The sequence below is a fragment of the Equus caballus genome, chromosome 10 (genome assembly GCF_041296265.1).
Source record: "Equus caballus isolate H_3958 breed thoroughbred chromosome 10, TB-T2T, whole genome shotgun sequence".
Lineage (NCBI taxonomy): Eukaryota > Metazoa > Chordata > Mammalia > Perissodactyla > Equidae > Equus > Equus caballus.
The window spans coordinates 24,074,087-24,143,055 of record NC_091693.1 but is presented as its reverse complement, the minus strand read 5'-3'; the positions used below and the strand labels follow the sequence as shown (position 1 = coordinate 24,143,055).

The following is a 68,969-nucleotide window of genomic DNA, read 5'->3' as shown; positions in this document are numbered from 1 at the left end:
ATTCTGCCAGGGGATGAGGGGGATCAGGTTGCGGGACTCAGGGTTCCCATCCTTTCCTCCACATCGGCTCAACTTTCACTTCTCTGTGTTTAGGCTTCTGAGCAAGGTTTCAAGTTTCCTATGAAACATGGATTGTGTGGCACACCTTACCCCACCCCTACAAAAGACATAGAATGTAAAAATGAGAGCAAAAGAAAGAAAAAAAGAGGAAAGAGAGAAAAAATATACTTGAAAATCCCTGACGCTCCTTTTCCTGCCAGCCCAGGTGAGGCACACCTGTCCGGCATCGCTCAGACGGGATTTCAGGAGCCCGTAGGATATGCTGTCTTTTTCTTGGTTGGTGGCCAATCACAGCATGCCTGTCATGCTATAAATAACATGGTTTAATTTTTGTCACACCTGCTGCAGCTAAACATATCTGCAGCATCTGGGCACACACAGCGTTTCTTGACAAACTCCACTCACAACCTCACTGCCATGCCCTGAGTTGCCTAAAAGCCCCTAGAGGCTCTCTTGAAAATAAGCTCTAAATTCCTTCTCTGGATTTCGGACCCTGCACGAGCTGCCCTGCCCACCTCCCCAGCCTCATCCTCTAGCACACCGGCTCCCTTGCTCACTCCATCCACTCCCCACATACAGTTTTTGTCTCCAACCCAAAGCTTATCCCTGCCCCAGGGCCTTTGCACATGCAGTTACTTCTACCAGAAACTCTCTCCCTGTGGCTTCTTCTCCTTCTTCAGGTACCATCTTGTATCACTTCCTCCAAAATACCTCCTCATCATATCAAATAAAGTGGGTCCCTTGTTATACTCTCTCGTAGCTCCTCATCCTTTGCTATCACATCTCTGCTCTCAATTTGTAATCTTATGGGTAGTGCTGTACATTGGGTCCCCATCACACCACCAGAAACTAAAAAAGCATCAAAGGAAAATCACCAGAGTGACGAGAAGGGCACATCATTTCTCTGGTCCTTACCCCCAAAGGCACAACCTCAGTCCAATCACGAAAAAACATCTGACAAAGGCAAACTGAGGGAGGCTGCGCGAAACCCCCAACCAATGCTCTGCTGACCCGTCAAGGTCGTAAAAAATAAGGAAAGACTGAGGAACTGTCACAGACAGGAGAAGACTAAATGTCACGTGGGATCCTGGGTTGGAGAGAAGACATCAGCGGAAAAAAGGGAAATTCAAATACAGTTTGTAGTTTACTTAATTCTAACGTGTGAATGCTGGTCTCTCAGTCTTAATCAAGAGCCCTGGTTATGTAAGATATTAACCTCAGGAAACGGTGAGTGGAGGGTGTGTGGGAACCCTCTGTACCATCTTTGCAACTCTTCTGTGAATCAAAATTTATTTCAAAATAAAAAAGTAGAAAATATAAACAAAAAACAAGCATTGGCAATTCCACTTCTGGGTCTGTGCCCATAAGAATTGAAAGCAGAGTCTCAAACAGAATTTATTGTTTCAGGGAACAGACTTACAACATGCAGTAAATAAGCCTTAGAGATCCAATGCACAGTATAGTGAATATAGACAATAATATTGTACTCTAATCATCAAATGTGCTAAGAGACTAGAACTTAATTATTGAAACCACTAAAAGGAAAGGATAATTATGTAATACGATAGAGGTACTAAATATTGCTACAGTAGCAATCATCTTATGATACATAACTGTATCAAATTAACATGGTATGCAACCTAAATTTACACAATGTTGTGTCAAATATATTCAATTTAAAAAGATTTTAAAACAGTTTGCACACTTGTGTTTATAGCAGCATTATTCACAATAACCAAGAGGTGGAAGTAACCCAACTGTCCATCGATGGATGAACAGATGAGCAAAATGTGGTCTATCCAAACAATGGAATATTATCCAGCGTTAAAAAGGAAGGAAGTTCTGACACGTGCTACAATGTGGATGGACCTTGAGAACATTATGCTAAGTGAAATAAGCCAGACATGAAAGAGAAATACTGTATGATTCCACTTATATGAGGCACCTGGTGGTCAAATTCAGAGGCACAAAGCAGCATGGTGGTTGCCAGGGGATGGGGAGAGAGTTGTTATTTAATGGGGACAGAGTTTCAGTTTTGCAAGACAAAAAAGTTCTGGGGATTTAGTTGCACAACATTGTGAATGTTCTTAACACTACTGAACGGTACACTTAAAAATGGTTAAGACTGTGAGTGTTACGTGTATGTGTATCTTAACACAATTAAATTTTTTTAATTAAAATTTAAAAAGCCAACCTATATGTAGTTACATAGGAATGGGTAGTTGTTTTTTGTAAGGGTGCAAAAACCTTCCCGAAGGAGGATATAAAAGGTGTTAAAAGGGAAGAAGGAAGTGTGGGGGGTGTTGGAGACGTCTGTGACCCCGAATGTAGTGGTGCTATCACGGGTGTTTACACCTGTCCAAAGTCATCACATCGTGCACCTTAAACACGTGATATCCTTTGTATATCAGTTCTACCTCGACAAAGCTGATTGATCGATTGATCGATTTGTGAGGAAGATTGGCCCTGAGCTAACATCTGTTGCCAACCTTCCTCTTTTGTTTTTCTCTTTCTCCCGAAAGCCCCAGTATATAGTTGTATATCCTAGTTGGAAGTTATTCTAGTTCTTCCACTTGGGATGTCGCCTCAGCATGGCCTGATGGGCAGTGCTGGGTCCACACCCGGGATCCAAACAGGCCAACCCTGGGCCGCCGAAGTGGAGAGCGCAAACTTATCCACTCGGCCACAGGGCCAGGCCCCTAATAAAACTGTTTTTAAAATAGAAGGCATTTTCCCATTATCTCTGCACTTTGCTTCAGGTCCCAATATTGAAGCCAACAGATGATAAATGTCCACCTGTTCTAAAGAGTGGCTTCAGACACATCCCCATGGAACATGCCACACAGAAGCCAAAAGTGGCACATTTACCCCACCGCCCATCTTGAGGTGAAAGGTTCATAAAGAGGTGGGATTCTTGGAAATGTACTTTGCAGTGCAGACTGTGCCTTCCCTTCTTGTAGGGTGTTATAGACTGAATGTTTATGGCCCCCAAATTCATGTGTTGCAGCCCTAACCTCCAATGTGCTGGAATTAGGAGGTGGGGCTTTTTGGAGGTGATTAGGTCTGGATGAGGTCCTGAGGGCGGGATTAGTGTCCTTACAAGAAGAGGAAGAGAGGGGCTGGCCCCATGGCCGAGTGGTTAGGTTCCAGCACTCCACTTCAGCGGCCTGGGGTTCACCAGTGTGAATCCTGGGTGTGGCCTTAGCACCACTCATCAAGCCGTGCCGTGGTGGCTTCCCACATAGCAGAACTAGAAGTACTTATAACTAGGATATGCAACTATGTACTGGGGCCTCAGGGAAAAAAAAAAAGAGGAAGATTGGCAACAGCTGTTAACTCAGGGCCAACCTTAAAAAAAAGAAGAGGAAGGGAGACCAGAGCTCACATTTGCTATCATTTTCTCTCTCTCTCTGTCTGTCTCTCTCTCTTTCTGCCATGTGAGGACACAGCAAGAAGGCAGTCAACTGAAAGCCAGGAAGAGAGAATGCCTCCCCAAAATCTGTGAGTATAACAAACCATGTTTTCAGTGGCAGTCTCCCGATCTGGTGGCCTCGCCATACCTGAATAATAATAAAACCTATATTTCACAACATCTTGGTTCCTCCATGACACTGGGCTGGAGTATCGTGAGAGAAGGATATGAGTCCCTGAAGTTTGGGGGCATGGAGTGGGGGACATAAAGCTGAGCAGCCGGCTAGAGCCACCGTTGCTGGTAGAGCGAACACACAGCAGAAGCAAGTCTGACACAGCGGAAGCTGCATAGCAATGAGAACACCCAGAGGAGTGCCTGAGGGGGAGAGGGCCCAGGGGTGTGTGATGGGGAGCAGGAGCCAGGAGGGTCACAAAAGGACAAGAAGAAGGGGGGAAGGAGGGTGAAGACAAGTGCAGTGCAGAGGGATGACCTCAGGTGGCTCTGCAGTAGGCGAACTCCCACTTTAAAGGTTTAGCATGATCCAAGTGATTTCTCCCTCACATCAGGGTCCCCTGAAGGTGTTCCTGGATGGGTGGGCATCCCATGGCCTTTCAGAACCCTGCTGCAGATGGCAGGAGAGATGAGCCAAGCCTGGAAGACACGCCCATCATCTCTGCAGATATTCCAAAAGCCAGAAGAAGTCATGAGGCCCTCGAGGAAGAGGAGATAAATGCCAATACCTGGCTGGCAGGTTGCTTCCCAGTGAGAAAGAAAAAAAAGGAGCCCCAGATGTGCTGAATGGACATGAGGCTCACAGCCAGGCTGGGACCCTCTCTCGGGGGGACACAAACAATCTCACAGGACATCTGCTTCAGTCAACATCACTGTGCAACCCACAAACATCCCCCTCTCTCACTGAGTGATGACTGTTGCTTCTTTACCTAGAACAACTTTCTCCTCACTCTCGTCTTCTTCTTGTGGATAAGCCTTCTGGAGATGCCCAACGTGGGGTATCAGAATTGGCCACCCCAAAATGTGTCTCTTTGGCATGAAGATTATTTGGGGCTGGTTACTTTTAAGAAACTTCAGACAGGGAGAAGCTCTGAAAAGTAGAAGTTACCCTTTGCAAGAGATATTTACATTTGTAAGGGAAATCATCTGTAAAGCTGTCTCCCTCTCTGTACCAGGAAGAGGGGGATGACCTTACCTCTAGAAACTCTTATCAATGCAGAAGGCAGGACTTAAATCTGCACAATAACCTCCCTCTTGTTTACTGTGCTTTTCTACCGTAACTGACTCCCCCCAGCCCCAACATCCTCCTTTGTCTTTAGCTGAAGACAGGATTTAAGGTAACATCCTCCGCCATTTTGTCAAGCTACCCAATTTTCCTGGATTTCTCCCATGTATATATGTTATTCAACTTGTTTGATTTTTCTCCTGTTATTCTGTCTCATGTCAATTTAATTTGTAGCCCAGACAGAAGGACCTAGAGGGTAGAGGATTTGTCTTCCTCCCTGACACTGATCACAGAACTACCCCTGCTTCCTGACAACACCCAATCCAGAGCAAGCTCTCTCTTCCTTTGATCATGTTCAAAATGACTCAAGAAAATCCGAATCCTAAGAGAGCTCCTTTCTAACACCCTGTACATTGGTCTGCTCAAGCTGCCATAACAAAGTACCTCAGACTGGGGGCTTGAACAACAGAAATTTATTTTTTCGTGGTTCTTGGGGCTAGAAGTCTGAGATCAGGGTTGATGTCTTCTGAAGCATCTCTCCTTGGCTCATAGATGGTCATTGTGATATTGTGATTTATAATAAGAAATATATATTTGGTCTGCATCTTTTTTTCTGGCACAGATTGCCAAAACTTTTGGAATTTCCTAAGTGATGAGAGCAACAGAGGGGTCTTTTTTTATGTTAATGAGGTGACTTTTGGATCCCACCTAAGGATGGGGGTTGGGTTGGTTGCCAAGAGAACGGACCCAGTGATTATGATGCGGGGTCGGTGAGCCAAGGAGTCGAAAGAAAGATTTCTTGGACTCTCAAGGTCTGGCAGTAGTGCTCTTTTATTTAGAGAATAGTGTGGAATAGCATGGGGACAGGACCCATGGGCAGTCAGGCTGCTGCGTAGTGACAGGGCCCACGGGCAGGAGGAGCCACAGCTGCTGCCGCAGCTTCTGTTGCCCACATGGGTGGAGAGTAAGGCTAAATTTAAGGCATAGGTATGAGAGCCATCTCTTTACAAGACGAAGGAAAGAATATGTAAAAAAGTTAAAATGGTATCAGTGCAGGTGGGGTCTGGCCATTGGGTGGTCTCACAACTCTGAGATAACAATCAAATCGGATTAAGTAAAGGCCAGAAGCCACCACCCTAAATCAGTTACATGAGGTTGCCAGACAGTAACCAACTTAAGTTCTTGCCTTCCCCATTAAGAGTTTCTAGAGACAAGGTCATCTCTCCTCTTCCTGGCGCAGAGAGGGAGGCATCCCCACAGATCGGGGGTTTCCCCCACAAATGCATATGCCTCCCAACAAAGGGCGAGCAAACTCTGCTCCTCGGAGCCTGCTTCTCATCTGCAGTTTTAAAAGTAACCAGCCTAAAAATCCTCATCAAGATGAGTCTGTGTCTCCTTTCCCTTTGCCCTCAGAGACTGGTCAAAGAGGGCAGAGAGAGTGGACAAGCCAACCTGTGACTCCCTCCCTTGGTCTTAGCCCAAGACTCCTCCAGGAGAAAGGGAGCGACTTTGAACTGGGCACCAGATGGATATTTTGCTATTAAGTTAGGCTGGACTATGGACCCCCTGAAATTGGGACAGTCGGAAAACCCCAAAATGGCAAGAAAATCTGGAAGATCGACTCCTGATGTAGCCTCGGGAAGGAAAAGGGACGCAGACAGATGGAGTGTGAAGGCAGGGTGGGAAAGAATAAAGCTGCTTCCTGTTCTCGCCAGTGAGCCCAGACTTTTTTTTTTTACTCTCATTTTTCTAAATTTTAAATTGCTTTTTTTAAGTAAAATTTTTATTTTAGAATAGTTTTAAACTTACAGAAAAGTCACAGGGATAGTACAGAGTTCCCATACACCCCTCACCCACTTTGCCCTGCTGTTAACATCTTACATTATTACTACAGTGCATTTTGTCACAATTTATGAACATTGATGCGTTATTGTTAACTGAAGTCCACATTTTGTTTGGACCTCCTTAGTTTTTACCTAGTGTCCTTCCAAAGAAGACATTCAATCGGCCAAAAGGTACATGAAAAGGTGCCCTACGTCACTAATCATCGGGGAAATGCAAATGAAAATCACCTCACACCTGTTAGAATGGCTGTTATCAGAAAGATAAGAGATAACAAGTGCCGACAAGGATGTGGAGAAAAGGGAACCCTTGTGCACTGTTAGTATGAAAGCAGACAGGTGTGGCCACCATGGAAAACAGTATGGAAGTTCCCCCCAAAATTAAAAATAGAACTACATCCAGCAAATCCACTTCTGAGTATTTATCCAAAAGGAATGAAATCACTATCTTGAAGAGATCTCTGCACCCCATGTTCACTGCAGTATTATTTACAATAGCCAAGATATTGGAAACAAGCTGAGTGTCCACTGATGGATGAATGGGTAAAGAGAATGTGATACACAGACACACGCACACACACACACACACTGAAATATTATTCAGCCATAAAAAAGGAGATCGGGCCATTTGCGACAATATGGATGAAACTTGAGGGCATTATGCTAAGTGAGATAAATCAGACAGAGAAAGACAAATACTATATGATCTCACTTATAGGTAGAATCATAAAAAAAAAAACTCATAGAAACAAAGAACAGATGGATGGTTGCCAGCAGTAAGGGGGGAATGAGGGTGATTGAGTGAAGGTGGTGAAAGGGTACAGATTTCCAGTATAACATAAATAAGTCCTGGAGATGCAATGTACAGTATATGGCTAAAATTAACACTGTATTATATATTGGGAGATTGCTAAGAGAGTATATTTTTAAAGTTCTCACCACACACACATAAAATGTAACTATGTGAGGCCATAGATGTGTTAACCAACATTATTGTGGAAATCATTTTGCAACATATACGTATATCAAATCATTACATTGTACACCTTAAACTCACACAGTGTTATATATCAATTATATCTCAATAAAGCTGGAAAAATATAGACTACTACAGGGACTACCTAGATACCCACCACCTGGATTCCACCATTAATATTTTGCTTTATTACATATCTATTCCTCTGTTGATCCACCTTATTTTCTCTTTTGATCCATTTCAAAGGAACTTGCAGATACCGTTACACTTCCCCTCCATACTTAAGCATGCATGTCATTAACTAGAGTTCTCATCTCTCTTTCAAGGTAGAATTTGCAGAGAAATGCACAAATCTTAAGCTTGCCACAAATGCAGACCCCTGTGCAACCCAAACCCTTGTCAGGATGCAGAACAATGCCGTCACCCCGGAAAGTTCCCTAGCTCCTTTTCCAGTCGGCTCTGTCCTCACCCTCCCAGAGGTAACCGCTGCTCTGATTTCTATAGCCACCATAGATTAATCTTATCTGTTCCAGAACATCATCTACATGGACTCATACAATATGTACTCACAACCACCCTGTGAAACTGGCAAGTGTCCCAGAGTTTAAGTCTCAGGGAGCACATGCTGAGGACCCTTTAGCCAGGATGTGCCCTGGTCTTTCATCAAGAAAGGCTAGTCAGGAGGCCTTCCTGGAGGCGGTGGCATTGCTGCCTCTCTCAGGCTGCTCCTTCTCAGCTTCTTTGTGGGCCCCTCTTCCTCCGCTTGCCCCTTCCATGCCGGCACTGCTCAGCGTCTGGCTAGACCAGAGCTTACAAACCAGCCAGCTCCAACCCACGGACAGGTTTTATTTGGCCCACACAGTTTTCTTTTTGTATTTGAATTAGTTTTAACATTTAAAAGCTGAGGGATTTTGCTTTTAAAAATATCTATATTTCTGCCTTCTCTTGGGAATTTGGAACATCTGGTGATGCTGTGTCCCTCTTCCCATATGGCAAACATTGGCTGAAACTAGATAGCAGCAGCCATGTGCTCTGAGCCCTCCTCCACTGGGGGGTTCTCATGCACCAAAGCACTGAATTAACACCTACAGCACTTGGGATGGTGCTGGAACAGCATTCAGCTAAAAACCCTAAAAATGCTCCAGGACCACCCCATAATAACCATTTGCCTTCCCCAGGAAAAACAGACCCAGGGAACAATGGCAGGAGAAGTCAAGGAGAACAAATTTCTACCAGGTCTCCCAAACACTCAGATGGATGCCTTGGACTTAATTAATACAGGCTAATGGAATTCTCCAAAGAGGCTAGAATGCAGGCCTTTGGGGGCCCGAACCATGTAAGAGAGACAGAGAGATGGACACAAGAGAAAGAGCCAGAGTGAAACAGAGAGAGAGAAAGGGAGAGTCAGTCAACTCAAACTTTTTTCTGAAAGGAATAAAAGGGAGTGGAGATTGTGTGTGTGTCTGTGTGTGTCTGTGTGTGTGTGCGTGTGCGTGTTCGTGCATGCACACACATTGGGGGCAGAGTACAGGAACCAAACATTGAGCTCCCCCTGGAAGCAATACAATCTACTTCTACCTAGTAGCTGTTATCCATTTTCTAACACCAACCCACATTCTTCTCTGGAATTTGAGATTAGTGTTTCAGATTGTGGGTCAAGACCTGTTAGCTAGGTATGAAAATTTTAGGAAGTGGTGCCCAGATTTTTATTTAGGAAATAGAAAACATAGACTAGAAAATATCTGAAAGTATTTCACCTAGGAGAGGCTAGTTTTGTTTTGTGAAACATTTTACTTCGTGTGTGTGTGTGTGTGTGTACCAGATCATGACATAAAATGTATTTCGCTCTGTGGGTTGTGGTCCTACAAGTTTGAAAGCCACCACTCTCAAATATTATCTATATGGGAAGGGTTGACACAAGGCCAGATGGTGAAAGCTATAAAAGCAGGATTGAGTGGGTCTTGACTTGATCCCACAGGTAATAGGGAACCACTGAGTGCTCTTGAGTTGCACAGTCACAATGAACGCTTTACCCTATCCAAATACACACGCACCCAACCACACGCACCATAGCATTTGGAATTCTTTTCCCTTGAGCAAGTCCTACAGATTCAGCAAACATTGGCTCTGGACATGATATAGGAGATTATCCACCCCAGGGCTTTTAGAACAGGCTAATCTCACCTCCTACCCTCTCATTCACTTGCCTGGGATCACTTAGCACAACTCACAACTACTTGTCTCTGGATCTTCCCCATCTCCAGGCCCCATGTAGCCCATCTGGTTGGGAACTGTGGAGGACATGACTCCAACCAGAACTGGAGGCAGGCCAGAGAAGATCTGGGTAGTGATGATGAGTATATATGTGTGTGTGTCAGGGGGCAGTTATCCTCACTCCATTCTGTCTCCATCATCATCATCACCACTACCGTTAACCATCATCACCATCACCATCACCATCATCATTGTCGTCACCATCATCACCATCTTCACTATCATCACCATCATCATCATCCTCCCCAGCATCCCTATCATCACCATAATTATCACTGTCATTATCATCATCATAAATATCATCACCACCATCACCATTCCCACTATCACTGCCTTCATACTATCATCGTCATTATTGTCACGACCACTGTCACCTCTTATCATCACCATCATCATCCTTACTATTATCTTCATCATCACCACCGTCATCATTATCATTATCACCATTATGATCATCACCACCATCATCATCACCACCATCATCATCACCACCATCATCATCATCACCATACTCACCACCACCATCATCATATCGTCATCATCATTATTGTCATCATTACCTCCTCACTATCATCACCATCATCTTTGCCATTATCTTCATCACCCCCATCATCACCTTCACCATCATCATCGCCATCATCATCCTCACCTTCACCACCTGCAGCAGCAGCAGCACCACTCTAACCATCACCATCATCATATCATCATCACTGTCACCACCATCACCACCATCAATATCACCATCACCAACATCATTGTCACCATCATCATTATCATTACCACCACCGTCACTATTATTATTTTTCCCCCAGTAATGCAATAAGCGACTACCCCCCAGCCCTTTCTCACTAATCTGGGGCAAAATATTAGGGTGAGATAGGAGGAGTATTAACCTCTCCTTCTTCCTCCTTCCACTCATCTCATTCCTCCCATGGGAGGTCATATGTGGAGACCCCAGGTGGCAAAGTCCAGCCCTGCTCCACAAGGGTGGGAAGACCCCTGGGTTAGATTCCTAAGAACCGTAGTTTTAACCCCAATGGTGACTGCCTGGGTGGAGACTTCAAAGTGGCCAAGTCCCCTCCGAGAGTTTCTACTTCCCCATGTATCAGTGTGGCATCAGTGGGCTCCTGTGAGACTCAACATAGGTAGTGGCTGGAAAAATACTTTGTAAACTGTAAAGTGAATGGCAAGGGGCAGGGAATCCTTGTATACATAGAAGTAATCTTTAGCCAGTTTGAGAGGTTCTTAAATAAATGTGAGGCATCCTTATGAAGATGGGGAGGGTCCCTATATAGATGAGCGAGGTTTCTCGGGTGGGCGGGGTCCTCATGCACATGTGAGGGGGTCCTTACAGGAGTATGGAGCCGTCTGTATACATAGGAAGGTTTGTGCATAGAAGCTATGCCCTTATACAGTTTTTCTTTTAAGTGGGAGAGGGCTTTTACCCATTGGAGGTGTCCTTTACAGGTGAGAGTATGCTTCCACGCAGAAGTGAGGATTTTTTATTGATGCACTGACCATCATTTGTAAAATGCTGTGCAAATCCTAGCGACCTTTACCTTTACGCAGACAGGAAGGTTCTTCTTAAAGATAAAGGGATCGTTATGCTGTAGGATGACATAACAGTGTGAACTGCCTTATAGGACAAGGCTGTCGCTGTACAGCCGAGCGCTCTCCACGCCACCCACGGAGCAGCAGCGCGGTACCTGCGCGGGCCGCAGGTGGGAGCCGTCGCCGAAGGAGCCGAGCGCCCGGGCCGGACTCGCGGCGCCGCAGTCCCCCCCGCAGCCGCTAGGGGCAGCACCGTCCCCGCCCGGCCCGCGCCTCCCCCCAATCTCCGCCCCCCACCCCCTCCTCCCCCCGCTCCGCTCCCCCGAGCCCCGCCAGACCCCGCTCCGCCCGCGCCCCGCAACACTGCCGAGGCTCCCGCAGCCCCGGCGTCGGCCCCGCTGCGCCCTCCCCCGGGGGCCATGGGGGCGCCCCCGGGCTACCGACCCTCGGCTTGGGTGCATCTGCTCCACCAGCTGCCCCGCGCCGACTTCCAGCTCCGCCCGGTGCCCAGCGGTTTCGCGCCCCAAGAGCAAGAATACCAGCAGGTGGGAGCGGGCGCGGGGTCCTAGGGGCGGAGGCTGGGGGCCAGAGCTTCTGGGTCACGAAGGAGAAGAGGGCTGAGTGACAGATTCCTGTGCTCTTGGGGGTGGGGGCCGGGCCCAGACTTTGGGGTATCTGAGGGAGGAGGAGCTTGGGGCTCCCATATCTGGAGGTTCCCCTGGGACGGGCGCTGAGGGACCAGAGCCCCAGCTCCTTAATAAGGGAGGGCTAGGGGCCTGGAACCATGAGACCCAGAAGAGGTTAAGGACTGGAGCCCCTTGGATTCCAGGGTCTCTGAGAGCTGCCTGGGAAGCTAGCTTCCAGGGTCATCGGGGGATGGGTCCACCCTCCCTGTCCTAAAAGATGACCCCTCCCCTCATAGGATCAGGCAGTCCAGTTAAACACGTCCCAGTTAAGGCGGGACCCAGGAGAGAGAGGAGCTGATCATGGTGGAAAAGAAAAAGGCTGAGGATGCCCCGGTTCTGGGACGGAATTGAGACCCGAAGTGGGGAAGGGGGGTGAGGGCTTTTAGGGCCGGAGCTGAGAAAATGAGGGGGAGGTGTTGGAAGAGGAAGCTTCCAGCCTGTCCCAGGACTGAAGGGGTGGTCAGGACGCTGCAGGGCGGGAGGGTGGAGATGAGGTTCGGTTTGGGGAGCAGACGATGACAGAAATGGGTCCAGAGGGTGGGGCCAGGGTGGGAACCTTACAGAAGCTGGGGTCCCTGGGGAAGGGGGCCCAGCCTGGGTCAGCTCCAACAGGGGCGAAAGAACTGTCCTCTGACCCAGTTTAATTCAAGTCCTTGACTTTGAGATTAATGAGGAGCAAGGCTCGGCTGAGCTGGGATCCAGGAGGGGGGGCTGGGAGTCCTGGTGAAGCCCCGAGATGGGTCCTGGGCTCTGTCTATAGGGTCTAGACCCCTGGGATCTGTCCTGGGGAGTGTCTGGGACAGGGGGCTGGGGACTGGAGAGCTTGGAAGGAGTGCAGGGGGGGTCCCAGAAAAGAGGAGAGGGGGATGTTTGTCCTATTCTGAGCTATTTGGGTCATGGCTGTGCCAGCATGAGCAGCTCCTCCCTGCAGACTCCACACTGCTGCCTTCTCCCCACCAGACAGGGACCGCCATCCCCTCGCCCACAGCCTCGGGGTGCACAATCACAACCTCCAACGCCGGTCACTCATGCCTGTTCACAGTCAAGGAGACCTGCCCACACGGATGCCCACACAGCCACACGCGGGGTCCTGGCCCCGGTCACCGCCAGAGGCACCGGGGAGGTTCACCACCCCCATCATCGACAGTCAGAGTGACAGCACTGGGACACGCGGACACAGAGTCTCACGCCCCAGGAGGGGACACTGCCCACCCCAGGGAGATCAGCCCTGTGGGCAGAGCTGGGGAAACAATCAGGGACTGGGTGAACCAAGTTGGGGACACACACACACATGCAGGCACACACACATATACACACAGACACTCTCACATATACACACAGACATATATACACACTCACATATGCACACATGCTCACACACATACACACTCTCATATACTTACATATATACACTTACACGCATATACACACCCACAACTCTCACATATGCACATGTACATACATATACACTCTCACACATATACAGACACACATACAAACTTACATATACACACCCACCCTGCACTCATATACACACTCACATACACACTCACACATGCCCACACATTCACATATACACACTCTTACATATGTATACACACTCACACACTATACACACTCACACCTATACATTCACAAATATATACACATTTTTGCACTCACTCAAGCATACACACCCTCACACACACATATACACATATAGTCACTCACACACACATTCATATACTCACACATCACACATATACTCACTCACACACTTTCTCCCTCTCACACACCACCACCAGAGACCACTCACACACTCAAGGAATCGTGCCCAGAAACACACAAATGCTCACAGGTCACTCTCTCACACCTGCAAATGCAGTTGCCCCGCAGGGACCCACAGATGCTCTCTCACACACACACACCCCCACTGTGAGGACAAAGGCAGAGACACTGTGGTTAACAGAGTTAGTGGTAACAGACTTAGTGATTCTGTGGCCAGTGTTGTCCCTCCCATGCTGTGTGGCTCAAGGTAAACCCCTGCTCCGCTCTGGGCATCTGTGAAGAGGACAGGACTGCACAGCGTCCGCTGTGAGATTCTGCTGGTGGAGAGCACACACACAGACACAGGCTGTCACGGAGGCTGTCACGCCCCCCTCCCCATGAGTCCCTGGGTGACAGACTCACGCTGCAGTGGGTGTGCAGAGCTCAGCAGCAGGGGAGAGAGGGAGCTGCGAGTGGGGAGGGAAGAGGAAGCCTGCCACCACCCCCCCAACCTCATACACATCGCCAGAACAGGCGCCCCCACCCGCCCCGGATCCTGCAGGGTTCCAGGATCCAGGTCCCAGCAGGTCCTTGGAGATGCACCATTCCGACTGCCTGGTTGCAGTGAGGAGGAAACTGCAGCTCAGAGAGGGGAAGGCCCCTGCCAAAGGCCACACAGTATTGGAGGGCAGGGCAGAACTGGAACCCAAGACTTGGGCCTCCCAGTTGGAAGCTCCCTCCAGTGACCCAGTCCCAAATCCTGGAGCCCCAGCTTCCAGTCTGGGGGGCTGGGGACCCCCATGTTTCCCCAAAAACCTGAATACCACAGATTGGAACTTGGCCCCAATCTAGTGAGGGATGCCCTCCACCTGCACTGAGATCCAGGATCCAGAACCTGCAGCTATGCAGGGAGGGAGGGCCGAGCCCCTCTGAGGGCTGCCGTCACCCCCTCCCCAGGCCTTGTTGCTGGTGGCGGCCTTGGCGGGCCTGGGCTTGGGCCTGAGCCTCATCTTCATTGCTGTCTACCTCATCCGCTTCTGCTGCTGCCGGCCCCCAGAGGCCCCCGGGACCAAGAGCCCCCCGCCCGGGGGAGGCTGTGTCACCTGGAGCTGCATTGCTGCCCTTCTCGTCGGCTGGTAATGGGGCCCCAGGGTGGGTGGGGAGTGGGGATGGGGCTCCCCGAGCTCTCTGTCGAGGCTCTTGGTATTGTCCTAGAATCCCGCCACAGTCTCACAGCAGGGAGAATTGCTCCTATTTGATGGATGGAAAAACTGAAGTTCAAGAGAAGTGATTTTCCAAGGGCAGCCAGCCTGGCAGAGTGGGGTTAGGGTCATGAGCTGGGTGGTCAGACGCCCAGGGTTTGGTCGCTCTGCCATTGACTAGCTGTGCAACCCAGGGGAGGGAGATCATCTCTTGGAGCCTCAGTTTCCCCATCTCTGCAATGGACATTATGGTAACACCCACCTCCTAGTCACGGTGAGATTAAATGAGAGAATGTACGGTGCCTGGCTCACTGTTGCCCCAGATTGATGTAAACTAGTGATATTGTTCATTATCTCATTCATTCATTCATTTGGCAACTATTTCTTAAGTACCTACCATGCTGCCGGAGATACTGACCAAGCAGGACAAGGTCCCTGCCCTCCCTGACTTCTAGTCAGGGAGACAGACAAGAAATGAATATTCACAATCCAAGAACACCTCCTTGCCCAGACCTCGGCTGGTGCAACTCCTCCCCTCAGTAGCCCTGCTGGATTCACGGTTGTCACACCCAGTTTTGAAAGAGGAAGGCTCAGGGAGCAGGGGAAGGCAACTTTTCAAGGCCATGCCACCCAAGTGGCAGAGTGGAAATGCAGACCCGCAGACCCCTGGGAGCCAAGGGGCCCTCTGCGGTGACACCCCTGGGAGGGAGGAAGAGAGCACCAAGGACACACCATTTACCCAGAGCCAGCTCTGAGCACAGCCCCTCCCCGCAGGGCCACCCCTGCCAGGGCATGGACAGCTGTCCTAGTCCACAGATTAGGGCACCCAGGAACCTGTCCCTGACCCCAGGGGAGTAGCTAGGAAGCCCAGTACTCCCCCAACCCCTAGGCTGGGTTCTGCCACCTCCCTCACTGCAGGGAGCAGCAGTGTGTGTGTTTGGGGGTGTATGCGGGGGAGGGGGCTGGGTGTCCTATATCCAAGATGCTTCCTCTGCAGGCTCTCCTGAGTGAGGGTGGACGGGGGAGGTGGACAAAGGCCCCGTGGGGGAGAGACACACAGCCGCCCCTGAGGCCTGGGAACAACGGCAGCTTTGTGGGACTGTGAACAATGCGCGGGGGCGCTGGAGCTGGGCGTCGGATCCCAGGGCTGGGGGGTGGGGGCCTGCGTTGACCAGGGCTGGGAATTGTGAGGGTGTCTGGCTCCCTCCGCCCCTGTCCAGCCCTGGCCCCTCCACCAGGGGACACACGGGGGGGCTGGGGGATGGAGCTGTATTCAGGCCCCACAATGGAGCTCTGTGTGTTGGCCGAGGAGGGGTTGGCAGGGGTGCCAACTCCTGGCCGATTTCCCTTGCTGCCCTCCCAGCTAGCCAGACGCTTGGGTCCCTGGGGGTAGGGAAGGCGGGGGGCTCCAGGCTCCGGGGTCCCCCAGGAGATGTTGGCTGGGGGCCCGTACTCCTAGGAACCCCCAGGAGGTGGGGGAGGGACGGCTGGACCCTAAAGGGACAGGTGCTGAGGACTCTGGATACTTGGGGAAAAGATGGAGGGAATGGGTGTCTGGCTGGCAGTCATTGGTTGGGGATCATCTCATCCTGGGGCTGAGGCGACAGGGGTTGTGACAGGGGTTCAGCTCTGGTGAAGTGTGAGTTAAATCTGGGGGGCCCCCTCTCCTCCTCTACTCCACCCACCATTAGCATCACAATGACGTCCCTGGCCGGGGGAGTGAGGCCTTCCCGTTACCTTGGCAACTGGTGGGGGCCAGGCTGGAGACGTTCCTTTCCCACGACTGCCTGGACCAATGGGGTGGGGGAGGAGACAGGATTGGGTGTGTGAGGAGGTGGGGGGCGGTGGCCACCAGGGTCCTGGGACCAGTTGTGATTTCTCATCCCTCCTCACAGTGCCGGCATTGGCATCGGTTTCTATGGCAACAGCGAGACCAGTGATGGGGTGTCCCAGCTCAGCTCAGCGCTACTGCATGCCAACCACACGCTCAGCGCCATTGACCACCTGGTGAGGGGTGGGCACTGGCCAGACCCCAGAGCTACAGGCATACTGGTTCCCTGCATGGGAACAGAGGGCCCCCTCCCAAAGAAATGGGATCCAAACCCAGAGCCAAGACCCCACCCCTGAAACTTAGGACCCCAGACTCAGAATTTTAGGGTTGGATTTGCAGATCTCGGACTATACACACAACCCCCAACCCTGACTGCAGATCAGGACCTCACACATGGCACCCTCAGAACCTTAACGCACATCTGGAACTCAGGGTTCAGACCCCGACCCCAAACTCACACCCAGTCCCGGCTCTGGGCTTCAACTCATAGCCCAAATCAGACAGAGACCACACACCAGGCACCCCAGCCCCTGCCCTGAGTCAGTTCCAGGGCCACTGATCTGATCGTTGGTCCAACTGCAAGCTCTGGGACCTCAGCGCTGAGACCCGGGGCCCCAATGAAAGGCCTCACTCCTATCCCCAGCCCCAGGTTTCCAGACTCAGGGCTGAGACCCAGCCTGGCTTTCGATCTTAGATTTCATGTCCAGTTGCAGACCCTGGACCACGGAACCCAGACTTGAGACCCCAGACTCAAGAAGGCAGGTACCAATGCCAGATCTAGGACCCCCAATTTAATCCAGGTTCTGGGAAGAGAATCGTCGCCTGAGGCTCAAGCCACTGACCGCTCAGAGCTCCTGATGGAGGCCACAGAACTCCACAGACCACAGAACCCCCTCCTTCCCCTCCTCAAGCCTTAGATGCCCCTGCGCCCAGCTCTCAGACACTGGCCCCTGCTCAATCCTACTTCACCCCCACAACCCTGTCCCCCAACCCCGGGCTACCCCAAGAATGCCGTCCCCTGACCCAAGACCCACCCCTGTGCCCAGGTGTTGGAGATGGTGGAGAGGCTGGGCGAGGCCGTGAGGACAGAGCTGACCACTCTGGAGGAGGTGCTCACGCAGCGCACAGAGCTGGTGGCTGCCACCCGGGGGGCTCGGCGGCAGGCGGAGGCCGTGGCCCAGCAGCTACAGGGGCTGGCATTCTGGCGGGACGTGCCCTTGAGCCCCCTGCAAGTGGCCGAAGATGTGTCCTTTGTGGAGGAGTACAGGTGAGTGACCGCCCTTCCCGCCCTGTGTGGTGGGGGTTCGCATCCTGGGTGACTGCCCCAGGGGACAGTGGGCAATGTCTTAGGACGTGTTTGGTTGTCACAACTGGGGGAGGGGGTGCTTCTGGCATCTGGTGGGTGGAGACCAGGGATGCTGCTGAGCATCCTACAGTGCACAGGATGGCCCACAGCAAAACATCATCCATCCCAAAGCGTCAGCGATGATGAAGTTGAGAAATGGTGCTGTGGAGAGACAGACCACGTGATCCTGTGCCCCCTCAGGGCCGAGTCTTCATCTGCTCACCCACTCCCTCAATTTATCCAGCCCCCCACTCACTCACCCACTCACCCATTCATTCACTTCTTGACTCATCCATTCATCAATTCAGTCTTGCACCCACTCACTCCTGTACTAGCCCGTTAACTAGTTCACTTCCTCAGTCATCCATCTGACACATGTAGTCCTTCAATGAATATTTGTTTCTCACTTTCTGGTGAGAGAGATGGCACAGCCAAGTGGAAACGTAAGCTCTAATGCCAGGCAGCCGCTCCCTAACCACGTGACCTTAAACAGGTTACTTTCCAGCCCTGTGCCTCAGTTTCCCCATCTGTAAAATGGGAATAATGGGTAGGGCTCCCCTCATTGTATTACTGCATTTTTGAGGGTCAGCATTGGTTAAGTGCGTACAATGGTGACTAGCGCGCAGTACAGGTGTTTGTAAAATGAGGGTTTTTTTTTTAAAGATTGGCACCTGAGTTAACAACTGTTGCCAATCTTCTTTTCTTTTTTTTTCTGCTTTTTTCTCCCCAAATTCCCCCAGCACATAGTGGTATATTTTTAGTTGTGGGTCCTTCTAGTTGTGGCATGTGGGACGTCACCTCAAGGTAGCCTGATGAGTGGTGCCATGTCTGTGCCCAGGACCCAAACCAGCGAAACCCTGGGCCGCCAAAGCAGAGCGCACAAACTTAACCGCTTGCCACGGGGCCGGCCCCCGTTTTTTTTTTTTTTTTTAATGACGGTTTTCATGAGATAGAACAATGAACAAGACAGACAGTGATTCCTGTCCATCCTGCAGTAGAGGGATCAATAAGAAACAAGCACACAAGTAAAACATGTCTGTGAGGTGTGGCTGGTAAGAGGTTTGGAGAAAGTTAAGTAAGAGAGGTGGGTGGAGCCTGGCGGTTTGAATGGGAGTGGGTCCAGGAAGGCCACACTGAGAAGGTGACATCTGAAGGAGGGGAGGAAGCAAGTCATGCAGACATCTGGAGCAGCCACCCTTCCCAACAGTCCTTGTCGCTTTGTCCACTAGAAGTTATTTCTCTTGTTCATCCCATGCCCGAGGGCCCCACTCAGGCATGGGGGCAGAGGTGGGAAAGACTGGGTCTTGGATTCTGTGCTCCAGGGGGAGGCAGACCCGGGCTGAAGCAGTCCAAGATGAGGACACCGCCTGGGGTATAAGATAGGCCTGGGTCCCAGTGAGTCCAGGTTCTGCATTGTGGCCAAGCCCAGGGGCCACACAGCTGGGCCTCAGTCCCTCCCAGTAGGGCTGGGGGTAGCTGTGCAGATGATGACACCAGGGGTAGGTGACCCACGATCAACAGGAAATAGCTTCTGGATGCACCAATGTGAGAGCACCTGGCACTGGGAGTCCCTCCAGGAACGTGGCCAGTTTTCTGGAAGGAAATTGGGACCCCTGGAGGGAGAGCTTTGCTGGAGGTCAGGGCACCTTACAGCAGGAGTTCATGGTGGCTTAGGGCAGAAGGGGCCGCCTGCCCCTGATGGAAGTGGGAGTGGACTGGCAGTGGGGACAAGGAGAGCACAGGCCTGGGGGTCACCCGGAGCCACCTGACCCAGCTTCTCCTTCCCTAGGAGAGTCTGACCCTCCAGCCGCACAGGAAAGGAGGACAGAGTGAGCCCCGCGGGGTCCAAGCAGAGGCTGCCGTGGAGGGGGTGCCACACTGGCCCCCTGGCCTCTGCACGGCTATGTGGGGACCCTGGAATGATGCTTCTGATGGGCACTTACCACAGGCCGGGCACCGTACTGTGGCCTCTCGGGCAGTCTCTCTCCTGTCGGAGTGAATTACTCATGAACACTGAATGATTAAATAACAAAGTTCCCTTAATTACGTTCAACTAATATTTAGGTGATTTATGTGTTCTCATTCATTAGCCTCACGGCAACCTTTGGGGGTGGCTGCTGTTGTTTTCCCCATGTTATAGGTGGGGAAACCCAGGCATGGGAGACAAAGTTACTGAGACAAAGCTACACGCTGCCAGGAAGTGGTGGGGCTGGCACTGAGACCCAGGCAGTCTCTGCCTGCAGACACCACATCCTTAGGTTGTGCAATAGGATGCTTGGTGCATGCGGTGCACGCCTGGGAATGATTCGCTGCATTCTCCAGGGAGGGGTACGGGGCTGGGGCTCCCAGAAGCCAGATCACACATGCACGGTCACTGGGCTCCTGCATGGTCCAGTCAGGGCATGGTCCCAGCTGTTCTGGAGTACCTGGGACCTGTGCTCTAAGTGGCTACATTGCCCGCCTCCTGGTACATCCAGTTCACAGATGAGCTGGGCACAGGACAGGGAGGTCACAGGGCCAGGCAGAGCCGAGAGTGAAGTGGGGTAGCCTTCGCCTTCTGCCAGAGTCCTGGTCCGGGAGCCTGCGTGCCCGCAGGCTGGATTTGCTGCTTCAGCCACACCCCTGTCCTCCCTCCACCCCCAGGTGGCTGGCCTACATCCTCCTGCTGCTCCTGGAGCTCCTGGTCTGCCTCTTCACCCTCCTGGGCCTGGCGAAGCAGAGCAAGTGGCTGGTGGTCGTGTAAGTCTGTGCCATCCTGCAGGACCTCGTTCCATCCTGCAGTGCTCGGACGAGAGGGACCATGGTCCTTCCCAGGCTCACACTGGTTTATTCCCTTGTCCCATGGACCTCCGTGGAATTCCCGGGCTGGGCCAGGCACAGAGAGAGGAATCAGACGCGGAGCATGCAGGAAGGGCAGGAGCAGACTTGCAAACAGGCTGCCCTGCAGTGGGAGGGAAATGTGCCAAAATCCTAGAAAAGCAACAGTGATGATGCTTGCGCTGAGGATGGGAGTTATCCCTCACACTCCTGCAGGCAGACTCCTTCTGTTGCCACAAGCCCATAAGGGAGGTGCCCATCAGGTCTTGCAGATGACTGACCCGAGGCAGAAGGTGACCACCTCAGAGGCTGCATGGCCTTTCCGTGGTGTGGCAGAACTGCAGGATCACACTCTTATTTAATGGCTTGTTCCAAGTGCCTGAGCTCTTCTGGAACCCTCACACCCACCCTGAGGAGGCACTTTTGTCCTTCCATTTAACAAAGGAGGGACTGCTGCTCAGAGAGGTTGGGGCACTCCCCCAAGGCTGCAGAGGCAGGAAGTGCTGGAGCTGGCATTCGATCCAAGCCAGCCTGTGCCATTTGGAGTAGCCCTTGCTTCCTCCCCGCCCCTGGGGGTTTCAGCTGGTGCCCACCCCCATCCTCACACTCCCTGGGGGTGAGGGGCCCTGCCATCCCATTCAGGCCCCCTGAGGCTTGGAGACGGTAAAACAGGGCTGGCCAGCTGGGCAGGTGCCCTTCTTGCTTGCTGACCTCCCTCCAGTGCTAACGTCCCTCAGACCCCACTCCCAGAGAAGAACCGGGAGGCGATTTCAGCCCTGGAGCCGTCTCCACCTCTGGGCAGAGCTGGTGGCTGACCAAGCTATGGGGCAACCTGGGAGCGAGCTTAGGAATTACTGGGCTCCTGTGGAAGTCAAAGCTAGGAAATGGGGCTCACAGGAGGGCAGTAGCCACCGCCCCACCCCAGGCTTCCAAAGTAAGGTGGGGGCAGGGCTGATATCCTTTCAGCTCAGGGCCCTCTCACCGCCTCCTCCACCTGCTGGGCAGGGACCAGATGTCCACTTTGACGTCAACAACCACAGGTCCACACACTCCCCCAACCCCCAACTTTTCTGCCCCTAATTCTGATCCTCCAGGCCCCAGAGGTTGGGGGTGGGGCTGTGATGGGATTTGGGATAGGGGAAGGGAAGAGGAGAGATGGGTGATTAAGAACCCCAGCACCCCAAGTCCAATCCCCCCTCCCCCACCATAGGATGACAGTGATGAGTCTCCTGGTTCTTATCCTGAGCTGGGGCTCCATGGGCCTGGAGGCAGCTACAGCCGTGGTGAGTGCTGCGGGCTGGGCCCCTGGGCTCTGGGACTCAGAAGGGCTGGAGGCCCCAACTCCTGGATCCTGGGGTGAGGTGGGGTCCAATGCCTTAGGTCCTGAGAGGAAAGACTTGGTGCCAGGATCACAGATTCTTGGGTTTGGGGCTAGTTTTCTAGATCCTGAGGGGCTGGAAGCTGGAATCCTGGACATTTGAGTTCTAAAGGAGGAGGGGCTGGGGGCCTGGACTCCTGGGTCTGAGGGAGGAGTGGCTGGGGGCCTGGACTCCTGGGTCTGAGGGAGGAGGGGCTGGGGCCTGGACTCCTGGGTCTGAGGGAGGAGGGGCTGGGGGCCTGGATTCCAGGGTCTGAGGGAGGAGGGCCTGGGGGCCTGGACTCCTGGGTCTGAGGGAGGAGGGGCTGGGGCCTGGACTCCTGGGTCTGAGGGAGGAGGGGCTGGGGCCTGGACTCCTGGGTCTGAGGGAGGAGGGGCTGGGGCCTGGACTCCTGGGTCTGAGGGAGGAGGGGCTGGGGGCCTGGATTCCAGGATCTGAGGGAGGAGAGGCTGGGGACCTGGGCTCTAGGGGCTGAGGGAGGAGGGCTGGGGGCCTGGACTGGGGCACTGGGGAGAGCCAGGCACTGGGTCCTGTGGGATTGTGGAACTGGGACAGTTTCTGGTCTGAGCTCCTATTCCTGCTGCCTCTCAGGGCCTCAGTGACTTCTGCTCCAGTCCGGACACCTATGTGCTGAACCTGACTCAGGAGGAGACTGGGCTGGGCTCAGGTGACCCGACTGACACAGTGCAGGCCCTGGATCCTCAGGCCTCTGTGCCCATTCCTGCCTGGGGTGGGGTGGGGGTCTCCAGCTGTCAACCAGGCCTGGCCCAGTGGCCCTGGAAGCTCTCAGTACCTCCCGTGGTGGGCTGGAAAAGAGGAAGGGATAACCATGCTGGAGTCAGGAGATGGGGGTTCAGAGAGGGGGTGCCAGGCCTGAGGGATGGGAGGACTTGGCCACTTGGAGAAAATGGGGGGAGCACAAGTTAGTCAGTGGGAGGATGGCAGAAGCAGGGCTTCCCAGGGATGGTGGAGACCAGGTGTTCTCTTGCTGTGGCTGGTCTCAGGATGTCAGGCCATTCGGACCACAGGAGGGTCCTGAGCTGGGGAGGGTCCCTGGGCCTGAGGGTAGAAACGCAGGGCCCTGCCCCCTCGCACTTTACCCTAGGGAGGCCCCGCGGCCCAGCTCATGGCCTCCCCACTCTTCCCCTCCTGCTTCAGACATCCTGAGCTATTATTTCCTCTGCAACCAGGCCGTCTCCAACCCCTTCCAACAGGTTAGGGCTGCGGGCAGGGGAACTGGGTGGAGGAGGGCGGACGGAGCTGGGGCCTGGACTTAAGGGTTTTGGGGGAGGATGCAGAAGCCGGGGGCCCCAGTCCTGGTCCTGAGAGGGGAGAGCGGGCTGGGGGCGTCGACCACTGGGCCCTCCCCCCTCTCTCTTCCTGCAGAGGCTGACTCTGTCCCAGCGAGCTCTGGCCAACATCCACTCCCAGCTGCAGGGCCTGGAGCGAGAAGCTGTTCCCCAGTTCCCTTCTGCGCAGGTCGGCGGCCCAGCGCTCCCCCTACACCCGGACTCCAGGAGAAGGAGGGCGGGCGGGTGGGGCAGGACCCGGACCTCTGGGACGTGGGCGGGGCCTGCGTGAAGGGGCGGGGCCTGCGGGCTGGGGGCGGGGCCTGCAGAGATGGGCGGAGCCCAGGCGTCAGACAGCCCTGAGGAGCAGGTGGGATAACACCCTCTCTCCCACCGCAGAAGCCTCTGCTGTCCTTGGAGGAGACGATGAACGTGACAGAGGGAAACTTCCACCAGTTAGTGGCACTGCTGCATTGTCGCGGCCTGCACAAGGTGACCCCTGTTTCCCTCCCCAAATTCTTTTCCCATGGAGAGCTGCTGCCTGGACCCACAGAACAGCCTCATTCCTCTCTTCAGACACCCCCCCACCCCCCGCCGCCAGTCTTTCTCCCATTGTCTCTATCCACTGATCTGTCCATTATTTATCTATCAAATATCTATTCTCTACCTGTTACCTACCCATCCATCATCTTTATTCCTTCCTTCTTTCCTCCCTCTTTCTCCCCCCACCCCTCACTCCTCCCTCTGCCTCCAGTCCTCCCACCATTTTCTGCCCTCTCCTTCTCCTCCCTCCCTCCTCCCTCCCTCCTCCCCACCTCCTAGAGGCTGTGCAGCCTAGTGAATTCTGCAGCAAGACTGGCTGAGTTCCATTCCTAGCTCTTGTCCTCAGGCGAGTCACTAACTTTTCTCTGCCTCAGTTTCCTCACTTATGAAACCGGAGTACAGGGGCAAACACCTATAAAGGTCTCGTGTAGCGTGTGCTATCAGTGATCTGAGGCAGGGGTTGGCAGGTCACCCAAGAGGAAGAAAGCCTAGGGTCCTATAGACTCACTGGTCCTGGCTCTGCCGTGGGCTGTGGGGCGACCGGCAGATGGACAGCTCTGAGTCTCGGTTTCCTCACCTGGGAAATGAGGAAGAAGAGGTTGTGAGGGTTGAGAAGAAAGTCGCCAGCATCCCGTTGTGAGAGCCGACATGCACAGGGCTTCACTGTGTACGGGGCTCGGTGGTGTTTACAGGTGGGAACCCACAGAGCTCTCATTCCTGATGCTCTCAGGAGGGAGGGGCTGCTATCACCCCATCTAGCAGACTTGGAAGATGAGGTGCAGAGGGCTCAGTCACCCAAGGTCACACAGCTGGCCTGAGCACACCACAGGGACAGGGACCTCACACAGGGTGGTTACACCTCTCCCTCCGAGCCCCACAGCCAGGCAGTGGCCCAGTCTCAGCCCTTCTGCCTCCTGGATGTCTGCATCCATGCCCCCCAGGGCCCCCGGGAACGGAGCACGTGCCTCCTCCTCTCTTCTGATCTGTACCCCCGTGGACTTTCCGATAGGGCTGCTGGATTCACAAACAACAAATTCCTCTTTAAGTATGTCCTATGCCAAAGTGAGGAGATACTCGTGCTAATTTTTTGTTGTTGTTAGGCATCTGCAACTCAAATCTAATGGGCGTCCTGTGTTCGATCTGGCGACTCCACCCAGAGGGATCCATCTGTCCCACAGCAGGGATCTGAGGGGGTCCTTGCCCTATTCAGATCCCTCCCACAGCTCCTGCTGCCCCCAAAGCTTCTGAAGCTGGCAGTCTAGCAAGGGGATGGGGGGGAGCCTGAATCAGCACCCAGAATTGCTGGACACCTGAGCTGAGAAAGGCTGGGGCATCTCTAAGACAACCCTGCTCTTTTATTCAGGGGTAAACTGGGGCCCACGAATTTCTCTATGGTCCAGGCAGATGCGGGGCTGCATTACAGTTCCCAAGCTTCATTGTGAAGGGAGGGAAGGAAGCCAGGAAGGAGGGTGAGTCAGAGTCTCCACCCTCCACTGATGCACCATGTGACCCTGAGCCCTGGATGCCCCTGTTTGGACCTTGGGGTCCCCACATGTTAAAATCAGGATGGGGGACATCAGGAATGAGGTGGCAGGAAGGTGGGTTCTGAAGCCCAACAGCCCTGGCTCCCAACCCGGCTCTGCCCCTTCCAGGCTGTGTGACTCTGGGCAAGTGGCTTGCCCTCTCTGGGCCTTGACTTTACACCACGGTAAAAGGCAGCAGTGTGAGGGGGAGTTGGGACAATGTATATGTGCCTGATATAGTAAAAAAGGAACAGCCCATTGCCCTGACAGGCCCGTTCCTGGACTTCACTGGCTCAGGACCGGGCACTCCCACCCCACATCTGGGGGCTCCAGCCAGAAACCTAGGCATATCCTTTTTGCTCTCTGTCCTTACCTCCCACAACCATTCCGCCAGCAAGTTCTCTTGGCCTTTCCTCTAAAACCCACTTGCACTCTGAGCACAGCTGACACCACCACCTCTGCTACCCTGGCCGCCACCCTCGCCTCCTGCCCATGGCCACAGAGCCTTTGTCCTGTCCCCCTGCTTGCCGGGCCCCATCTGTCCTCCCTGCAACAGCCAACAGCAGGTGAGCTTTTTAGACACAATCCGATCAAGTTCTTCTTCCGCTTAAAACCCTCCGCTGATTCCCCTGCACGCGGATTAGAGTCCCGGCTCCTCCCCTGACCTACAAGGGCCTGTGTGGTCGGCCCTGGCTGGTCCAGGCCTCAGCCTGGGGCACCCTCCTCCCGACTCAAGCCACAGCAGCCCTCAAACAGCTCCCGGAGTCCCTCCTGGGGGCGCCATCTCTGCTGCTGGGGGCCCAGGACCGCCTTCTCATCCTCCTCTCTCATCAGCTCGCACTCCTCTGAAATGACCTTCGGGGGCCTGGCTCCTGAAGCATCCTCAAAGCAACTTGGAGCCACGCCTGGCGGAGCAGGCCCCTGGCCAATCCTCCCTGAATGAATTACTGCTGGGCACTCCGTAAATTCTGGTTCTGCTGATTTCCAGGGACGGCAGTAATGAGAGCCAGCATTTACTGAGTCTGCATTACGTGCAAAGTATAATTCTAAGCCGGTGGTTCTTCTAAGGGTTATTCTAAGTGTTGTCCTAAGCCAGGGATCTTGCCCCCAGGGGACATTTGGCAATGTGTGGAGACATGTTTGATGGTCACACTGCTGGTGGGGCTGCTACTAGCATCTAGTGGGTGGAGCCCAGGGATGCTGCTCAGCATCCTGCCGTGCACAGGACGGCCCCCACAAGGGAGAAGGAACTGGCTTAGGACGTCAGGAGTGTCTAGGTTGAGAAGCCCTGCACGAGACCAAGGCCCAGCTGGTGCGGTGGCTGGGGATGGGGTAGAGGGGATGAGAGGAGGCCCACATGTGGGTTCATACCTGTGGGTGTGACAATGACAGTGACCACAACACCTACCCTGCACTCAGCACTACCTCTGTGCCAGGCCCTGTGTTGAACACATATGACAAGGGAGGAAGCTGAGGCACAGAGATGCTGAGTGACTTGTCCAGCATGCACAGCCAGGTGGAGGGTCTGAGTCATGCACACAGTGTGTGTGTGTGGGGGGGGCGGGGGGCAGAAAGAGCATTGCCCACTGATGCCCTCTCCCCACTCCCATCCCAGGATTATGGTGCCGCCCTGCGGGGCCTGTGTGAAGATGCCCTGGAAGGCCTGCTCTTCCTGCTGCTCTTCTCCCTCCTGTCTGCTGGGGCCCTCGCCACTGCCCTCTGCAGCCTGCCCCGTGCCTGGGCCCTCTTCCCACCCAGGTCAGGAGGGGAGAGAGGGCAGGGTCCTGGGGGAGGGGACAGGGGGAGGATCCTCAGGCCACTGTTGGTGGGGGGAAGCAGTCTCCTGATGGATCCGCCTTCCTATTTCTCTGCCACTCCCCCCATCACACACCAGTGACGACTATGATGACACAGACGATGATGACCCTTTCAACCCTCAGGTATTGGACTCCTGGGTCTGAGGGAGGCGAGGCTGGTGCCCTGGACTCCTGGGTCTGAGGGAGGAGGGGCTGGGGGCCCAGACTCCCGGGTTTGAGGGAGGAGGGGCTGGGGTCCGGACTCTTGGGTCTGAGGGAGGAGGGGCTGGAGGCCTGGACCTTTGGGTCTGAGGGAGGAGGGGCTGGGAGCCCACCCTACAAAGCCAGATTCCCTCTTGATGGTCATGCCCTCCTCTCACCCGAATCTCCCCAGCAGGAATCCAAGCGCTTCGTGCAGTGGCAGTCCTCTATCTGAGCCCCTGCTCCGTGCCAGACTGGAGCCTGCCTCGCGTCGCTGGTGAGCTTCCAGAGTGACACCCCAGCTCCCAAGGCCGGCCTGTGCCCTCCTCTCCCTCACTCTGGGCACTGTGGGGGCCCTCCCGCCTGCATCTGGTGCCCTGTCTCTGCAGTTCCTTCCCTGACTGCTGGAGAAGACCCCACTAACCCAGCCCCACTGGGCTCCCACCACTAACGACACCCCTGGCCACGGACACCCCAAAGAGGATGTCCCCCTCTATGTGTCCTATCCCCTGGGAGTAAGCTGAGGGTGCAGCCAGGGCCCAGGGCTGGCGGGGAGGGGCAGCCAGCCAGCCATGCAATCCCCCATCCTTATCCTTGGCCACTGGGCCCATCCTTGAAGGGACAGGAGTGCCCCTGCCATGCCCCACTGGGCCTAGGGCCCTTGGTCTCGACTTGTGGCACTAACTTGGGAATGGGTGGGTTTGAAATAAAAGGGAAGACTTTATTTTACAAGGAGCTGGGTCCTTCTTATTTCTCCCCTCCTGGATCTGGCCTCCCGGTTGGGGCGGGGGACTTCCTTCACCTCAGCCTCCTGGCTGCCAGGCATTTCTGCTCCTGTCCAGGGTCTGCAGCAGTTCCAAAGGCATTATTCTTTAAAAAAGAAACAAAAAAGCTTTTTTCCAAGATTCTAAAAGCAGTACACGTGTCCTGACACAGGAAGAGGCAGGCGTCCCTGGAACAGGATAGGCAGACTAGTGATAGATCTCAGTGTGTGCAGATGACAGAAGACAGGTTTCAAGTCAGGGTGAGAAGGACCCTTTAGTTTTGAAGCACTGCTGACATCACTGGCTCACTGTCTGGAAGACAAAATCCTACATACGAGATGGGTGAGAAATCTAAGTGTAGACAACAAAGGGACGGAAGTATTTCAAGAGAAAGTCGGAGAATTTTGTATATTGTATATCTTGGTTGGAAGTGGAGGATTTAAGCAAGATAACCTAAAGCTGGAAACAAAAAGGTAAATTGTTTGACAAATTGTGGAATGAAAAAATGCCGTCAATGGGGCCTGACCAGTGGCGCAGTGGCAGGTTTGTGCATTCTGCTTCAGCGGCCCAGGGCTCACCAGTTTGGATCACAGATGTGGACCTACGCACCCCTTATCAGGCCATGCTGTGGCGGGCGTCCTGCATATAAAGTAGAGGAAGGTGGACATGGATGTTAGCTCAGGGCCAATCTTCCTCAGCAAAAAGAGGATTGGCGGCAGATGTTAGCTCAGGGCCAATCTTCCCCCTCCCAAAAAAAAAAATGCTGTCAAGTCAAGAGGCAGATTGATAGCATGGGGAAAACTGTGCTTTTTCTTTTAACACATATGGCAAAGAAATATATAATTCTTAGTACATAAATATAATCTACAAAACTTCCACAAACTAAGAAAAAGGCAGCCCAACTTAATAAGCAATGAAGATGAACATTTGATGAAGTGAAAATCCCATCACTAATGAAGAGATAAAAAGACATTCAAACCCTAATAATTGGGAAGTGCAATTTGAAACAACCACCAACTTTTTTTTTCCACCACCCAGTTATCATGAGATGACAAGAGTGCTAATGTTCTGGGCTGGCAAGGATGTGGGACCCAGGCACCCAAGCGCGCTGCTCCTGAGGCTATGATCTGCAGTCCTATGAAAAAAATAATCTGCTCCCATGTGATAACATCAAACTATACAGACCCTGTGAGCCGGTAGTCCTACTTTTGGGAGCCAATTCATGGACGTAAAGCAGAGGCATGTGAGGACGTGTGTTAAGGGCTGTTTGCGTCACCGTACTTCGATTGGCTCAACTCTGGAAACTAAAGTCCGCAGGGAGCAGACGTGTCCAATAAATCACCCCCCTGCAGGGCTCTCTGGAACACGACAGCTCTTGGCTGGTTGTAGGATTCTAGGGAAAGCCTGAGAGAGGAGGATTGGAGGTGGGTGTGACAGACAAGGGCAGCAGCGTGGACAAATGCCGAGGAGACAGCCCTGGTTAAAGGCCCCGCCTGCGTCAGCCATCAGATGGGTGACAAAGGACAGCTCCCTGGGCCCTCCTCTGCAGTTCCAAAATCCAAGGAGCTCTGCTGGGCCACACGTCCTCCCCTAACTCACTGGGCAGTGGAAGCTGACCTGACCTGGCATGGGGTGACGCACAGACTATTTCCCCGCCTGGTGTGAATGTTCTTCTATTTCCCTGCAGAAACACTGATGGGGTTACTTCTGAGTTCCGTGCAGGGTGCAGAGGGTGTGGTGTACCACGTGGAATATAAACCATGTTGTCTCTCGAAGCTCTGAAAAATCCTGAAGCCCAAAACATATATGTGGTCCCGAGGGTTTCGGGTCAGGGCTGGTTAGCCCAGAGTGTCAGATGTCAGGTATCCAGCGCAGGGCCCACCATGGGGGAACTGCTCCATGCTTGCCAATCATTTCCCTCTAGAGCTCTGCAAGGGGTGTTCAAGGAAGCTATTGATATGTGGGCCTGAGGCTGGGAAAGAGAAATCGACTCATTTCCTGTGAGGGGCTCTGGGGGCCACCTGTGTTGACTCACTTCCTTCTCAAGAGCACGCAAGCTGACCCTGGGGCCAGCCCTGCTGCCAAGGCTGGCTGTTTGGTTCTAGGACACTGCCCTCTAGTGACTGTGAATCCAGCGCTGACGTGCTGGATTCTTGCAAAGTACCCTGAGATTCAGGCTGCCTCGTTTCCTGCCAATCGCCTGCCAGTGATCTCTCATCAGGGAGCTTTAACCAAGAAAAAACGACATTTGCCTAACCTTTACAAAAGTAAATCTATGTTTATTTTAAATGATCCATATGAGGCCTCCCACTTCTGACCAAGATGGAGTAACAGGGACTGGATTTGCTCTCCTTCCTGAAACAAACAAAAAGCCAGACAAAGTACATGAAACAGCAGTGCTCAGGACTCTGGAAATTAGACAAGGGGGGAGAGTGATCTCTCAGATGGGAAACACTGAGGTGAGCCCTGAAATCGCCAGTCTACTGTCAGGAGAGTTTCCCAGCACAGGACAGGGGAGGGGAACTGAGGCAGAGCACCTCCTGAAGGCCCCACCTAAAACTGCTCTGAAAAGTAAAGTCTGTTTTTAAAGAATGCTCAAACCAAAAGAAGGCAAAAAAAAGGAAAAGGGGAATAAACAAAGATGGAACAAATAGAAACCCAATAGTGAGATGATGAATTTAAAGGGAACCACGCCAATAATCACATTAAAAGGACAGTTATAAGCACCTCTTTGAAAAGGCAGAAATTGTATGTTTGGGTAAAAAGATCCAACAATATGTTACCTACAAGAAAACCCCCTTAAATATAACACTTACACATAACGGGATGCTGAATGCAGAGTCCTGGACTGGACCCTGGCACATAAGGGTGACCTTAGTGAGAAAAGTAGTAAAATTCAAGTAAAGTCTGCAGTTTAGTTAATAGTCACGTGCTAATGTTGGTTTCTTCGTTTTAACGAACATATCACAGTAAAGTGAGATGACACCATTTGGGGAAATTGGGTGTAGGGTGTGTGGGACTCTGAACTATCTTTGCTGCTTTTTTGTAAATCTAAAATTATTGTAAAACAAAAAGCTTAATAAAAGTAAAAGAATGGCAAAAGGTCAACTATGTGTCAGTACAGATAATCCATAATCAATCTATAAATCAAATTTGGGTGAGTTTATTATGGGCCAATCTTGAGGACCATATAGCCCTGGGGGGTACCTTCCCCAAGGAAGGAAGCGCTCCAAAGAAGCGGGTGTACAGTGTGGTTGCAGACCGTCTTGGAACAAAGAACATCTATCAAATATGACCGGAATATCTCTTTTATTACAGTCAGGAGATGATTTGCTAGACCAGCAGGTCAGTAATTAATCCTACATTTCCGGGAAGAAATGCTTATCTTTAAAGAAATGCTGATACAGGAGGAGGCGACGCCCCTATCTGTCAGGGCATCATTCTCTGCTTTGGGACATTGTCAATGTTTAAGGCAGATGGACAATGCATGCTGGACAGGTCACGGCAGGCCTTTCTGGAAAAACAAGGGCAGGCTGAGTTAGTTTTACACCAGATAGTTTCCTCATCTGCTGCAATGTATCTTACTGCTGTTCGTTGATTCATCATATGCTAACAAACAAAATGCTACATAGTTACCAACAGGAAAGTTTATAGTAAGAGAAAGACTGTTCTACCAGCCACTGGGACTACAGGGACCCGTCCCTGAACTGGACTGGATAATTTATCAGCCAGAGGTCTGGATGGAAACAGATGACATGCCCAAAAGGTTACTTGCAAGGAGTTTAAAGAAAGGCCAATCTACAGAGATGGTCCAAATTCCTTAGACTTTCGGGATCTGCTACTGGCCCACCTGCACTGACCTAGCTCTTCACTCCAGGACCCCACACACTTCTATTCCGCCACAGCCACCTGCTCACCGCATTCTCCCGAGCTACGCTTCTTTCCCGCCTCTGAGTGTTTGAACACGCCGTTCCCTCCACCAGGTGCACGGTTCCCGATTTATCTACTAAGGAAGCTCCCCTTGCCGAGGGGAGGCTGTTCTCACCCCCTTTCTCTGAGTTCATCATTCTCTTCCCCTGGCCTTCCACATCACTGTACGGTGATCACCCTAGTCTACACCCAAAAATAATAATGGCTACCGTGAACTGAGCCCACACAAGCTTGCGCGGAAGGGCACGGGGGGGGGGGGGTCGAGCAACGCTGCGGCGCCTGTCCACTCGGGGCCACCGTCCCCAACCCCTTTTCCGGCTTGCCTTAAAGCGCCCCCCGCGTCATTTGCGTAGGCGGGGGGCGGGCTCAAATCAAGCTCGTTGCGTCCATTGGCTGTGCGGCATCTAGGGAGGCGGGGCGAGGCCTCCTTGTGACGTCAGGACGCCGCGGTCGGGACGTTGGAGCCCAGGGAAGACAAGAGTCAGCCGGGTTGGGAGCCGTGCCGCGGCCGTGTTGCTCTCGCCTTGGGCCGCTGGTGACGAGTCCCGGGGGCGATCAGCCGAGGTAGGTGTGGGGAGCGACGGGCCGGCGGGCGGGCGCGAACGGCGTCTCCTTTCGGCGTTACGTCGCGCAGGCCCCGAGGCCTTGGCGGCTGTCGCACCAGCGGACGCCGCGCGAGAGCGGCGACAGGGTGTGGCGGGCTCGAGCGGCCACTGCGCCTGCGCAGCTGCGCGCCTGCGCCATCGGCCCCCGCCCTCGGAATTCCGGGGCCCCGAGCGCCCCCGCTCTCAACCCCCCATTGACCGGGAGGTTCCACCCGGAGGACGGCGTTGCCCCGGGCGACGGGCGGCACTTGGGCCGGCTTCATCCTCGGGGACGGTGCGCATGCGCGGCGCGGCTCGGGCGGTGGCTCCGGAGTCAGACGTGGGGACCCGGGCGGCCTCTGCCTCCCCCCGGCGCCCCCTCTGCCTTCCCCAGGCCTGCGGGGCGGCCAGGTGCCCCTCTGGCCCCGGCCTCGCGTCCGATTTCAGACCCACTCCAGGCCTTCCCTTTCCGCCTCCCCGATTCTCTCCGCTCGTGACCTCCTGCCCTCCTCCCCCACCCCCCGCCAGGTCCTGTTTCCTCCTTAAGTTAGCCTTTCTTTTCTAGGGCTGTTCCCAGCTCCAGACTCCTGTCCCTGTTCCCTCACTTCTTGTAGGATTTTTGAATTCTCCCGTGAGACTCGCCTTTGAGCCCACCCGTAATTCTCAGTTATCCCCCCCAAGTTCACGCCCGCCGGTCCTTGCCCCCAAGACGCCCCTTCACTTTTTTCAGTCCTCTCATCCCCTCCCAACTTTCTAAAGATGCTCTGGACCTCATTAGACATCCCTGAAGCTTTCTCCCCAGACCCCCAGTGGCGGGGCTACGGCTTCTCCCTCCTGGGTCTACCCCTGCTTTTAGGACCCTGCCGTCTAGCGTTCTTCTCTGTCCTTAGGGGTCCTTCCTGAAATTAATCCCTTAAGAACTTTCTAAGCACCCGTTTCTTCACCAAGGGGTTCCTCTTGGGCACCCTCAGCTTCTCCCTGTTTCTAGGATAACTTCCAGAAATCTTCTCTTTCTCTGATTGATTTTTCCGTTCTCCGCTGTTCTCCTCTCTCACGTCTCCCTCAGAAGCTTCCCTCTTGACAGAGTTCCCCTCAGAAACCTTTCCAAGTCTCCCAGCCTTAGGGGTTCCCGCAGGCTTTGCTCATGAGGGCGTCGTCTTCCTTCTCCTTCCTCTCTGGCATTCCTTTTACTCGTTACCTCTTGACTGAGGTCCCCCAGCCTACCCTCCCCACCACCTTCTTATCCGTCTCAGAGTTTCCCTTGAACTCTTCTCCTTCCTCATACGGGTTTCAGATCCTTCATTTCACAGCCAGGGCACTGCAGGGCGGCCAAGGTCTTGCCCTCGCACTGTAGCCCTTTTATTCCACACCCAGGATTCTCTTCAGATTCTTTACCCCAGTGGCTCCTTCTTTCTCAGACTCCCTTTTCTGCCTGCCTTCTCGTGAGTCCATCCGCTTCTCCTCCCCTCATCGTGACATGTTTCTTGCTCCTTCTTGAGTCTCCCTAACTCTTTCTTTCTCTCACAGACAGTGAAAAGGCAGTCTGGCTCCCGCGGTCCACCCCTTACACCCCAAGGTCCAGATGGCGGCCAACGTGGGTGATCAACGTAGCACAGATTGGTTAGTGGGGTTACTGGGACAGAAGCTGGAGGGGAGGGTGAGAGGAAGTAAGCCTCAGTGTTGTCCTCCGCGATGGGCCCTCCCACAGCGTGGGGGAAGTGATGCAGCAGTGCCTGTGGGGGGTGGTGGGGACACAGCCCTCCTCTGGCCTCAAGGTTAAAGGGAAGCATTTGGCTGTAGTGTGGAGGAGGTCAGTCTTCACCCCTCTGAACTTTCGTTTTTCACAGTACAGTGCTTGCTTCACAAAATTGTGATGATTGATTCAGTGAACTGTGATTAGGGGGCAGCGTCCAACACTTAATACTCAGTCATTTATCTTTTTGTTAGTTGCTTATTTTTTCCACACCAGCATGATAATTACCTGCTGGCTGGGGTGGTGTCAGACAGAATTCATTGATTCATAAAACACTTACACCTGCTAGGCGCCAGGTTCTATGTTTAGCTCTGTGGACACTGATAATCTTTTCATTTGTTTGATTTTTAATAACTGCTGTGTACCAGGCACCTGGAAAAGTGCCTTAGGTAGGTAATTCCATTTATCCCTCAGAAACTGTGAAGCAGAAACTAGTTGTCAGCATATCATAGATTAGAAAATTTAGGCTCCAATAGATGATAAGAGGGAGATCTGGGGTTCAAGCCGTGGTATTTGCCTGCCTCCATCTTTCACTCTGTGTACTGGGAGGACAGACTGACTGGACGTGCTCTCTCTGCAGGTCCTCTCAGTACACCATGGTGGCCGGGGCAGGCAGAGAGAACGGCATGGAGACTCCCATGCACGAGAACCCGGAGTGGGAGAAGGCCCGCCAGGCCCTGGCCAGCATCAGCAAAGCAGGAGCCGCTGGCAGCTCCGCCAAGGCCAGCAGCAATGGACCCGTGGCCGGTGCACAAGTGAGCAGGCCACACCGGCCTGGGCACCCTGCGTGGGGGGCTACTTGGGGAGGGACACACGTGGTGGACACTGTACTCTGAAGATATTCTAGGAGTTTTTGGGTAGGGGAAGTGGGTCTGTTTCCTTGAAGAGTCCTGAGTCCTCTGTGGTCCTAGTCCCTGGGAACCTAACCTGAAGAGGGAGATGTACCCTTGGTGCCCCAGTTCCTATGGTGGAGGCGGTGGCGCTCTGTGGAGAGACGTGGACACACTTCCATTCCTTGGCAGTTAAACACCAGAAAATCAGTGTGCCCTTTTGGGGCCTGTGGGGCCCATGGGCTCCCGCTGCCAATGCTGATGGCACGTGGGCCTCTCTCTCCACAGTACGTGTCGCAGGCAGAAGCCCTGCAGCAGCAGCAGTACTACCAGTGGTACCAGCAGTACAACTACGCCTACCCCTACAGCTACTACTACCCCATGGTGAGTGCCCGGCCGGGCCGGGGCCGGCAGGCGAGGAGTGGGCTCAGGCAGGATGCACGGGTCCAGGTGTAGTTCATGGGTTGAAGTCAGCAGTGACACCTGCTGAAAAGCCCTTCACTAGCTCATTGCCCAGGAGGTAAATCCCCGGTGCTGCCTGTGGCCTGCCAAGTCCCACGTTAACGTGGTTCTGGTCACGTCTCCTCTCCCTGTGCTCCTTGCACAGTTGCCACAGAGACGACCTCTGTCTCTCACACACCCGGTCCACTCTCGCTCTGCTCTGCTGCAGCTCTCTTCCCACGTTCCCAAGCACCCTGGGCCCGCACCTCCTGGAGGGCTGCCCAGATGTCACCTTCAGAGAGCCCTTTTCTCTGGCAAACGTAGTGTACAGGAGCATCCCCCCACCCTGTCATCTGTTTCTTTATTTGGCCTCTTTACTTCCTGCTGGATGTGTTACATGTCTGTCTACAACTGTGCCTACGTTTTGAATGCAAACTTCTTTAGAGCATAAGTTTTATCTGTTATTTTTTGTTCTCTTGTTGTGCTTAGGAGAGTTGGCACTCAGTAGATATTTGTGAAATAGATCCTCTAAGATCTAGTAGAAGTGGGGTATGGAATTGGTAGAGGTTTTCATTTTATTTGTTAATTTTTTTAGTGTAAGATAATTTGTTGCATTTATGCAGCGGAGGGAAAAAGAGAGGGAGCAGAGGTGAGTGGAGGGTCGTGGATCGCGTAAGGCTCCTGAGTGGCAGGAGAAAGGGGAAGGTTTAGACCTTCCGGGCAGGAATCGGGCCCACCCCTAACCCTCCTTCCTGTGCCTTTGGCAGAGCATGTACCAGAGCTACGGCTCGCCTTCCCAGTATGGGATGGCCAGCTCCTACGGCTCAGCCACACCCCAGCAGCCATCGGCACCCCAGCACCAAGGGACTCTGAACCAGGTAATGCCCTAGCCGGCTCCGTGTCGAGTTCAAGCAGGGGCTCTAGTTTTGAGAGTGGGCTCGCAGTGGGGATGCCTGCATTATTTACACTGCCCTGTCTCCCTTTTTTCCCCCCTGCCAAGCAATTTCTGATCTGAGAACAACCAGGGCAAAGCAGTTTTAAAACCAGGATGGGTTTAGGGCAAGGCCAGGGGCTGAGGTGTTGGGATGACAGTGGGAACGCTTTGTCATGTGGCAGCCTGTCTTGTGTATTTCCTCCAGCACGCACGCACACGCATACATACACACACATGCACACACACAGTCTAGCCTTACAGTTAACGTGCAGCCTGGAGGAGCTGTGGAGCTAGTGCGGGGGAGGCAGGTCTGGGTTTGAATCCCAGTTCTCTGCGTGACCTCTGCGTCTCAGCCAGCTCTGTCACGTGAGAAGGATAATTGCATTTTATTATAAGGCTTCTGTGAGTATGTCTGAGCGCGTGTGTATCTTGACCGGCACATGATACCTGCTCAGACAGTGGCCGCTGGCGTGGGTGTGCTGTCACTGGCTCACTAGGAGGTGGACTCCCGTGTTTAGATGTGGGCTGCTGCCACTCAGCAGCCGGGGGCCCCGAGCAAGCAGCTCAGTGTCTGAGCCTGCATTCTCTTGGCTGTGAAAAGGGTGGGTAATAAAAGTCTGTCCTTCAGAGGGTCATTCTGTGGGTCCAGGGTGATACTCCACCTGGGGCTCACGACATAGAGCTGAGAGCTGAGTAACGTTACAATCATGAGAGCAGAGTGAGAGAGCATGGAGAACTCTGCTCGCGCCTTCAATGCCTGCTTCCTCCGACAGCCCCCGGTCCCCGGCATGGATGAAAGCATGTCCTACCAGGCCCCCCCTCAGCAGCTGCCGGCAGCCCAGCCCCCTCAGCCCTCCAACCCTCCCCACGGGGCTCACACTTTGAACAGCGGCCCCCAGCCCGGGACGGCCCCAGCCACCCAGCACAGCCAGGCAGGGCCCGCCCCGGGCCAGGCTTATGGGCCGCACAGCTACCCTGAGGCTGCTAAGCCCAAGAAGGGCCAGCAGCTCTGGAACCGCATGAAGCGTAAGTTGGCGTTGGACCCCAGAGAGGACAGGGCATGGGGGTTGCACCTCTCAGGCCTTGGGCCTGAGGCACGTTGGGGCGGTATCCTTATTTCTGGGTGTGTGATGTCCCAAGGCTTTGAGTGCAGCCACTCTGCAGCTTGGCCTGTCCCCTTCCTGGGGGTAGGGCAGCCCCAGGCGGGCCCAGGATGTCCTAACCCCAGCTTTTGCTGCCCCCACAGCAGCCCCTGGGACTGGTGGTCTCAAGTTCAACATTCAGAAGCGGCCCTTTGCCGTCACCAGCCAGAGCTTCACCTCTGCCTCGGAGGGCCAGCACAGCAGCTTCGGCCCCCAGCCCAACCCCGAGAAGGCGCAGAACCACAGGTGATGGCCATGCCCTTGCCCCCACCCAGGCCCCTTGCCTCTGTACTCAGCGTCTGTGTACAGTCCACTGGTACGTTCTGCACCCCGAGTCTCAGTCCGCTCCTCCAAACACGGAGAGGGGTCCCTTCCCCGGGGTTGCTGAGAGCATGAAACAAGAGGGGAAAGGAAAACACTTGCCGTGTATCTGGCACGTGTGTCAGCTCAGTGAGGGGTCGTGATGACAGTTTTTGCTGGGGTGCGGGGTGCCCCCCAGCTGAGTGCCTGCATCCGCCCCCAGGGGGAGCCTGTCCGGGAAGCCTGATGACTGGCCGCAGGACATGAAGGAGTACGTGGAGCGCTGCTTCACGGCCTGCGAGTCGGAGGAGGACAAGGACCGGACGGAGAAGCTGCTCAAGGAGGTGCTGCAGGCCCGGCTCCAGGACGGCTCGGCCTACACCATCGACTGGAGCCGGGAGCCTCTGCCGGGGTGAGTCCGGGTGGGGGCCATGCGGGGATGAGGGCGATTTTGCACAGGAGGGGAGCTGGGTGCTGTGTGGAGACCTCCATATGTGGGTACCTGGAGCCCCAAAGAGAAATGAGCAGGGATGTTGGATCTTGGGGGCGGGAGGCCAGGAGTCGCCAAGGGTTGGAATCCTCGGGTGGGTGAGGGCCGTGGAGGCTGGCAGGTGTGTGTTACTCAGCGGCTAAGAGCACCCCGTAGACACAGAAAACCTTGGGTTTGCCTCTCATTTCTGCAACGTATTAGCTGAGTCGCCTGGGTAAGTGCCCTTCCCGCCTGAGCTTGTGTGTCCCTGGGGTGGGTGGCAGATGTTGGGGGCGGTGGGGGCGCCGGGTTGGTGATGCCCTGCCCTGCTATATCCTCAGGCTGACTCGGGAGCCTGTGGCTGAGAGCCCCAAGAAGAAGCGGTGGGAGGCCCCTAGCAGCCTTCATCCTCCCAGGGGGGCAGGCTCAGCGACAAGGGGCGGGGGTGCCCAGTCCCAGCGAGGGACACCAGGGGCTGGGGGTGCTGGCCGAGCCCGGGGCAGCAGCTTCGCCAAATTTGGCAACCGCAATGTCTTCATGAAGGACAACAGCTCCTCCTCCAGCACGGACTCCCGCTCCCGCTCCTCCTCCCGGTCCCCGACCCGCCACTTCCGCCGCAGGTGCGCAGGCTCCAGGGTGGAGGGTGGGCCTGGGGGAGCAGCCATTCAGGCCTCACCTTCTTGCTGCTTCTGTGCAGTGACTCCCACTCGGACTCCGACAGTTCCTACTCAGGGAATGAGTGTCATCCTGTGGGTCGCAGGAACCCGCCCCCCAAGGGCCGAGGAGGTCGGGGAGCCCACATGGATCGGGGCCGAGGCAGGGCGCAGCGTGGGAAGAGGTGAGACCTGGGGTCGGTGACCAGGAGGAGGAGGGCTGTGTCCTTGGGGAGCGTTGGAGAGGCACACCTCTGACTGCCCCTGTGGCTGAGGCTGGAGCATGGCACCCACCCTTTGCTTCCTTCCCTGCCCACTTCTCCCTGCCCAGGCACGATCTAGCTCCCACCAAGCGCAGCCGCAAGAAGATGGCAGCGCTGGAGTGTGAGGACCCCGAGCGTGAGCTGAAGAAGCAGAAGCGGGCGGCCCGCTTCCAGCACGGACATTCCCGCCGCCTGCGCCTCGAGCCCCTGGTGCTGCAGATGGGCAGTCTAGAGAGCAGCGGGGCTGACCCTGACTGGCAGGAGCTGCAGATCGTGGGCACCTGCCCTGACATCACCAAGCACTACCTGCGTCTCACCTGTGCCCCAGACCCATCTACCGTGCGCCCTGTGGCAGTAAGTACCCAGGAAGGCTGGTGCTGGCTCTAGGCCCGTGTTGCCAACACAGGGAGGATGGCAGAGACCACACAGGAGGGGGTGCTGTCGCAGGCAGGCACCTGCAGCTGGCTGGGGACATCAAGGCCGGTGGGCACTCTGAGAAGTGAAGTGAAGACAGAACCTGTGCTTCGGAGCCCTGAGTCCAGCGTGTATGGCCTTGTTGGGACACTTGCTTGGCCTCTGAGTCTCCGTCCCCTGCTTAGGAGATAGAAGGAAGCCCCCCTCCCAGGCCCGTGCCCCTGAGGCAGTGGGATGATTGGGCCTCAGCATCCTCCGCTGAGGCCAACGGTAGAAACGTAGTCAACATTCCATCCCAAAGGACATGACCGCATGTGCTGATGCTGAAACCGAGGCCTGGGAGCATTTTATTGTAGCAGGCTGTTTTGCGATCTTTCTAATGTTGGTGGCGAGTCGTTCAGTGGGTTTGATGTCGCAGCCCTCTTTTTAAGACAGCAAGTTAGTGGGCCTGTAGCAGGTTCTAGTGTGTCTTTGCACCCTTGCCTCAGTCACACTGAGCGTTGATTCCATTCCTTCCCCAGGTTTTGAAGAAGTCACTGTGCATGGTCAAGTCCCACTGGAAGGAGAAACAGGACTATGCCTTCGCCTGCGAGCAGATGAAATCCATCCGGCAAGATCTGACGGTGAGGCGGGTGCTGGGAGGGCCTGGCCCTGGCTCGTCCTGTCCTGCTCCGGCCTAACTTCTCCCTGCCCGCTGCCCCAGGTGCAAGGTGTGCGCACCGAGTTCACGGTGGAAGTGTACGAGACGCATGCCCGAATCGCCTTGGAGAAGGTGAGTGGGCTGACGAGGCCCTCCTGGGCTCCTCCCGGGCTCCCTCTCCTGGCCTCATTCTGCTCCTCCTCCGTGCCTGACCCTCCAGGGTGACCACGAGGAGTTTAACCAGTGCCAGACGCAGCTCAAGTCACTGTATGCTGAGAACCTGCCAGGCAACGTGGGTGAGTTCACGGCCTACCGGATCCTCTACTACATCTTCACCAAGAACTCCGGAGGTGAGAGGCACGGTCCACGGGCACGGCTGCCCCAGGCCTCCAGGCTTGGGCCCTCCTGAGCCCCTTTTGTCTCGGACCCCAGATATCACCACGGAACTGGCGTATCTGACACGGGAGCTGAAGGCAGACCCTTGCGTGGCCCACGCCTTGGCGCTACGGGCAGCCTGGGCTCTGGGCAACTACCACCGCTTCTTCCGGCTCTACTGTCATGCGCCCTGTATGTCTGGCTACCTCGTGGACAAGTTTGCAGACCGAGAGCGCAAGGCTGCCCTCAAGGCGATGATCAAAACGTATGTGAAGCTGAGCTTCCCCCGGCTCTCTGCTCTGCCGGCCCCGCCGCCACCCTCCTCCCTGTCATCCCCCCCCTCACGCTCCTGGCCATCAGGCCTCCGGCTCCAGAGCCCTTGTGTCCCCTGGTCGCCCTCCCTCGTGTCCTGGTCCTCTCTCCCGTCTCGTCTTTCCACACTCAGCCCTCCCTCAGATCCTCCTGCTTCCCTTCACACAGCCCACCCTGTTCTGGGCCGTTCTCTGCCTCACTGCTCCAGGGGTCACTCTTCATCCCTCTGCTGCTCTCTTTCTCCTGCTCAAGTCACCCTGGTTTCTAGTTCGTTTTCTTCTTGCTCTGGGCTCTTGGCTTCCTGCCTTGAGGTCTCTGTCCGCCTGTCTTTTGCGGCTCTCCTGTCGCTGAGCTCCTTGCTCTGTAGAGACAAACTAGAAAGGCGGGCCTGCTCTTGGCAGCTTCTGGTCTGGTCTAACGGGACAGGGCCCCATTCCCACTTGAGGTCCTTTGAGACTGCAGACAATGTTTAGGGAAATAGGCGTGACATGGGGGCCAGCCAGACTGGGGGTGGTACTTAAAAAGAGCACGTCCTCGGCCCACCAGGTGTTGCATGTGCCCACTGTGCGTGGGTGCGTGTGTGTGTGTGTGTGTGTGTGTTGGGGGGTGGGGATGCTTGGGTCCTTGGAAGTGAGAAGCCCCCAGGGGATGGAGGGCAATATAAGGAGACCACTTTTATTGTCACAACTAGGGGGTACTACTTCTTGAGTGGGTTGAGACCAGGGGTACTGCTAAACATCCTGCAGTACACAGGATGCCCCACAGCACAGCAGCATCCAGCCCCCAGGTGTTAGTCTTGTCGAGGTTGAGAACCCCTGGTCCGAGGTTAGGAGCCATGGGGATGGTTTGGAGCTGGGGAGGGACAGTCAGCTTGAAGGACAGGAGATGTGCTCTAGATCCAGTTTAGGTCAAGAAGACTTAAGGCAGAGGCTGAGCCAGGGCAGTGGCACAGACATAGAGAAGAGGACGTGGGGCAGAAACATGGAGGAAGCAGGATGCACAGGGCCTGGTTTACCGACCTGGGAGTGATGAGGGAAGTGGCCATGTGGCTGAAAGCTGCCCTGGCTGCCCTCAGAGTCCACCTCTGTGACTAGACAGACTCCGTCAGGGCAGCTCCCAAGCCCCCGGACTGTTCCGGGGCTGTAGCTGGGCGAGCTCTTATTCCTGGACCAGGTTTATATGCTGGCCCTTGGTCGGGGACCCAGCCGCGAATGGGCCTCTGGGAGGGGCCCTGGTTGTTGGCCGCCTGCTTTCAGGCCTTCCCACTTCCAAAGGTGGCGCTGCCTTTCCTTGGCAGACGTGCCCCCCCCACCCCCACCCCATCCCAGAGCCGGGTTCCTGCAGGGCAGCCAGGAGGCCAGCTCAGAAGTGAGGGCAGCAGGCTCTCCAGGGCTGAGACAAAGCTTGGGCTCGAGGCAGGACTGGTTCAGGTGCTTTCTGCCACTCCCTCCCTAGGTGACGCTGGCCAAGTGGCCCTGTTTGGAACTGGTTGCCTCAGTGTGTGTTTATAAAGGGTAGGGTGACAGCTGACTGTGGGAATTCAGTGAGTTAATGTGGCAGCATTTAGAACTGCCCTTTCCCAGCACATGTCAGGTGCTCAAGTCTCTTATCAGCAACCAGGAATTAACTGTTTTAAGTATATACTCAGTGCTGGCTGACACCTGTGCCTGGGGTGTTCCCCTGGCAGGGGAAGCAGTGAGGGGCGGGTTCCCCAGAGAGGCAGTACCCCCTGCTGGCTGCCCCATGCCCCTCCCATGCCCATGGCGCACTCCCTCCGCCCAGCCCCTGCCCCTTGGCCACAGTGGGGCCCTCTTCTGAGGGACTGCTCAGGCCCTGAGCTGCGGAGGAGCCAGCTGGGCCCTTCCCTCCCATTCCCTCTCCTTCCTGGTCCCCCTGCACAGGTAAGTGAGGGTGAAGGGGGGCACAACCGGGGTTGGGGCCGCCAGCCCCCACCCCGGGCCCCCCCAAGCCCCTGAGGTGGGGAGGCTGGGGGTGGGGTGAGAGGTCAGCAGGTAACGTGCTGAGGAAACCCTTTGGGTGCCTGAGGGGGGGGCACCCACTCCCTGCAGGTGGGGCCCTCCCCCGCCCGCCGCGTGCCTCATCACCTTCTCCTCTTGTCTCCATAGCTTCCGCCCTGCGCTGCCCGTCTCCTACCTGCAGGCCGAGCTGGCCTTCGAGGGCGAGGCCGCCTGCCGGGCCTTCCTAGAGCCCCTGGGCCTGGCCTACACGGGCCCGGACAACGCCAGCATCGACTGCCGCCTCAGCCTGGCGCAGCTGTCAGCCTTCTGAGCACCAGCCGACGGGGCGGGGGGCGGGGCCGCGGCCCCCCAGCGCCGCCTTTGCCGATTTTGCTTTTGAGCCATGGACTTGGGTTGTAAATTAATTTGTGGGGAGTGGGCTCCAGGAAGAGCTACCATCCCTGCCTCCGTTTTCCCACCAGGGAGTCTGTACAGAGATTTTTTCTACATTTTTATTTTTTGCCTCAGAGGAACGGGATTAGGGGAGGGTGGGACAGTGGAGGGTTGGGGGCACGGTCTGTGGGCTGGCTGGTCTGTGTCCACCTGGCACCTCCACTAATGCTGTCTCAGTGTTTTCTCTCTCTCTCTCTCGAGCTTGTACTCCGGTACCGACCCGGCACCCTGGCCCGTCCCAAGCCGGGGGGCCAGCGGAAGAAGACAGGCCGCTCCGCCCGTGCCCGCCGCGGCAGGGGCACCAGCACACCTGCCCGCTGCCATCTGCCTCACCACAGACTCTTGTTGCTCAGCCCTCCGGGGCCTCAGTGTTTGGGGCGAGGGGAGCCGCGTAAAGACTGTGCCCTGCCCTCGGCCCCCACCCCAGAAATGCCGACGCCACGCCGCCACCAGATCCACCGCCACCGGCACTGAGGACTCCGGAGGCCATCGCGGGACCTCGCCGGCCGGGCCGCCTCGTCTACAGTTGTATTAAGTTGTTTCCGTGTTCCCTCCTCCCTCCATCCCAGTGTTTCTTCTGGTTTTTTTTTCCCCCCCTCCCTCCTCCTCCTGCTCCCACCCCTTCCTTGGTTCAGCACAGGTAAACCAGTTACCCCTCCCCGCCTTCATGGATCACCAGCTCACGTCATGTTTCCTTCTCTTTTCTTTTTGTGTGTGTTTATTTAAGTTACTTTTTCTTCTTCCTCCCCTTTTCTTTTCCGTCCTCCCTCCCTCTTCTGCCATGTAACTGGAGGATGTGCAATGAGTTTGCAAACAGCTGGACTGTCAGGCTGCTTTTTTTCCAGATGTTCCTCCTCTGCCTCCCCTCCCCTTCCTTTCCCCTCCCCTTTCCTTCCTTCGTTCTTTCCTTGGAGCACTGAGCACCATTTGGAAGCTTGAGAGAAACCAAAATTAAAGAGAGAGAGAGAGAGAGAACACCGTTTGTCCCTCCTGCTTGGACTGGATCTCCTCTGTCAGGTTGTTTGGGTCCTGGCCGTGATTTCTTTTGGGGCTGAGATCCAATTTATCTTCCCTAGAGGTCTGGGAGTGTCACCCCAAGGGGATCTCAGCTAGGGGCTGGTAGGTGCCGCCTGTCCTCCCCATGCTGCACAGCCAGAGTTTCCCCAGGGGCTGGCTCCCCAGCTCCTGCCCAGGGCTGAACCCAGGCACAGGAAGGCACACTTCGGAACCCTGGGGTACCTTGGCCAGGGTGAGGTGGGGGTCCAGCCCTCCCGGGGGCTTTAGCACTCTGAGCCCCTCGGCCTCCAGCCTCTGTCCCAGCACTTGGGCCATGCTTGCCAGGGAGGGGGAAGGTGGGGCACAGAGCACATGGTGGCCCAGGAGCACCAGGCGTGTAAAGCTTAGCCAAGGGGGTGCCTGAAGCCCCGGGGCCGAGAGCACGCGTCTTAGGGCGCTGACCGCAGCCTCCACCTCCCCGGGGCCCACCAGCCGCAGCAGGGCCAGTGTCAGGTGCAGGGCCTGTGCAGGCACCGTGAACGCAGCACATGATGGCGCACTTCGGACCATCTCTTCCTGGGCCTTGGCTACTCCTGCCTGCAGCCCGGGCTCCGTCACCATGAGGGCCACAAAATGCGTTGGCCGGGGCTGGCGAGGGGTCTCAGCCCTGGCCACAGTGTTCTCTCTCCTGTCTAGGGGCCAGGCCCCGAGACCCCACTCTGCTGCCTTATCAGGAAAACCTTCTAGGGTCCGCTCTGGGGCTGCCGTGGCCTGTGGCTCTGCAGTCCTGCCGACGGCAGTGGCTGGTTTTAGACGTTTTTCTGGCTCCGTCCACGGGGAAGCCTGGCCTCCAGCCCCTCCCAGCTCTTGCTTCTGGGCCTTCGCAGATGTCCCTACCACCTCCAGGTGCCGGGCCTCCGAGCCTCCCCTCTCGCGGGCAAAAGTATCCTCGAGTTCCGTCGTGTCCCGCTCTCCTTGCTCTCCTGCCGGAGCGCCAGCCGGGCCCGCAGCTAGGCGGTCCTGCGCCTCTGCGGTCCGATGTGCATCCTCGGCCCTAGCTTCCCCGGCGTGCACATCTCCAGTCCCGCGCGCGTCCCCGCCGTCCGGCGCGTCCCCGCTGTCAAGCACATCCAGGATGGTGGGCCCACGACCCGCCGCCGAGCCCGAGCCAAAGACGTGGTCGGTGCGCGAGGCGCGGTCCCACACGACGCGGCCGCGGAAGCGGAAGTAGCGCACGCGGTGCTGCGGCACTGCCAGCACGCCCGGCCCGAGCGCCGCCAGCGGCTCGTCCCAGCAGAAGGCGCTGAAGGGCTCCTCGCGCACGCCCAGAAAGCGGTCGACGTAGCCCACCGAGAAGTCAGCCGGGTCGAGGCGCGGGTCCCAGCGGATGCGCTGGATGACGGCCGCGGCCGTGCGCAGCGGCGGCTTCTTGGCCCCGGGCTCGGGCTCGGGCTCATCGCTAGGCCGCGCCGGCGCCCCAGGGTGGGGCTGGTGGCAGCGGGCACCGAAGCGGCAACGGCCCTCCAGGAAGAAGCGGCAGGCCGGCGGCGGCGGGGGCTCCGCAGCAGGGACCTCCAGGGGCGACTCCGGCGCTCCGGCCGCCGCCATGAGAGCCGGGGTGTGGCTGGCGCGCCCCCGGCCTAGGCCGTCTAGCGCCGGCGACAGGTCCGCCTGCCGGGACAGGTCTGCCGGGACCTGCTGTGGCTTCACCGGCCGGCGCCCCGGCCACGCCCCGACCCGGGAACCACGCCCGCGCTCGCGAGGACTCCGGCCTGATCCCGGGACCGCCCTCCGCGGAGTCCTCTGGGAATCTGACCCTGCCAGCACCCCGGCCCCCAGTCCAAGTGCTTTACCGGTGCGGCCGCGCCGCTCAGACGCCTTAGAGAACCTGGCCCCGCCCCCAGCCGAGAAATTTACACGTCCGGCGACGCCCCCAGTGGGGCCGCCCTCCGCCGCCAGGCGATTTACACTGTGGTCCCACCCCTGGCCCTAGTAATTTGCATGCGCAGTCCCGCCTCCTCGGTGTCAGCGAGCCTGGCTCCGCCCCCCGCCCAATGATTTGCATGTGCAGCCCCGCCTCCTTCGTGCACTTAGCGAGCCTGGCTCCGCCCCCTGCCCAAAGATTTGCATGTGCTGTCACGCCCCTCGGGCCCCCTCCCCCGTTTGGTCGCACCGTCCGCGGGCGCCCGGGACAACTGGACGCCTGGAGGTGCGGACTGAACTTCGTACCTCTGACTCGGGACGCTGCTGCCGCCCTCGGACCCACGCATCTCTGGGGGAAAAGGGAGCCTCCTCCACGGGGACAACGCCTCTTCCCGGCCACTTCGCATTGCGGACGCTCCCAGGGTCAAGAGTAGCTCCGCCCGAGCGAAGCCCACCTGGACGCGAGCTCAAGTCAACATCAATGAAAGAAAGAGGCTGTGGGAGGGGCCATGCCGGGACCCCGCCCCTGGGAGGGGCATCACCTAGCCACGCCCCCGAGCTCTCTTAAAGTGCGGTATCCCTCCAGTCCGAGCCCATTATCCGACCTCCACCTGGCTGGTCCAGTTACCGCATAGATCGGACCGCAAGGAGACAGACCTGGCTCTTAAAGGCGCAGGCCCCATCAGCCCCCTCCCCATGCTCCCTTCCCACATGCAAAGTGAACAGACAGAACTGAGGCACAGACCTTGGCCGTTTATGTATAAAGAAGTGGGGTGTCGGACTGTAGAGGCGCGGGGAACCGGGGTGCCTACAGGCCAATGACGTCGTCCAGCTCGAGGTCCTCGCTAGGGCTGCAGCGGGCCCTGGGGTGCTGCGCCCCGGAGCCGGGGTCCGCGTCGGGCTTGGCGGCCGCGGCCCCTGGGCGTTCCGCGTCCATGACGCCCAGCACGGCGTCCAGCATGGAGGGGCCCAAATCCAGGTGGAAGGACAGCAGCGGGTCGGCGGGCGCGGGCGCGCGCAGGGCGGGCGGCGGGGGCTGCGGCACGGCGGGCGGTGGCGCACAGCGCGGGGCCTCCGCGGGCGGCGCCCGGGGCTCGGGGGGCGGCCCTCCGCCGTGGCGGCTCAGGAACGACGTGTCCCCGAAGGCGTCGCCGCCGCGCCCCACATGCAGCGTGTGCCGGAAGTCGCCGAGCGGCGCGGAGATGGACAGGGCGCCGCGCTCTGGCCGCTTCTTGGGTTGCACGGGGCCCAGCTGCTTCAGCACCGGCATCTGCGGAGTAGGGGCGGGTCAGTGCTGCCTCCCCCGGGATGGAGCGCCCGATGCCTGCCGTGTCCCCAGCCCTCCATGAGGACAGGATGCCCTCCAAAAGGACAAGATGATGATGAAAGCGGTTTACTCCCATTTTACAGGTGGGGGAAACTGAGGCTCCCAGAGGCCCCAGGCCACAGTGCTTGATTCAAATCTCAGACTCAAATTTAGGTCTGCCCATGACCACCAAGCTATGCTGATTCCAACAAGAACTAACATTTGAGCTTCCTATAGGCCCTGCAACGAGCAACAGGCGTCACCCACCCTTCTGCATGCTTCCCAGACTTGACAGAAAACTCCAGCTTCTCAAAGACGGAGATTCCCAGGCCCCGTCCCTGAAGACGGGACTAACTTTGTCCCTTAGGTGCAGCAGGTGCAGTGCCTGGGGCCCACCACACACGAAAAAGTGAAAATGTTTTCGTTTATTTTAAAATGTGTGGATTCTATTTGTCTTTATAACAACACAGTCGTAAAATATAAATATATAAATACAGGTACACACACCCTCATGAAAGCTTTGCCTAGGGCACATAAAAGTCATCCTGCAGGCCTGCTGGAAGATTTTAATTCAGGTTTAGGGTGGGTCTGGGAATCTGTCTACTTGCACAGTATTTTATAATTTGAGTTATTTGATTTTGAAAGAGACAATGTAATGGCTCAGTTTTTGTAAGATGATAATAAAATTTCCCTATGTTAAAAAAACGAACAAGAATGGCGTAAATTTGAAGCTGGCAGCTTGTGAACTTGAATTAGGTACACTATTGTCACGTGGCTACCCTGGGGATTCAATGGTCAATAGAAATGCCTGCCAACCTTTGACCATATCCTGGAACCTGGGTGTTTTTATGGAACTTCTGGGAGGGACTGTGATGGCCTTGGACTTTTGTAATAACTACAGTCACTGTTATTATAATGAAAACTCTTTCTATTTGAATTGAAGCCCCACCCTTTGCCAACTGTATGAAATGGGATGAATTATGTGATCTCTGTTTGTCTGTCTGTCTCCTGTCTGTAAGATGGATGAAATAACCCTCCTTTCCTTGCAGGGCACATGGGAAAACTCAATCAAAGAAAACCCTATTTGTCATAGTGCCAGCCAACTGGTAGTGCTAGTGTTGGAAGTAGGGGAGTATTTGTCTCCAAACAATAACTGTGGAACAAAATTTAGATTTGATAAACTCCTATGAGGAAGTCAAAACAGCCAGCATTGTTCTCTTAGTAACTAGCACCCTGGGAAATATCAGTCATGCGGAGAAAAATCAAAGTCAAAAGAATTTAAAATAAATGTAGATGGATGTGTTCTGAGGGCTGCCCTCTACCCTACCCACACACACACACACACACACACACACACACACACACTCACTGTTCACATTTATTTCTCTGGGCAAACCAGTCTTAATTTACTACCTCTGCAGTGTGTCTCAAACTTCTCTGATCTCAGCCTAGATGAGCAGATATATTTTTATTGCAACCTAGCACACTATTCCCACCCCCTCCCCTCCTGCCAGCACATAAGGGAAACACAAATTTCATGAAACAAACATGTTACTCTTATAACATGCTAGGCACTTGGATATTTTAAATTCCAAATCATTTTATTTTTTAAAAAATGCTGACCTTGCTCATTAATGAATCTCAATCCACAGTTTAAAATAACAAATCTGCTCTCACTGCTAACAGTGCCCATCATTACTCTGCAGTAAATTATGGATAAGAAAAGGCAGAACTCAGAAAGCCAACTGCCCAGGTTTGGATATGGCTGTGCCCATTGCTGCGTGGCTTTAGGCGAGTTACTTAACCTTTCTGATCTGACCTCATTTTCTCATCTCGAAAATGGAATGGTACTCATATAATACTTTGTAGTCTCTTTGTAGGAATTGGTGAGATTTTACCCATGAAAGTCGTAGCACACAGCAAATGCTCAATAAATGCTCAGTGGAGTCCCACCTTGGATCATTCTCCCCTGTCCCACAGAAGGAAACAGACAGAGGGTACATGACTTGCCCAAAGCCACAAAGCCAGCTCCGTGGGACTCCAGAGCCCAGAGTCACCAGTTCCACTGTCTGCTACCCTGTGAAGTGACCCGTCCCTGAACAGCTCCCAGCCACCACCCCTTCTGCCTGCCCACCCCCCAGCTTGTCCCTCATCCCATCCTCCTATTGCCCTGCCAGGTGACCTCACTGCACTTTCCAGCACCTGGCAGCACATTCAGATTTTGGTTCCTGACATCAAACACACCTGGCTGCCTTTTCCTTTCTGTGGGACCCCAAACAAACCTCCTCAACCTTAACCCTCAGTTTACTCCACTGACAAACAGGAATCAGAATGCTTGTTTGCTAGGGGTCCTCGTAAAGCAGACTCACGATGCTGACATTTCACTTCCCAAGCACTTATTCCAGGCCAGACATGGGCCTAGGTGCTTCACAGAGATGAACCAACTCATTCAACCCTCAGAACAACCAATGAGGCAGAAACCCTTATCACAATGTCCATTTTACAGATGTGGTGGCTGAGGCACAGAGAGGTGAAGTAACTTGCCCTGGGTAGTTCAGTAGCAAATGTTGGGGCTGGATTTGGACTCTAGGTGGATGAACTCCAGGGTCTAAGGATGATATATTGCTCATAGCCCCTCACAGGATGGGGTGGGCCAGCGAGCATCCCCATGGAAAAAATAATGTTTTGATTTGACATGAAGGCCAGAGATATACTTGATCATTTGTTATTCTTTTCTTTTTACATTCCAGACAAGAATTAGAGAAATCGTGTTTGAATGCCACCTTTTCTCCTCCTATACCTGAGACCTTGGGGCAAATCATTCCACTGCTTCCAGCCCCAGTGTCCTCTTAAATGAGGGCTCCAACCTCCCTCTAGCAGAGTTGTGTGCTTGATGCAATGAGGTCATGCTTGGAAAAAGCCCGTCACATGGCCAAGGCTATGCACAGAGGGGTTGTTGTTTGCGACAAACGTGAAACAGACACAGAGGGCAGGAGCCAGGTGGGTCCCCGGAGGCCCTGACCCCGCGCCCTAGGCAACCGGCCCTCCTCCCGCCTCCACCCTCCCCGTCTCTTTCCAGCCCCCGCAGGGCCTCAGCTCCAGCTGCAGGGGTGGGGGGCACAGCTGGTTCACCTCTGTCCTCTCCAGGCCCCGGCCCCGCCAGGAGGGAAATAACAACCCTCTCCGGATCCGGCCCGACTGGTTCTCAGCCCTTTGGGAGAGTCTGCGAGGCGGGTGGGGCCAGGGCAGAGCCGGGGGACCCGGGAGTGGGTGACCCCCAGCTCCTTGCAGCTCCAGCGCGCGCTTCCTGAAGCCACGTGGCTGCGGCCCGGACTTCAGCGGCCGCCGTCCTTTTGGCCGTCTGTCCTGCTTCCCTCTGGACCTGCCCGGGGGCCCTGGCCCACCACTGCCCCTCACCTCGCGGTCCTCGCCAAGCGGGGCAGGCACGCTCTCTGGCTCCGGCTCCCACTCTGGCTGGGACGCCCCTCTCCTCGGTGTGGAGACGCCTCCGCCTCCTAGTCCCAGGCCTGCACCTTCTTCCTTCTTCCTCCGGGCGGGATCTCACCTGGCAAAGGAAGTGTCATGGGGAACTTGGAGGGGGATTTGGGACCCAGGCGTCCGGGTCCACATGCCACCTCCTCAGGCCCCCTCCTCCTCTCTCAGGTTCCAGGAATCGTGGTTTCTGGTTCTCTTACTCCTCAGACCCAGGAGTCCAGGCCCCAGCCCCTCCTCCCTCAGACCCAGGAGTCCGGCTCCCAGCCCCTCCTCCCTCAGATGCAGGAGTCCAGGCCCCCAGCCCCTCCTCCCTCAGACCCAGGAGTCCAGGCCCCCAGCCCCTCCTCCCTCAGACCCAGGAGTCCAGGCCCCCAGCCCCTCCTCCCTCAGACCCAGGAGTCCAGGCCCCAGCCCCTCCTCCCTCAGACCCAGGGGTCCAGGCCCCCAGCCCCTCCTCCCTCAGACCCAGGGGTCCAGGCCCCCAGCCCCTCCTCCCTCAGACCCAGGGGTCCAGGCCCCCAGCCCCTCCTCCCTCAGACCCAGGGGTCCAGGCCCCAGCCCCTCCTCCCTCAGACCCAGGGGTCCAGGCCCCCAGCCCCTCCTCCCTCAGACCCAGGGGTCCAGGCCTCCAGCCCCTCCTCCCTCAGACCCAGGGGTCCAGGCCCCAGCCCCTCCTCCCTCAGATCCAGGAGTCCAGGCCCCACCCCTGGCATCGAGTCCCTTCTTTACCTGCAGCGGGAACTGAAGTGTCAGCCCCTCTCGGGGGCCATGGTAGGAGCCCACACCAACGCAGACTCACAGCCCCGTCCAGCTCAGCCTGTCAGGGGCAGAGAGGGTTAAGGTGCAGGCCCCTCCCAGCCTTCCTTATCCCCCAAAAGTTTGCCTTTAGGATTTAAAGGACTAGAAAGCGGTGGTGGAAAAGCAGAGGCCCCTCTGGACTGAGTGCGGGGGCGGAGGAGGCCGGGACTGGATGTGCTCGGAGGACGCGCAGAGGGGTGGGGGATGGACAGGGCGCGCCCTCAGCTCGGCCCCTCCCCCTGCCCAGCTTGGAATTTCCTGAAACTGGGGAAGTCTGGCTGTTTAGAAGGGTAATTTCTTCCAGATTGCAGCTGTTGGGGAGTGTGTGTGGCGCGGGCGAGAGGGAAACAGTGAAAGTCAGGCAGGAGACCAGCAGGAGGATGGCGGTGTGCAGGGGCAGCTCGGACTGCGCTTTGGAGGGTTCCCTGGAGGGATGTCCCGGCCTGAAGCTGCTCATCCTTAGAAAGACCATTACATCACTCTGAGCGCCTGTGGCTATCGGTGACAAGAAGAGGGTCAGATCTGGGTATTAGGAAGATCCCTCAGCGGCCAGTGTGAGGGAGGGCCTGACATGGAGGAGAGCAGAGGCCCAGGAAGGAGGCCAGCTCAGTGTGGGGTGGGGGGAGGTAGAGGCCCAGGAGGAGGCTGGCTCAGTGGTGAGCTAGGGCTGGGGGTGTGGGGCTGGAGAAGAGAGAGTTCAACTGATAACAAGGAAGTGCGGCTCAAGAGCTTCAAAGGAATCTCAAAGGAGGAGCGGGAGTTTATAGGGCTCAGGAGAGGGCGCAGGATATTCAGATCCAGCCCAGGAGGCCAGGTGGAGCAGAGGGCACAAAGGCATGGGGTGGAGTTCGGTTTGCCTGGAGAGATCAGCTCAAAAGCCATTAGAAGCTTAGACTTTGTCCTGGAGGCTGCGGGGCACCAAACTGGAGCAGGGTAAGGAGTAGGTATAACAGGGCCAGATCCAGGTGGTAGAGAGTTCCCCACTGGGACCCACGTGGGGGATGGACTGGAGCAAGCCTGGAACTCACAGCCAGAGCAGAATTTAAGGGGGTGGGGGGTGGTGATCACCCAAAACTCAGTAACGAAGATAAATGATATCTTTAAATAGCACATTTTTATTAATGTTAAATTCACTTGAATAAAATTAACCATTTCCGGGTGGCATTTTGTATATTCTCAGTGTTCTGAATCATCACCTCTTTCAAGTTCCAAAACATTTTCATCACCCCAAAAGGAAATCCTATACGTGTTATCAGGCAATCCTTCTTCTCCCCTCTCCCCCAGCCCCTGCCAACCGTTAATCTTTCTGTCTCTATGGATTTGCCTGTTCGGGACATTTCATATATACGGAGTCATATGATATGTGGCGTTTTTGTGTCTGCTTCTCTCAGGTAGCGTAATATCTTCCAGGTTCCTCCAAATGTAGCATGTATCAGTGCTTCGTTCTTTTTATGGCTGAATAGTATTTCATTGTATGGATAGACCACATTTTGTTTAAGGTAAATAATATTTTAATGCAATATTTAAAAAATGCAAAAAAAATCCATAATGGACAAAACCCCCCAAAACTTCAAATAAAGACAGGATCCAGGGCTGTGATGAGCTTTATTGAAGCCTGAGGCAGAATAAAAGTCAGTCACACTGATTCTGTCCTTGCTTAAAATGTCGATAGTTTGTTCATCATGGATGTGTTCTTCATTCTTTTTGTTGCATTTATTCTTTTGTTGCATTACAACGTTGTTGATCTTGGTTACTGAATCTTTGGTGCTCCCTTAATTTTTTTCCCTCACTGTAGTCCCAGCCCTGGACTGGAGCCTGTGAGAGTGAGTGCCGGGACCCCAGCGAGGGGGCCACAAGGATGGAGAGGAAGGTACAGACAAAAGGGGTTCAGGAGGCAGGCTCACTTGGATTTGGGAACCCAAACGGACAGGGGATGCAGGAGACAGAGGAGCCAAGGACTACGGTATTAGTTTTCCGTTGCTGCCATAAGGAATCACCACAACCCACGTGGTTTACAAGCACCCACACTTATTATTTCACAGTTTCTATAGGTCAGAGTCCGTGTGGGTCCTTAGGAGCTTTCAAGATTGAAATCAAGGTGTCTGCAGGCCACATCCCTTACTGGGAACAACCCTCTTCCAAGCTCATTCAGGGTGTTAGCTGAATTCAGTTCCCGTGGCCACAGGACTGAGGTCCCAGTCTCTTGCTGGCTGTCAGGTGGGGGCTGGTCTGCTCCAGGAGGCAGCCTGCATCCTTCTCATGCTTTCCATGTGGCTCTCTGCTAGCAATGGTGGGTTGAGTCCCTCTTAGGCTTCAGGCGACTCTGACTTGAGAGTCTGGTCTGCTCATCTCTCTTCTGCCTCCAGCCTGAGAAGGTTCTCTGCTTTTAGGGCTCTTGAGATCAGATTGGGCCCACCTGGACAATACAGGTGTATCAGTCAGGGTTCTCCAGGGAAACAGAACCAGCAGGCTATATATATATATATATATATATATATATACATGTGTCTATATATATGTGGATATATATATGCGTGTGTGAGCGTATATATAATATATGTATACTATATATATAGTACAACAGTATATATATACATACTTATATGCTCACACACACATATATATATCCACATATATACTATTAAGATATATAATTAAGATATCTATATAGTTAAGATATATATATATATATATATATATATATATATATATATATAATATGCACCCAAAATACATATATTTGGTAATGGAAATGTCATTTACATATATGACTTACTTCAAGGAATTGGATTTTGTGTGCCAGGGGCTGGCAGGCCCCAAATTCATAGCAGGCAGACTGGAAACTCTCAGTCTGCTGCAGTCTTGAGGCAGAATTTCTTCTTCCTCAGTTAAACCCCTGTTTTCCTCTTTGGGCCTTTCAACTGATTGGATGTGGCCCACCCACGTTCTCCAGGGTAATCTCCTTTACTTAGAGTCAACCGATTGTAGGTATTAAGCACATCCACAAAATGCTTCCACAGCTACACCTGGATTCATGTTTGGTTGAATAATCAGGTATTACAGCATGGTCAGGTGGACACACAAAAATAACCATCAGGCCAGGATAATCTCCCGGTCTTAAGGTCCATAACTTTAATTGCATCTGCAAAGTCCTTTTGCTATGTGATACAAGTTCACAGGCTTCAAGGATTCACGCCTGGACATCTGTAGAGGTGCATTCTGTCTACTCCAACCACCCTCAGAGGGCATGTCCTGGGGGATGTGGGGCCACCCCCAAGGTGGAGAACCTGGGAGGAGGAGCAGGCATGCGAGAGATGCTGGAGACCATGCTAGGGAGAAATGGAAGCAGGGCCAGCTTCATAGGGGTGACCTGTGCAGTCACTTGGGGCCCCTTGTTCTGAAAGGCCCTGCACTTGGTTTAATGATCTGCCGTGACCATCTTGAAATTACTAATAATTTTGGACAAGGGACCCCCCATTTTCATTTGCAATGCACCCTACACAGTATGTGGCTGGTTCTTGATGGAAGTGCAGGAGAGAGCAGAGGCCTGGGACAGCATCTGAGAAGGGCAGCATTCTAGAAACAAGAAGAGGCAGTAGACCTGGGACGAGTTCCTGGCAGCAGAGAAAGAGAAGGAGGAGGAGAGAGATGGGTTCCAGAAGCCTGGGGAGGACGCACAGGCACTCTCCCTGCCATCTCAGAAGCAAGCCAACTATGAAAAAAGACTGACTGGATTTGCTAACAACCCAGAGGCCACTGGTGGCCTCAGTGAGAGCTGCCGGAGGAGGCTGGGCAAGTGCAAACAGACTGTGGTGGGGGAGGCGAGAGAGAGAGGCAGGAGGTGAGGAAGTGCAGAGAAATCAGCAGAGGACTCAGGAGTGTGCTGTGCAGGAAAGGAGAGAGAGAGAAGATATCCAGCGGGAGAAGTCGGGCGTCAGAGAGAGTTTTGTTTCTGTGGTTGGTTTGGATACATTTGCTACTATTTTGTTTCTTTTTTGAAAAAGTTATTTTTGTTACATAGAGGCTACACAAACACATCTGTCTTGTAAAGAGAGAGAGAGAGAAAAGGACCTTAACTAGTAAAGTCTTGATGACCTCATCCAATCCAATCTTCATCTCGTGCATCCCCCGAAATTAGTTTGGGGTGTACACCTCCCAACCCGGCTGGGCTCTTAGAAACACATAGACTAGCGTTTTCCCACCTTGGTGCTACTGACACGTGGGACAGATCACTCTTTGTTATGGGAATGGTCCTGTGCTCTATAGGATGTTGAACAGCAACCCTGGGCTCCACCCGCTAGATGTCAGTAGCACCCCCCCCCCCCCCCGCCCCCGCCTGCTGTTTGGACAAGGAACAGTGTTTCCAAATGTGCCCTGTAGGGGGGCTACTGACCCTGGATGAGAACTGCTGATCTCATGGCGCTCAAAGAAAACGCATTTTAAATACACTCATGAACTCCTGCTGGATGCTTTTTTTTTTTTTTTTTTCCCACTTAGCAGTTTCTTTTGAGAATCATTGATTGCTACCACATACAGATTTTAAAAGGAGATTAGAGCCTATTTCAGCATTTTGAAGAAGGCATCTAACAACAAAACAGCAACAATAAGAACCATAGCAGCTAATATTTATCTAGTGCTTAGAATCGACTAGGAGCTGTGCTAAGCCCTTTCTGTATGCAACCTCATTTAATCCTTGTAATGACTTTGTAAGGAGGTTGATATTATTACCCCCATTTTATAGTTGGAGAAACTAAGGCACAGAGAAGTTTTTTTAAAAAAAATAATTTATTTTGATTTTTAGGTAACCTAACTAATGAGCTATTAAGTTGTATAGGTGGGATTTGAACTCAGGCAGACTGACCCTGACAAAGGAGAGACGAAGGATACAGGAGAGAGTATGGTCTGTCATGCAGAGGAGCCCTAGTAGAAGGGAAGAAGGGATCTGTCCAACAGAACTTTCTGGAATGATTGGAATGTTCCTGTTATCTTCACTGTTCAATACGGTAGCCCCATATGGCTGTTGAGCACTTGAAATGTGTCTAGTGGGGCTGAGACACTGAAATTTTAATTTTATTTAATTTTAATTGATTGAAATGGAAATAGCCACGAGTGGCCAGTGGTCCAGGATTGGGCCACCCAGGTCTAGAGCACTTGAGGAGAGTTTAGCCCAGGGCAGGAGAAGCTGCCTCTTGAAGGAGCAGGAGGAAGGGTGGAGGAGTGACTTTAACCTCGGCTAGTGTACAGGTGGGGCGGGTGCTTGCAAGGTTCTCTCCCACTGGCCTGGTCTCTCCCACTGGCTTGGTCTCCCCACTGACCTGGATCTACCTCACTGGCCTGGATATCCCCCACAAGGCTGGTCTCCCCCACTGGCCTAGGTCTCAGTGAGGAGGAAGCTGGGATGGGGAAGGCGAGGCTTTGGTACAGCTGCACTGGGAAGGAAGGGAAAGCTGGCCCAGATCTGAGCCCCGGGAGAACTGTAGGACAACATCTCCTGAGCACTTGCTATGGGCAAACCGCTGTTCTAAGCACTTCTCACATATTATCTCGTTTAGTCCTCACATCAACCCATGAGGTAGATGCTATCTTATGTCCATTGAGCAGATGAAGAAGTCAGCGTGGCAGGGCCTCCACCAAAAACTATGGAGAGGCAGAGGCCATAGCGTGCAGTGACCAATGCACGGGGCGGCGAGATTTTCTCCTGCAGATCAAGGGTGTGCACAGAGGAGGCTGACAGGTGGGGTGACCCAGGGTTGGGGCTTTGTCATCAGGAAGGATTTCCAACAACCAAAAGGACTTTGAAAGAGCTCTATCTAGATTCAGAGGGAGAGGGGGGAGACCCAGAGTGGGGATGGACAGGGAGAGAGTGACATAGAGAAAGACAGTCAGACAGACAGACAGACACACGCACAGATTGAGAAAGAAAGAGAGATACACACTCAGAGAGAAGAGTAGAGGCCTCAGAAAGACTGGGACACACAATCACACACCCACACAACACAAACAGAGGGCGAGAGATGGAAATAAAGAGACACACTCAGCACTGAGAGAGAGGCAGAGTAATAGAGACACGCAAGGGGGCACAGAAATACAAACACCCAAACGTAAAAACAGAGAGGATGATGAGAGGCTCTGAGGACAGGGAGATGTAGAGACCCAGACTCCTGATAATTGAGAGGGGTAGAAACTCAGAGAAAGAGACAGAGGTCAGGACAGACACAGAGGCAGAGTGCCAGACAGAGTGATGGAGACCTAAACAGAGAAGGAGAAACACAGAGGAAAAACCCAGGGAGGAAGACAGGGGCAAAGACATAGCAATATGGGGCAGAGAGAAAGACAGACAGAGACAGGCAGAGAGAGAGACACACATACACACATAGAGACACAAACAGACATAGAGATACAGACAGAGACAGAGAGAGAGGGAGAGGTAGAGAGAGAGAGTGGGAGATAGATTGAGGGACAGAGAGACAGAGAGAAGGAGAAAGAGAGAGAGACACAGAGACAAGAAGAGAGAGACAGAAATAGAGAGACAGAAACAGAGAGACACAGAGTGTAACACAGAAAGAGATGCAGAGGGAAGCAGAAGAGGAGAAAGGAGCATGCCAATAGAGGGAGCCTGGGGAGAAGCCATCGCGTCAGGCCAAGGAGTGGACTGCAGCCAGTCTGCTCACTTCCAAGGACAGCTGAGCGTTGTCTCTGGAGCTGCTTCCTCTTCCAGCTGAGCCATCTCCCAGTGCCTTGTCCCTCTGCAGCCCAGACCATCTGTAGTTTCCTCCTCCTCTGCCCCACAAGCCCACCAGGAAAACTTCCTTGGAGCCAATTGCAGGTTCTGTGAAGGCAAGGAGCATCTTGGTACAGTTGGAAAAGCTGAGGAAGTAGGGAAGGACCAAGAGACAATTGTTGTGAACTCCTGCCCAAAGTACCTCAAGCCTTGCTCTTCCCTCTGGAAGTTGAGGGGGTTCCTAGGGCCCTTCCTGCCTTGATGCTAAATATGGGCAGGTGGGATTGTGGCCACAGCCCATGCACTGGCATCACAGAGGCTTGGCTCTGAGTCCTGGTCCAACCAACTCTTGCTCACGTGGCAGTCGCTATTCAACACTTAGCTTCAGTTTCTTTATCTGTGTCAGCTGTCCAAGGAGCCTGACAGCAATTCTAACAATAATTCCTGAAAACGGCTATCCACCCTGAACACAGGCAGCTTATCAGGCTGTGTCTAGACACATAATGATTAGGATCATGATGATGACGGTAGTAATAGTAATAACAGCTCACATTCTTGAATGAGTGCCAACTGTATGTCAGGCACCTTACTCCACGCATCACATGATGAAACTATTTAGTTTCTCACCCAAACCCTATGCAGTAGGTCCTAGCATTATCTTCATTCTATAGATGACAAAAGAGAGTCATGTGTGTGACTTTCCCTAAGTCATATAGTTAATAAGAGACAGACCTATGAACACATCCCAGGCTGCCTTGCTCAGTTCCTACCCTCTTAGCTAAACTGCTTGCCTCCTGTGAGAGGCAGAATATAATCATCTCTGACCATCGATCCTCCAAACATTCCTAGAAAGCAGACACCATTATCATTGCCATTTCACAGAAAAGAAAAGCGAAACTAAGAGAGATGAAATGATGTTCCCAAGGACACAGAGCTAGCAAGACACAGATCTAGGTTTTGAAACTAGTTTGGTGTGACCCCAGGTCTACTATCTTTTGGTCATACCCCAGTAGCTGGTATCCTGAACCTGGTCTGGTAACAGATATTCTGAGGTAGACAGAGGAGAACTAACATTATAACTAACACCCTGAGCTGCTCCAGTGGTTGTCAGTGCTGAGCGTGGGGTCAACATCCTGAGCTTCCAAATTCTATCCCTTTTCAGGATGCATTGATTGTGAGGGGAGTAGGAATTAATGTCAACTACTGCCATTTTCTTGTATTTTTCCAATCTACTCCGATGCTCTGATTGAATATCTTTTATTAGACTCCTGTGTGGAGACCATTTAGGGGGACCAAAGATGGGGGCTCAGCTGATGCAAACTTGCCAACTGAGATATCAGAAATCGGTGAAAGCGCCTTTGCCCTCATAGACTCTGACCATGGTGCTGAAACTAGACTCGAGTGGCTAAATCTCAATCAGCACTGTGGACAGCAACCACAGAACCCACCCTCCTGAGATGGAGTTCTCATGGGTGAAACAGGGTAGGTGTCTAGGTAGAGGTCTGGGGGTGTTGGTGATATCCAGAGAAGGAGCCGGAATTATGCATGAGGCAGGGAAGCTCAACATGTAGGTGAGGATCAGACTGACCCCAGAATGCTGTCATCTGACGAACACTATCTCTTTCCTACTTTACCCTGGGGCAGGCAAACAGGAAGAAAAATAGCAGCACCCTGGACCTGGCTGGTGATAATGTTGTCTTTTCTGGATACACTATGAGTGTGCATTATGGGTTCAATAAGAATCCACTTTTAAAATGTCAGGGCTGTGCTGCATGCTTTACAAACATTACATCATTACTTTTGTTCCTATTGCAGTAAAGTTCACATAACAAAGTTAACCATTAACCATTTAAAAGTGTACAATTCAGTGGCATTTATTGTACTCACAATCTTGCACAACCATCACCTCTGTTTAGTTCCAAGATATTTTCATCACACCAAAAGGAAATCCTGTACACATTGTATTAGTCAGGGTCCCAGAAACAGAACCAATAGGATACACACACACACACACACACACACATATATATATGCACACACATGTATATATGTGGGTGTATATACACACTCACGCACACACACACATATATATATATGAAAAGATTTATTTTATGGAATTGGCTCATACAGTTATGGAAGCTGGCACATCTAAAATCTGAAGGGTGGGCTGGTGGGCTGGAGAATCAGGAGTGCCAAGCTTCAGTTCAAGTATGAAGGCCATCTGCTGGCACAATTCCTTCCTTCTCAGGGGAGATGAGTCTTTGTTGTATTCAGGCCTTCAACTGATTGGATGGGGCCCACCCACATTATGGAGAACCATCTGCTTTACTCAAATTCTACTGATTCAAATGTTAGTATCATTCAAAAACACCCTCGCAGAAACATCCAGAATAATGTTTGACCACATATCTACCACGGCCCAGCCAAGTTGATACATAAAATCAACCATCACAAGTCATCCACCCCTTGTCAACTTAGCACCTATACACACCTCCTTAAACCATTCTTTTATTTATTTATTTATTTATTTATTTATTTATTTATTTATTTATTTATCTGTCAGAGCCCCATCCGAAATCCTCTCGCTGAGCAAATGCATCCCCCATAGTCTTCACTATCCTGCCTATAAGAGGGGTAAGAGCATGTTTAGCTATTGGCGCCTGTCGTCTGGTGGAAACCGCTACAGAGAACTTTTAATAAATCTGTGGCAGCGTGTTGTGCTTTGGTTTGGCGATGGCAGGATATCTCTAGAAACTTTGGGTGATCAGTGCAAAACTTCACACTTCCCTCTCCTTTCCTATGGGTTCTGGGCAGCAGGATGCACTTTACTGCCCCAGTAATTTCATGTCTATAGAAAATTTCTGGGGTCAGTGTGGAGAAGGGAATTATAGCTCCCATTTAGAGGAATAGAGTCTCCTTTAAGTAAAAATGTGCTAAGAGATTTCCTGGCTTAGGGAGCAGGTGGAATCAGGGACTATATGTGTTTTGAGGTCTCGGTGGGAGTCTGACATGTAACCAGATTTAGAAATGCCTTCATACTCCCCAAACCTCTGCACCTGCCCCAGATCCACCGGGGTTTCTAAAGCTGTCACCCTACTCAGCCTGCAAGGAGTGAAAATTGGGTCTGCTCTGACTGTTCAGCTCCCAGGCAGAAGAGCTATGTGTGTGTGTGTGGGGGGGGGGGGGGGGGGGTTCCTGTCGCTGTTCCAGGAGGTAAGATGTCTCTTATTTAGTCCTGAACTGTGCCTCCACAGAAATCACTCAAAGGAGAAAAGTCTTTATTTTTCCATGAAGGACTGCAGTTCTTAAAGGGCACGTGGGACCCATAACCACAGCTGGTCCAGATTCACAGATATTTTCTTGTCTCCATGATGTACCAAAATGTTGTTCTCCTTCCTGTTCAACTGACTTACTTTAGGACAACTTAAACTTATTTTTATGATTCCTCCATGATTTCTAGGGCCATTTCTGTCTTTCTCTTCTTTGAATCTGTTGATCAATCCCCATTATAAATTGGCTAATTTTTTCAATTTGTCTTTATAAAACATTTTATTGTAATGAAATTTTACACAAATTAATGTGTATAAACATGAAATTCGTGTTCTTTTCTCCCCATCCTCCATCAAACAGGGTTACGCTGTTGTTGATTATTGTTATCCTTCCAGAAATGTTTTTGACTTTTTTAGCATCAGTTTCCCTTAACTAATTTGTACTTTACCAAGATTCTCATATTTCCCAAATTTTAACACCAGTTAAATCACTTGTAATTTAGTAACTGTTAATTATTAAAGTAAACAAGTAAAATATTATTATAAACATAAAGACACTTGTTTTTATTGATAATTTTTATTGATACATGACTCACATAATATACAGTTCATTTTTAGTATATAGACAATTATTGTTTTGAGGAATCCTAATTTGATTCTTTAGAAAACATCTAAATTTTAGGTGATTATAAAATTTCCTGTCAAATTAAATGTGACTAGAACAACCATATCTTTTATTTCATAGCACTGTGTAAATGTAGAAGTCTGCCCTCCTCCTACTTTAAATAATACCAAACTGAAAAACTATAATTAATTCACTTTATTTTTGTCTAGAAATGGTGATGCAAAATTCCAATAAGACTTTTCATTACACAAAGTGAAGCTATGAACCTAAATTAAAAATTTGACAAAGAAATGTATTTATATCTCTTTTGGAATTTATTTTGTATTTGCACAATAACTTCTGAGAAAAGCATATTTTATATTTATGCATTCTTTTGTCATGAGAAATGCTCATCTATATAATTTTCCTGCTTAGAAAACGCATGCTTTTTAATTTAACTGTTTAGAATGGGCATTTAAATCTTAAGGACAGTATCCCTTTTTCTATTTTGCTATATAAAATATTTTCTAATATTCTGAGTTACATCTTTATATCTTTCCTGTCCTCCTTCCCTCTTTTGTTCTATTGGGACCCTCAGGGGGTTGGATGATGCCGCTCACACTGGTGAGGGTGGATCTCTTTGTTCAGTCTTCTGAATCAAAGCAAATCTCCTCCAGAAACCCCCTCACAGACACACCCAGAAGTAGTCTTTTACCATCTCTCTGGGTGTCCCTTAATCCAGTCAGGTTGACACATCAAAATAACCATTACAGTTAGAATGGTGCATTTTCACTTAAAATCTGGCTTGTCTAACTCTGATCCCGAGGCAGACAGGCGGGTACACAGGCTCCTTAGCAAGGAGTGGGTGGAGAGGCGGCATTCATAGAGAGTGGATTCCTGAATATTCCACTCCCTCCAGAACACAGGACGGCTGAGCAGGTCCAGCGTCTGCTCCAGTGAAAAGGCGTCCCGTGAGTCCAGGCAGTGAGGCCGCAGTGGGGACAGACACGATTTAGGGGAAATTAAAACCGAAACCTTTTCCATCTTGGGGGATGGTGGGAATAGGAGGAGGGCTCAGAGAGAGAGCAGAAAGGCAGATGTCAGGAATAGTCTTTGCTTCTTGACCCTCAGGCCAGAGAATGGAGGGGCCAGGACTCAGGGTCTTAGGAAGCAGGGACATTCCTGTGTGGAAGGACTTCCCACAAGCACCATCCAGAGGACTAGCCACGTTTAGCACGCCTTGTGTTGCAGAGAAGCCAGCGGGGCTGGGGATGGGGTGAGGGTGGGGTGTCTACCTTGCACTTGGACTCTCCCCAAGTCCCCTGAGGTGCATCCAGGGAGCGAACACCAGGGGGCCACAGTGGGGCCCATCGTGGTGGGAGGAGAGATCCCGCTTGGACCAGATTGGGCAGGAGCAGATGCTCAGACATGTCTACTGAGTCCCTGGGACAAAGTGGACGTTGACATGGCCAGAAGGGTCCCCAGGCCCCGAGGGAGCAGAGAGAGGATGGAGCCCATGACCAATGGGGACAGACATCAGCAGGGTCTTCAGCAATCTGGTGAACACACCCCAGAGATCCCAGTCAACTCAGACCCAGGGCCAACAGGAGGACACAGAGCCGTCCATCCCCCCAACAGTCACATCAGCCACCAGCTCCCTCCACCTGGACCATCCTGGGAAGGAGCATGGAGATGAGGACCCTGAAAGAAGGAATTAAAGCTGAAAGAGCATTTACAATGACAGGGAGGGGCTGTGTATGTGTGTGTGCATGTGCATTCCATGTTATTTAGAGCAACAGCTCCCGAGTGAGATCACATCAATGATGGACAAATACAAGTGTTTTATTTCTTCTGCAGAACTGAGTTGCATTGTGATCTTCTACACACGTGCATGCACACATGCACACACACACATGCATGCACACACACACATGCATGCACATACACACATATACATGCACACGCATGCACGCCCAAATACATGCACACACAAACCCCCACACAAAAATAATACATACCTGTGATGGTACTTTCACTTGTACGTGGTACCATTTTACTCGTCTAGGTTTTAATTTAAGGAATGGCATGTACCCTGTGTGACTTTTAATGATGCTTTGACAAACAAAGCAGCATCACATCAATGGAAAATCATTGATTCAAAAAAAATAGTATGTTGTTTCATAATATAAGATAAAATGATCAAAATGAATGATTTATCAGAATTGTATAAGAGGCCAAATAACATAAAATAGTATAAAATCACTATTTTAGATGTGTGTGTTTTTTTCTAATAGCATCAGTTGTGCCCGAACACTTACAGAATCTCTTAGCAAAACCTGGAGTCTCATGACGAATAGATGACTGGATTGAAATCAGATTATTCAAAATTTGAATAACTCAGAAAAAGACCCCCAATTTTGAACAATAAATATTATAAAGTGTTCAAACATGGCTCATTCAATAAGAAAATATGTTGCTATTAACTCCTTCTGAGCTCACAAAGAAAGACACCAAAATGGAAGGTTCAGGAAGCAAAGTTAAAATGGGAACTGAGAGTTGATTTGGGTCACTCTCCGAATCTGCATCTACCGCTGGAAAACAGAGTGAAGAAGGCAAATGATACATAGCCACCGCCCCCCCACCCCCCCGCCAAAAGCTAGACGAATGCTGGCTATTGCTATTGTTTCTCCCAGGTTTTCAAGCATATTTATCTTTTTTTCCTTTGGCAACATAAGAAGACATTTAGAGGCCCTGCTTTAAATTATGTTTTCACTTAAAAATCCATCAAAAACTTCCTTCCTCACATTATACTTCCACTCGTAGGTCTGTGGCACGTTCCAGTGAGCGCGAGTCCTCTCTGGAAGGCTTGGTTTGTCTAGTAAGGTTCCCTCCTGTCCCCCCTCACCACCACGTTTCCTTCATAGGGCAACATCGTACAAACATGTGGGGCTATTTGGGAGGCAGTAAATGGCGCTACCTGTTCCCTGTGTTTGAGTGTCTTTGCACACGGGTGAGTTTCCACAGAGAGTGTGTGTGTCGCCAGCCTTTTCTTCCTCTTTCGTTGGGTGCTTGTCTTCACACAGAAAGAGAAGTGATTTCTGAGCAGAGTGTCTCTGACCACAAACCCCAGATTCCCTGCAGCACGTGGGGGTGCCCTGTCTTGTGGCCACATCACCCTCAAATCTAGATTCAGGGCCACTTCCTGGGTTCTGTCCCAGGGCAGAGCCTGCGGGTCTGGACCTTCCATTTCTTAGAGGCGCTGGGTCAGCTGGGCTGGGGGAGCTTGGAGGTCTTGGCAGATGTGGGGGTTCAGGCCAGGAATAATAAAGTTCAATGAGCCATGATGCCAGGAGGGATGGCAGACACCGAGAGCCTGAGTCTCTTCTCCTTGAACAAAGTAACCACAGGGGCTGGGCTTGAGTGCAAGTTCTGGGGAGAGCTGCAGGTCTGCACCCGTGCAGAGGCAGGGCCCAACCTGGTCCAGGAGGACACCACTGCCAGTGCTGAAGACCCCTCCTCTTCCTCTATCAGACCTCACCTGCTGACCCCAGGACCGTGAGGAAGTCCCTTCCCCAGAACTCCAGCTCTGCCTGTGAGCCCACCTCGTGCCACGGCCTCAGCCAGCCACTCCCTTGGGCTATGACCCTAAGAAGGTGCAGGTCTTTCCCTCCAAATCCTGATTCCCTTGTCTGTCCCCTCCTCAAAGGCCTCCCCTGGGAGATTGTGATGGTAAGACTCAATGTAGTCAGAGATGCGGCTACAAGACTACCCTTCCCTGGTCACAGTGCCCATGTTCTGGCCATAAATGGACACTGGGAAGCCCATCAGGGTCTAGACAAGAATCCAGCCACCATCTCAACCCATCTGGTTCTTTGCAAACTCAACAGTCCAAGAAACTCTGCTCACCAATATTTGGACAGACCTAATTGTTTCTTTAGTGTATTTACATCTGTAGACTTAGGGGCTTTCAGTTTAAAATTGGGATATTCGAGACCAAGAAACTCACCCTGTCCCGCCTCCTCCTCCAGACCCACAGCCTCCTTCAGTGCCCTAATGAGAGAGCCTAACCAGCGCCAGCTGGGGGGCAGGGGTGAGTGTGCAGAGAGCAGCCCACAGTCCCGGGACACAGAGGGGCACAGAGGCAAGAGCATCGGACCTGCCCAGGGTGCCACCTGCCCTCGAGAGTATGAGGAAGCCCTGACTGACTGTTCTTCCAGTGTGCCACATACCTCCTGGATGTAATACCATGAAGTTGCCAGGAGAATTTTATGGTTCCCCCTTGCATTTGGGATACCTAAGTATCCAAATTGCATGAGGAAATGTGTGGTTTAAGAGCAGTCAGCCTGTCAGCACCCCAAGCCAAGCCAGAAAGTTTCCCCAAGTGTATATTACACTCATCTGTCTATTTATCTATGTATCTATCTATGTATCTATAAGCCTATTTATGTATCTATCTGTGTATCTATTTATCTATCTAGTTATCTTTCTATGTATCTATGTGTCTATGTAGCTATCTATATATCTATATGTAACTGTCCCTGATGACTTAATACTATGTGGGTCTCCTCTGGACATGGGTTCAGCCTGGTTATGAGATCTCTCACCAGAAATGCCTTCTGGGAACCAAGGCCTCTCTGGACCCACACAGAGGAAGCTAGACTCGTGCCTGGGAACCAACCACCTCCCTTCCTCTGAGACCACAGACGCGAGCCCATAATGTGACCTCTGAGAGCCAGTCCTGCACACTTCCAGCCCTCACAGCCCCAGGACAAGGACAGAGCAGACGGTGAGAGGCTGGCCATGTCCCCCAGTCTCCCCATCCTCCTGGGCCAAGGTGAGTCTGGAAAGCTGTGGGAGGACTCCAGGGAGGGAGAGGGCTGGAGACTCTGGGTGGGGGTCCAGGCCCCGCCTCAGTCCAGCCTGTAATCCAGGATCTCCTGGGCCCCTGGGGAGGAGAGTCACCCCTGCAGGTCCTGCCCGCTCTGCATCATCTGGGCCTAAGGTGACCACCGAGGGACCAGGGCCTCTTACATGTCACAGACATTGGGATGGGGACAAGTTAGACAAGAGAAAGGCCAGAGGGAGTGTCTGGCTGGGAGGTCACCTAGGAACTTGTCTGGGACTGGCTATAGGGTGAGGGAGCTCTTGTACTGGGAGTTGATGTTGCTTAAGGATGGTTTGGAGATTACTGGTAGCTAAGTCTTTCTCTGCATCATATTGTCCTTAATCACCCCTGGTTTAAGGAAACAAGGCGGTGGACATTTTTCTCACTGGGGCTTTTCTTCCAGTGCTCTGCCCAGGCCAGGTAATCCTCATGCAGGAGGGTGAGTCATTTCTACAAGATTCCTAATCCCCCTGCACCCCAAGGGCAGCTCTGGATGGGAGTCTCCTTGGTTCTGGGAGGGAAGTTACGCCAGATGATTATCCCTCCTCAGTCTTGTTCAGAACACATAACACATCATCATCCTTGATTGCCCCCAACTCTCCCCCATATTGACTCCATCGGAGAATCCTGTGGATTTCACCTCTGCATGTTCTCCCGTCTCCCACATCTCCTGCTGGGCACTGTCTCCCCAGTCTGAGGCTCCATCATCTCTCACCTCAACACCAGCTACTGGGGCCTCCAGGGGATGCTGCCCACATCTCTTCATGCGAGCTCTGCCTGTCCATTCTCTCCCTGCAGGTGGGTTTAGAAAACACAAACCTGATGATGTTACCTCCAAGCTTCAGCCCTTCAATAGTTGAATTCAGGTCACGTCAGATCCCTTATCAAGCATTTCCTCTGATCCCGTCTGTCTCTAGACACATCCCGCCCTGCTCTCGCTCTCTTATCATCAGGCACGTGTTTTCTTTCAGTTTCTCAAACAGCCACAGTCACCTTCCACTCAGGACCTTCTCACAGGCTGAGTTCTCCCCCTCCAACAGCCCAGCCT

The 68,969-nt window shown here is 53.3% G+C and overlaps 4 protein-coding genes and 1 long non-coding RNA gene across 15 annotated transcripts; 2 read left to right on the top strand and 3 right to left on the bottom strand.

The window, feature by feature from the left end:
* Positions 1–11,628: 11,628 nt before the first annotated feature.
* TTYH1 (tweety family member 1) lies at positions 11,629–28,441 on the top strand. Of its 5 annotated transcripts, none has more exons than XM_023650408.2 (13): positions 11,629–11,896; positions 14,741–14,919; positions 16,881–16,992; positions 17,863–18,083; positions 20,805–20,900; positions 22,189–22,261; positions 22,949–23,024; positions 23,516–23,571; positions 23,744–23,836; positions 24,046–24,138; positions 27,328–27,470; positions 27,607–27,652; positions 27,906–28,441. In XM_023650408.2, the coding sequence occupies exons 1-13, from the start codon at positions 11,771–11,773 to the stop codon at positions 27,942–27,944; spliced, it is 1,353 nt and encodes a 450-aa protein (XP_023506176.1). In that variant the 5' UTR covers positions 11,629–11,770; the 3' UTR covers positions 27,945–28,441. The 5 variants fall into 5 exon arrangements, with proteins under 5 accessions (XP_023506176.1, XP_023506173.1, XP_023506177.1 ...); XM_023650405.2 differs by having other exon boundaries at positions 11,665–11,896; positions 27,903–28,441; XM_023650409.2 differs by lacking the exon at positions 27,607–27,652 and having other exon boundaries at positions 11,665–11,896.
* A 2,290-nt stretch (positions 28,442–30,731) lies between these two features.
* LOC106781637 (uncharacterized) lies at positions 30,732–32,826 on the bottom strand. Its single transcript, XR_001378298.3, has 3 exons — positions 32,391–32,826; positions 31,290–31,987; positions 30,732–30,828 (listed from the first exon to the last, which is right to left on the bottom strand). It is a non-coding gene; the product is annotated as an uncharacterized lncRNA (long non-coding RNA).
* Position 32,827: 1 nt separating this feature from the next.
* Positions 32,828–44,899, top strand: LENG8 (leukocyte receptor cluster member 8). Of its 7 annotated transcripts, none has more exons than XM_014730577.3 (16): positions 32,828–32,967; positions 34,515–34,607; positions 35,321–35,495; positions 35,859–35,954; positions 36,779–36,889; positions 37,719–37,971; positions 38,192–38,333; positions 38,611–38,799; positions 39,198–39,476; positions 39,554–39,694; positions 39,841–40,126; positions 40,708–40,809; positions 40,890–40,958; positions 41,047–41,176; positions 41,259–41,466; positions 43,640–44,899. In XM_014730577.3, the coding sequence occupies exons 2-16, from the start codon at positions 34,570–34,572 to the stop codon at positions 43,800–43,802; spliced, it is 2,382 nt and encodes a 793-aa protein (XP_014586063.1). In that variant the 5' UTR covers positions 32,828–32,967; positions 34,515–34,569; the 3' UTR covers positions 43,803–44,899. The 7 variants fall into 7 exon arrangements, with proteins under 7 accessions (XP_014586063.1, XP_070079424.1, XP_014586052.3 ...); XM_070223322.1 differs by lacking the exon at positions 32,828–32,967 and adding an exon at positions 33,112–33,282; XM_070223323.1 differs by lacking the exon at positions 36,779–36,889.
* LENG9 (leukocyte receptor cluster member 9) lies at positions 44,625–46,528 on the bottom strand. Its single transcript, XM_001488815.6, has one exon. The coding sequence runs from the start codon at positions 46,526–46,528 to the stop codon at positions 45,014–45,016; it is 1,515 nt and encodes a 504-aa protein (XP_001488865.3). The 3' UTR covers positions 44,625–45,013.
* CDC42EP5 (CDC42 effector protein 5) lies at positions 44,625–52,636 on the bottom strand. The gene is made up of 3 exons (XM_023650410.2): positions 52,374–52,636; positions 51,567–51,714; positions 44,625–48,113 (listed from the first exon to the last, which is right to left on the bottom strand). Exon 3 carries the CDS (start codon positions 48,111–48,113, stop codon positions 47,652–47,654), a length of 462 nt encoding a protein of 153 aa, XP_023506178.1. The 5' UTR covers positions 51,567–51,714; positions 52,374–52,636; the 3' UTR covers positions 44,625–47,651.
* Between the last annotated feature and the right edge of the window lie 16,333 nt (positions 52,637–68,969).

Coding starts and splice junctions, on each gene's coding strand:
- TTYH1 (XM_023650406.2), top strand. CDS start 11,771: ATGGGGGCGCCCCCGGGCTACCGACCCTCGGCTTGGGTGCATCTGCTC. Junction 23,837..24,045: donor CCCAGTTCCCTTCTGCGCAG/GTCGGCGGCCCA, acceptor CTCCCACCGCAG/AAGCCTCTGCTGTCCTTGGA. Junction 24,139..27,327: donor ATTGTCGCGGCCTGCACAAG/GTGACCCCTGTT, acceptor CTCCCATCCCAG/GATTATGGTGCCGCCCTGCG.
- LENG8 (XM_014730566.3), top strand. CDS start 34,570: ATGGCGGCCAACGTGGGTGATCAACGTAGCACAGATTG. Junction 38,334..38,610: donor GAGAAGGCGCAGAACCACAG/GTGATGGCCATG, acceptor ATCCGCCCCCAG/GGGGAGCCTGTCCGGGAAGC. Junction 40,959..41,046: donor CCCGAATCGCCTTGGAGAAG/GTGAGTGGGCTG, acceptor CTGACCCTCCAG/GGTGACCACGAGGAGTTTAA.
- LENG9 (XM_001488815.6), bottom strand. CDS start 46,528: ATGGCGGCGGCCGGAGCGCCGGAGTCGCCCCTGGAGGTCCCTGCTGCG.
- CDC42EP5 (XM_023650410.2), bottom strand. CDS start 48,113: ATGCCGGTGCTGAAGCAGCTGGGCCCCGTGCAACCCAAGAAGCGGCCA.